A 72,089-nucleotide genomic window follows, 5' to 3' on the forward strand; every position below is an offset into this window, starting at 1 on the left:
GGCAATCTATTTCTTTGAGCTATGAGATTAAGATTACAATTTTCATGAAATATTGAAGGCTTTTTGAGTCATTTTTGGACAATGGAGAGTTAAAAATGAGCATTTTTTTTGCATTTTTTTAAAAATTCTGTATACATTTCAGAGTGACAGATATGCTTATATTCTGCAGAAATGTACTTCTGAGTGACAGGAGCCTTGAAATGTTGTTTATGTGTTTAGCTCTGAATATCAAGGACATGATTTAGTAGGAAGCCATCATGTTAACACCATTAATAGCATTTTCACCAACATTTATAATCCTATACTGAATAAGACCATTTACTCCTAAAACAGACTGCACAGTGTTTCCACATCTGAGTCACTACTTTTTCATATGCTATCAAAAGTTGTTTCCTATTAAAACAGACATCCCCAAGTAAAGAAATACATTAATTGATGAGAGTTCTGCATCGTAAACATGAAGGCATATACTTTTTGTTGTTGTTGTTGTCATTGCCAGAAATTCTGCTTGCATTTTCTATTATTAAAATGAATGTCAACACAGAGGAAAGTATGTTCCTGCTGTCACAGGGTGTATGCTTAGACTACATCTGAACATTGTTTTTCAGGGAGAAGTGTTCGATGATTTGATCACCTGTCAGATGTGTCTCTGTGAAATGTCTTGCAGAGCCTTCAGTTCTCTTTCTCTTACCATCTGTGAAGCAAAGAACAAAGCCCCCTTCCCTATAAGCTATGCTGGCATAGAAAAAAAACACAGGCATCCATTTGGGGCTTTTGTTGTCCAGGTGGAATTCTTGTTTCTTCCACAGAAACATACAAAATCTTCATCACAATTTTTTTTTACTGTTTGTTTGCAAGCCAATATCTAATCATGTATTTCTATGATCTGCCATACGTCTCCTCTCTGTTTCTTTTTCTTTCTTCAGAGTTTCCAGAATTCTTTGCCCAGGTATATCACTACAATATCATATAATGCATGATTCTGTAATGTAATGTTTTACGTTAAACCACTAGCGTTGGAACATCCTAATAGTTCTTAAAATAAAGCTTACCAGTTGAGTTTATTGAATTGTTCTTTCAGCAGAATAGGCTTTTGCATTTTAAAACTAAAAATGGCATTGATTCATGCTCAGTCAAGACATAATATGCTACTCTTATTCATCCTGATGCTCCATGCACCTGTATCATATCACAGCTTGTCCAACTTCCTGGCCAGAAGAAAGTCTTTCAGTTATATCCTCTTATAGCTTACAAAGGTCTCTCATGTTCTCTATAGCAAGAGGAAAGAAGCATATAACTGTGTTTTGCCAACCCAGTGAAAATTCTATGAAGTTCTAAAATTCTACACTTGCTCTGATAGGACTAAGGGATATTTTGTTGCTTTGCTAATATTAATTAATGATAATGACAGTTTTCAATAATAGCTGTGCTTAATATAATGTTCATCTGTATGTCCAGGTATCTATGGAAATCTGAAAGTAATGGGTAACAAAGCTGTGCAATCAACATTTATTCAATTTTTTTCTCTTTTAGACAAATACCTAGCAAATGCACTATCCCCCAACTACAGACTCACTCTGTCTGACTCTGTTAATATCTAAATATTTATGTTAAAATAGAACATTATTTTCTTTGGAACACCATTAAGTTACTCACTCTACTTTCAGGAAGGTAATCCAAATTTCAATTTTTTCTCCAAATCAGACACAAAAGCTATATAGATCCTGCCCCGGAAATTATCCAAGTCAGTGGGTAAAGGATAACAAGCTCTTTTTGCTGAAATTCTTTCATACAATTACTGACTTAATAACCATTTTCTGAAGACTTTAGTGACTGCTCCATAGAGAAGACCACTTGATCATTAAGGGCTTTCACAACAGGCAGTGGCTCTTTTCAGAATCTTGACCAGTCTGTACAAGGTAGGTTGATGCTGTCAAATATTAGAAGGTAAACATAACTGGAAGAAGAGATGGAGGCACTGAAGTGTTTGTTTTGGGGTGTTTTTTTTGGTAAAGGAAATGCAACTGTCTGGGAGATTCCAGTGGCTCCAGGATTAGGCAGCAGGTGAAAGACAGTGTTCACAGAGCAGTAGTTAGGTGCCTTATTGCCTTTGTGGCATTAGCCATAGACAGGTAGATGTTTAAATTACACCAGCTAAATTTTAAAATTAGGACTACTCTGAATTATGTCTTTTAAAAGATCGTTCTGTGGAATTCTCTCAGTTTTTAACAAGGGACATTACACCAAAGACCAAGCCTCATGCTTGCACTTTCTGAATACAGAAACCTTCAGGATTTTCAAATGTAAAATCAACATTCAAATAGGATTCTCCTTATTTAAATAGACTTATTAGAAATTTAAAGCAGATGAAGATGGTTTCAATGAAATGAATAAATAATTAAGGCAAATCTGTATACTTGTCAGAAACTCCATGTTAAGAATTAAGAGAAGGTAGACAGCCTTCTGACAGATCTGTCCCTTTTTTATAGCTAAAGGTAAAGTTATTTTTTTTATGCTTGATATTCTTTTCAAGTTTACCTGATCAAACCACAAACTAAAAAATGCTGCCAGGTAACTTACACTGGTAATAATCATAACCTTTAATCACAGATAAAAAGAATGATACAATGCTGTTTATTTAAAAAAAAAAGTGGGTTTGGTATAAGAGGCAAGTTATCACGCTTCAAGCAATTTCAAACATTGATTTGACTGTGAAATGCTATAACAGATTGCACTTTGCAAACTGGTCACTAGCAGTGCATTGTCAGCAGGCCTAGACAATAATCCCTGAGTGTTGTAGGACTGCTGCCGTTAATAACTGAGCTTGTTAGTTAAAAGCTGGCAAAGACTCGAGTATTTAAGAGGATTACTGCTATAAACCATATTAATTTTTTTTAAACATTCAAGGTCTTATTCATTAAGGGCTTTTGCAACAGAAACAGTTACATCAGAATATCATTCTGTTTTGATAAATGGCTAGGGCCTTGACCTTGCAAATGCATGCAGTGGGCTCTTTGAAAAGTACCTAAGGGAATCAGGTAATCAACTTCCATATACAAAGTCCATATTCTCTGTAGGGAGTCAACGCACTACTCAGCCATCCTCGAGCAATGATGAAATTGCATGGATTAACATTCTGTGGGTTAGAGATCTTGGCAAGAAGCATGCTTCAAGCGTTGTGCTTGTTGGGTACTGATATATCTCATCCTATGTTAGGCCGTGCACTTTCATCCATAGCAGAAGTATTCTTTTGGATCTGGCCTTGATAGAATAAGACCATGAAGAGTAACAAAGATAATCAAAGGGCTGGAGAACCTGCCCTGTGAGGAAAGATTGAAGAAGTTAAGTCTTTTCTCCCTGGAGAAGAGAAGGTGCAGGAGGGACCTCATCACAATATTCCAGTACTTAAAGGATTGCTACAAAAAAGATGGAGGCTCTCTCTTCACAAGGAGTCACATGGAGAAGACAAGGGGCAACGGTACAAGTTGCATTGGGAGAGGTTTCATCTCAATACAGGAAATTTTTTACAGTGAGAAAAATCAATCACTGGAACAACCTCCCCAGGGACATGGTAGAGTCACCATCCCTGGAGGTTTTCAAGATGCAATTAAACAGGTTGCTAAGTAATTTCTTCTAGTCTCCTTTTCCTACGAAAGATTGGATCAAATGATCTCTCGAAGTCCCTTCCAGCCTGAGCTGTTCTATGATTCTGTGATTCTAAGACCCTACGCTATTTTTTTTCATAGAAATGTTTCCTTCAAAGCTTCTTCAGCCACAACAGTTTTGTTGGATTTTTTTTTCCCCTGAAGAACAACATTATAAAGAAGTACATTGTCTCATATGTTCTCTCCCTAGTTTTATCCTGCTGCACAGGATCAAAGATGTCCATTTTTTCTTAACAAATTTTCAATAGTCACAAAGGCCAAGACCACTGGAAGTTCCCCAGTCATTCTGTGGCATGCTCTAGCTGTAGATTTTGACCTTTGTATTGCTTATACTGTGTGCTATGAAGCATTTTGTGGCATGTGTTTTTCAAGGTGAGAAGAAAATATTTTTACGGCCTTTCTGTATTTAATGTCTTTTAACAGACTGAATAGCATGTAGAGAACTAGAAACAATGTTTTAGACAGTCCCACCCAGTGCTTAATGATGAGGTATTGGAATTCTATGTAATCTTCTAGCAAGAACAGAAGGGAATTTTACTCTAGGTACCTTACTCATCCAAGACAGATGACTGATGGATAGTGACATGAAATTGCTTGGCTTGACCATTTCTATACCAAATATCACCAAGACAAAAGAAGGATGTTGTAATCTGGAAATGAATTAAATACAAAATGAAAAAGAAAAGAAATGCAACTGATAATTGAAGCCTAATAACTGGGATGGCTAAACAGAAGACATTCTGAATTTTATTCTGCCTTAAGTGTGAACTTCAGTCTTTGACCTTCAGGGATTCTGCGATCCAGAAGATGCTTTATCCTGTATTTGTCTCTACATTCCTTATGCCTAAGTCTATATGTAAATTAATAGGAAAGAACATTTTCTTTAAAAAAACCCAAACCTCCTAAAACCCCACCAAAACTTTCAAAATATATTCACACACACATTCACATAAGCATGCGCAGCTATCATTTGATAATAATGTAAAATGACACCATATTTAGCTTTTTAGTCAATTATTTCCCAGAAAGCAATTCTAATTGCTGCTCAGGTGCAGTGGAAGTCATGCTCAGAGAAAACTTCTATTACTTTCTATCTTTTCATTTTGGTATTACACACTGCTTATCAGTAAGCATGTCAGAAGTGAAAGTACATCGGCATCTGCAGCATGTTCTTTTCATTCATCCTCAGAAGGATGTTGATCCTGCTTGCCAGGGCATCAAATTATCAGCTTCTCTATCACTATGTCTTTTTCCTTCTCCCTCTTCTGCTTTCTGCTCCAGGAATACAATATTAGAAAATGAAACACTGATGTTATGAATCTGCTGAAGTAACAGTAAAGTTGCAAGACTGGCAGCATTTTTAAAGTCTTGTCTTCCAGCTTTACGAGTGTTTTCTGACAAAGTAATCATAAGAATTTATAACTGACCTGTGTATGACGATCTAAATGCTACAATAACTAAAAGACATATTCCATAAATATTCCATGTCATTTAACATCTTGAACCTATTTAAAAAAGAATAGTAATAGAAATGCCTAATTATATGTCATCACAACAGATCCAGAAGAACAAATTGAATATTTATTATATATTGATTAGATCTTATTTTTATGATAGTTATTGAAAGACCAGTACAATGAGACTTTTGTGCCAACAGTATACAAAAAATATGGGACCAAACAATGAAAGGATGTTTGAAGAGAGACTGTAACATTCCTCTTATACATGATAAATAGAATGGAAGAGGCAGGAAACTTCTAATTTATTCCTTAGCAAAATGGCTTTGCAATTACAAACAGTTCATCTAAGAGAGATTTTATTTATTTATCTTTAAATAAATGAATATTATTTACTTACATGTTTTATATTTATATAAATATGCATGTCTATACTTTATATGCATTTTGCATATATACATACATTTGCCTTTTTAAAATACATATTGATTATGAATTCCTTTAATTTTTGACTGAATGTGATATGTATTTCAGTCCAATATATAGTAACAATAGAGTTAAAATAATTTTTAGATAACTGGACCTGGAAGAATGCAAAAATGAAATTTAAAAAACAGATGTAATGTAAAATTATAAATGTGAATTTGCTTAAAAATCTTCGAAAAGTTAACTGGCTTTCATCAATCTGACTTCATGGGATTTCATTCATAAATTCCAGGTAAGGAGAGTTCTGCTTGACTTTGGAGTTTACCTTAAAGGCTGGGGCAGATTGGTGAGTCTTTAATATGTAAAGCCAGTCTAATGCTGCATACATTCAATTCTTGAGTAAACCAGGTGTACAGAACAACAGAATTTCTGAGAGCTAAAGAAGTTTTTCAGAATTGGGGGAGAATTAAAATATGCTGTAACTGGAATATCTTTATAAACTTTGAAATCTCATTGATCTCATTAACTCACTAAGGAAAAAGAAGGTGATACATACTGAATTTGGCAAGCAAAAACATGAAAAAAATGAAAAATTTAAAAAGACATGCAGTAGTAATGTTAGTTTTGTTTTATGCTTTCATCCTCTACTACACTTCAATATTTGATATTTTTATTATTGGCAGAATTTTCAGGTCAATCTTCATGACAAATAGAATAAACAAACATCAGTCAGAGATGTTTGTGGTACTTCTAAGACACTGAGATGCTCACTGAAGTTCTAAGCTTTTTTTCTGAAGAAAAAATGTTTATGTAAAGCTGATTCTTGAAATCAATCTTCATTCATAGCTGTGTGATAGAAAGATTCATAAAGCACTTTTTTCTTTCACCTGCAAAATCAAATCTATCACAGTATATTGATAAATATACTAGATACACATTACAAATACAACTGGATATTTTATTCCAAAATCTAATTTCAAAACTCATTGATACCTCCATTTAAAATAATATTACATTCAATTGGAACCAAAAAGAAGGGTGGACAGCATGAATGGAGAGAGATTGTGGATTAATAATGTGACCTTTCACTCCTTTGTCTGAGGTCAAAACTGACTGAAGCAATGCTTGAATAAGACATATGGCTACAATTCATTTTAATCTAAAATGTTAAATTTTTGCACACTATTTGTAAAGGCAGAAATCACATTCTGATTTAATTGTCTCCTCTTCCTTCGATGGTTCAGGAATGTGTTTTCTTGTACTAGAGTGGAACCACATTCTTTGCAAATCATTTCCCACACAAATCACATGGAAGTGTCCTGAGAAAATATAAATTACTGACAACCAGACTAATTTGAGGATGTAAATGCTCCCTTCCATGAAATGGTTACACAATATTTAGAAAGAACCCAGGGAAGAAGCCAAAAGACACAGTTTGTTATTTGAATTAAGACACCTTTTCTGGATTTTTTGTTTGTTTGTTTAAATAGTCCTCTTTGGGTATGTATTCAAGACTTTATGTGATACTAACTCATAGATTAGGGGGCCAATAGGTGACATTGTTCATATGCATTTTTACAAGTGAACAACTTTTCTGTTTCTTCTTGCATTGTGGGAGTAAAAAAAGTATTCTGAAGACAAATTAGTTTTCTTGCTTGCTTTTCATGAGACAATTTCTTTATACAGAATTTTTTAACCATAGAAAAAACTACTCAAAAGATATTTGCTTAGACACTACCCTGTTATATATACCAGACTGACTAGAAGACAGTTTGTTATTCTTGTTTCAGGTAGAACATCGGTGGCTTGCATTACATGAATGACCTTCTAAGAAACAGAAAATTGAGTTGGAAAAGTGACTTCTGATGGTAGTTTTCACATGGTTAGTATGGTTAGGGAAACTCATTTATTCTGTACCTGTGTGTCTGGTACATGAGCCTCAGTTTTTTAGGCAAGTTATAAAACTCATTGGTACATATGCATGGACATACCACAGCTTTTAGCTCTATTACACCTTTTCAAAAGGCACAGGCCTCCTGAACAAAACCAGAACAGTAGATTTCATCGTATATGTACAGGGAAAATTTATTTCATTTTACACATGCATGAGATCAGGAACCCATTAGTAGATGGTGAAAACAAACATTTAAAACTTAGCAACTTGGTGTGTTACACTTTTATACATACAAATCTAATGATAAATTATTAAGCCTGTATAAATGAAACCTTATAAAATATTAAGCGTGATCAGGAAATGTCAGAATACATATGTTGTAATATCCATTTAAAAAATCATAATAATTAATAATATAGGTTTAGCATACCACTGACATAGAAGAGCACTAAAAAGTGCTTACAATGCAATGAAATTCTGTGTTTCATTTTTACTTCAACATGAAGATAAATACTGACTATAACTGGGGAAAAAAATCCAAAACCAAAATCCTTCTCAGATCTTTAATGTCCATAAATAGATGGGACCTTGAATTAACGAGTTCTTTAACAGGAAGCACCTTTATCAGCAATTTCCCCTGACATTGGATCTGAAACAAAAGTCATTGAAGGTTTTTTTTTCCTTTCTTTTTTTTTTCCCCCCATTGATTTAACTTGGCTGGCTGCCAAGTTGTAGAATCAGCATGGTAAAATCCAGTAGGGCAGGAAGACAAATTAAACAGTACACAAGTTAAACAAACCCACTGTGCTGAGTCAGTTCTGACTCAGAAGGAACAGTACTGATTCACCAGAATCACAGTGTGTTATATTATAGGAAGTTTCTCATTTTAAGTATTGACAAAATTCAACCTTGCACTGAGTTTAAGACATGACAAGATCAAAGGACAAGGTAATGTTGCTGCAAGTCAAAAGACATTGATATATATCAATATTAACTGAGAAAAGCCAACAATCTGGAAAAGTGCGAAACATTTTTAGGACTTCAGAGGGGTTTGGAATAGCTGATATCTGAAAATTTAATCTTCAAGGAGGCAACTCATTTCTTGGAGTTCACATAGGAGAAATTATGTGGTAATTATTTCCCAATTTCACAATATAATAGCAAACTTCAGTATTTCTTCTTCAGTTTCCTGTTCAGTATTTTTTTAGGACTTGCTGCAGTTGTTTCACTGCTAAGCATACTTCACACAGATCTGCATACATACATACTGTCTCTCTCTCTCTCATGCACACACATGTAAAAACAGGTATCTACAGTCTCCAGATATTTGATGGGTTAACAGTAGTGAAAACAAAAATTCATGCAATATTTGTCTAATATATTTACCTCCGGATAGTTCTAGCTAACTGTAAGGAAATAGATCACAATGCCCACTATAAAGACACTCACACACACACCAGAAAAAATGTGGTTTTTTCACATTTTTGAGAAATATAAAGTATATAGTGAAAAATCTATTGCAGTAGGTAGAGACAGATCAGGAAAGAAGAAACAACATAAAAAGGAAACAAATTCCTCAAGAAAATTAAAACAGTAATGGATGGTACAGAAACTTTGGGAATAGAAAAAGAAAGAGAAAATCAAGAATATTTTAACACTGGAATAGGGGAAAGACTACAAAAGCAGCTGGTATGACCAAAATAAAATCAACAAGCAGTGACATATGTTCTATAATTCTCAATTGCACAAGATGAGTTCAAATGAAATGTTTTCCTTTATGATTGACCAGCTAGCTTGCCCTATAGTGCTTTAGCACTCTTTGGTACTGAAACTTTTTTTTTCCCGTTTGTGGACTTGGAGTGTTGAATATTTCACATAATTAGTAGGTCTTGTCAAGCCAGAGCAAAGCAGTGCAGTAGCTGGCTGACTGCCCAGAAGTAGAAACAGAATAGTAAAATCTTGCAAACAGGACAGGAAGAGAAGTTAAACAAGAGACAAATCCTCTATTTTTGGCACATGCTCAACTCGGCAAACTGGGAATTTACAGATGGAAAGTGAAAAAAAAGAGAAAGTTATGAAAAAATAAAAGAAAAATATGCAGTCAGATAATTTTACAATATTCATCATTCCATCAATCTTTGGATAGCAGATACAGCATATGACATACAATATACTAATGAAAATGAATCCCTTCAAACTAGAAGTTCCTGAGATAACTAAGCCAAACAGATCAGGGAAGACATTAGCAGATACTTTCATACTAAGTCAGCCTATTCAGGGAGAAACAGAAGTCAATTTAATTCTATGTTGATTGAGCAGCAAAAGAAGAAAAAGAGCTATGCCAGCTCAAAAATATAATTGTACAAACTTTTTTAACAAGTTGTGTAAAGAAATGAAACATTTGGAATATGCTTTTTTTTCTGGACAGCAGTATGGAGACTGACGTTCATATTAGTATTGAAAAGTTTGACAAAAAAATAGTCTCATTTTGTCTATTTTTGTCACCTCCTTAACTTTATCCCTTTTCTGTAAGGCTGTGAACTCTTTTTCTTTCACTTACTCCTGATAAGAAGCTACCTTGTAGGCCTACAGCTTTTTTTTTCAGATCTCCTATACCAAGAGATTATTTTAAGGATCAGATTCTTGCCCTTATTGTATCTTATCTGACTATTCTAGAAGTTCAAGGGATAAACATGGACTGTAACATCTCTGGAAGGTATTTTCCTAATGCAAGGGCAGTGTAGGACCAAAGGACATTTTAATAGTCTAATTTATATAGTCCAAACATAGGAGTATGCCAGAGGTAAGAGCCAGTGTGTTGGCGACAAAAGTGTTCTTAATTCATAACCTGTGATGCTGCTGTGAACGTCATCAATACGGCTTTGATAGCTGAAAGAAATAGATTAAGACATTTACAATTTGCTGTACTGGACATGAACAATACCAGAACTACTTCTCTTATTTTCTCCCCAAGTTGTTAACCTTCCAATAAAGATATCATCCAAAAACCACATGTACCTGACCAAACAACACTATACATGCATGATGGATTATTCAGGCTAGGCCTGCGTGCAGGCCACTTACATAAATACACTTGATATTTACTAAATAAACTTACCCATGTGATTTTTTTTTTTAAGATTACAGATAAAACCAGATATTTTAAACAGCTAACAACATGTGTGTATGAATGACTGATGACCAGTGAGTGCATATGGTCCAGAACTTAGGTTTGTGTGATCATTTCTGTGCTTGCTTGTGATATTAATGATTTCTGTGTTAATGCTTTGATTTCTTAATCTCAAAATCTTTGGTAGCTACTTTTGTATAAATACAGATTACAGCAGGCTGTAACACAAATACTGCTATGAATAAACTCATTTTAATCAGAAGTTATTCAAAACACCTGACAATTTATTAAAAAACTCCATCTGTGTCTGAAATTTGTGATTGAATTAAATCACGCATATTGTAACTTTATAGCCTCCTGTGCTGTGAGGTGTATATTATCTGATTAGACAAAAAACGAGCCAATATAGCGTGAAAAGGGCCACTCATATTGTTCCCTAAATTGCTTAACAGCTACTATAAATTGTGAAAATAGTTCCTCTTTTTTATCTGTTTTTTAATTAAAAGAGAATATTCTCCAAGATCACCAGCAACTTCAGAGAAAGGCATTTCTGAAACACTTGCAGAATCTTGGCATATGTTTTGATTTTACTCTGTCTGGTTACATTAGACTGTGTAATAGGGTGAAGGTTTTACCTACTATCACACTCAGGAGATTAAGCACAATATGGTCCTTCCATATGGTATTTGTGCCTAAAAAACAATGAGATTAGAATGCCTATGCTGAATATCACTCCATATGTTCATCGGAATAGCCCATAGGTCTTGATAGAACTAGTGATTTTTTAGAGATTTAAATTAATATCTTTAACAGTGCCTCAGAAACATCTCAAGCACTGCCAATAATTATTGTGTTTCATCCCCCCCTCCCCAATTATGCTATTATATGTTATGTTAATGGTTATTTTGTTTGTTTCCAGTATGTATTTTCCTCTGTTAAATGAGCATAAATATTTCACTTTTATACTGGAAAATTTATATTCTATTTAGGAAAAAAATGATCTGTTTTGTGCTTTAATATACAGTACACCTAAAGCAGAAAAAGAATACAATGTAAGTCAACAGTTTGCATTGGTTTCTTTGCTAGGTATTTCAGTAGTTAGTAAATTGAATCTTTGCAGTCACATCTAATTTCCTGCCTAATATTTTTCACATTTAATCTTGAAACTGAAGTCACATGGCAACATCAACTTTATCCCTATAATTTATGGAATTAGAGAACAGAGAAATCACAGGTATTGGAAAGCACATGTACAACTCCAGAAGTAATATCCTCAGCTCTCCCACAGATGAAAGTTCCCTCTCATCCTCCCAACCTTGAGTAACTAGTGTATCCTGAAACTTGAACATTATTTTCTTAACATTTTCTTATTGTCCAGCAATTTAAGAAAAACATCCAACAAACCTCTCTCTTTTCTTCTGTCTTAGGTGAGACTCACTGTTTTTTTCCTTTCCAACTGGACCAGGGTGAAAGGGTAGGAATACTAAAATCATACCCTGAAGGCAAGGAGGCTAAAAGTGAGGCTAGAGTAGTAACAGTCAGAGAAGATAGTTATATACCTTGCTCAAGGAAGGTAATATTTGCATAACTTTATCTTTGCATAGCTTATAAGACGACTTCGTCTTATGCCAAGCTGCCTCATTACCCTTTGCAACTGTTTGGGTTTTTGTTTGCTGTGTTTTTTTGGGGAAGGGAGTCTGCTTTCTTGTTGGTCATGATTATTTGTTGCTCTTTACTCTTAGTTGGTCCTTTTTCTGATGGAATATTGGATAGAGTGGTGGTTTCTGTTCCACTATTTTTGCCTCTCGTTCTTCCACCATTATTTTTGGCTGGCTGAATCACACAACACTTCTCTCTCTCTCTCTCCCGCCCCAACTCCTCTCCCCCATATAAAAAGACAATATTAATAATATCTCTCTATCCTGAAATAAAACTCTTTATTCTTGTCCCTACCAGGTTAGGGAAAATGTTCTAAACCCTCTTGCAACAATGATGTTAATTTGCTTTGGACCAACAACCCAATACATAGTGCAGTATCTTTTAATTTGTGAAGATCAACTTTTAAAATGTGTCAATAGACTCTAACCACAGAATTATTATTTGAAATCCTAGTCAACAGGTATATATAATTTTTTTGCTTTCTAATTGTGATACATTTTGAAACTGACTTATGTCTCATTCACCAAGATTGTTTAGGATACACTTCATTAACATTCTGTCACCTCATTTAACAAGGAGTGTAAATGTGAATGAACACAAGGATCCACTGATATTAATAATGATGACTGTCACTCAAAATGCCTTTAGGTGTTTTAAATAAGATATTTAATGGTTCCTTGATAGACATAAAAATCTAATATTTAATTTGAATTATGGTTTTCTGAATTACTATATTGCAGAAGGAAATATCTCCACTCCATTGGCTTAAGGTATTTTTACTTTGCACTACTAAACTTACATAAAAAAGGGATTATTTTACACATCATTGCAATCTTCATAACAACCTAAACGGACTTCCTTTCAATGCTGCTTGCAGCTATCATTTAGGAGTAATAACAGAGTGGGTTTAAAAGAGAATATCCCATCATACAATATCTATCTAATAATTTTCCTCCTCTCTCTTGTATCTTAAGAAGGATTTTCTTTTTCAATTGACTGTTTCAACTGTAAGAATTCAAACTTAAATTTCCTTTATTCACTTTAGCCTGATGACACAAAATTGGAGTTATTCATGATTCTGTTCAGCAACACAGTCATTTTATGATATTTTTCTAGCTCTGATGCATTTTTAATAGTGGTATCAGTACAAAAAGATTGAAAGTAACAAAATAACAGGGGGGTGGAAGCCAAATGCAAAATCAATATAACAGATTCTCACAGAGTATTTACATAGAAGACAGTTCTTTCTGTAAATAAAATAAATAAATAAATAAACAAACCATAGTGACTTCATTTTTGCACAATTTTTCATTTTGTTTTTGGTTATTCTATTTTAAACAAAGATAAAATATGCCTGGTCCGGCTGTAGAGTGATCAAACTATAGTAGCTCTCTTCTTTGAGACCATTTCTATTACTGTAGTGGGACGAGCCAATTTAATTAGTTACTGTTATTTATTGCAGATAAGTTATGCATAAATTCAGGTTGCTCAGAATAATACCATACCTTTAGGAACAAGAAGAAAGTGTCACACAGGTACCATATTTAAAAATCACATTCATACTTTGTCAACCACCTCAGTAAATCAGAAATTCCACCACTTACAAAATTCATTTGGAACCTGCAAGTATAAGTAAATCTGTAAAAATAGTAGTAAAGATATAATGGAAAAATTTAACAGTTTGGCCTCCCTTTATGTCACTATTTTGTGGTGTAATTATCATATTTTTCCCATGTAATAGGGAGTTAGTTATTCAAATGATATCAATTACAGTTAACAACCTGATTTTTGCCTGATGTGCAGAATCATTTTACCTCCTGCCTTGGTTTACTCATGTGAACAATGGAATGATATTTCAAACTGATAGGACTGAAATTCACAGATCCAGAATCTTAGTTAAGGTATAAAGATTAGTATTTTGCTTTAATTCAGCAAAGCACTTAATCATATTTTAGTTTCAGAGACTTCTTTGAGACTTCACTGGCTCTTTCTGTCTAAGCTTTTTAAGCACGTTGTATTCAATAAAGATCCTAACTCAATATAAAGAGAAAAGTGGAAAGACTTGTAAAATAAGGTTTCAGGATCTGCTTTTGAGTCTAACAGGAAGTTTTCTGGGGACTAAGTCCATCTGAACAGTTAAAACTATTTTACCCCTTATCTAAAGGATACCAAAATAAAGTACAAGGGTTGTGGTGCGGAGAAGTTTTGGCAATTTAAAAGGTAAACTTGGATGTTATATACACAGAAGGGCCTGGGGTTTAATTTTACTTTATGCAATGAGTCTGCCAGCAATTCAAGAGCTGAAATGCTCCCATAAAACCTGTGAAACCTTAGTCTGTTCAGGAAATGGGGTCAGCACAGCTGTTACAAAGAAAATTATCTTAGAAAAAACTTCCTAGCTGGAAGTTGATTAACCAAGCTTGTATGTGCCTATATGCAGGCTTTTAAAAAAAAAAAAAAAAAAAAAAAGTTTTAGCTCATCTGAAGTGTTTAAGACTAGTGACACGTTTAGAACACACAGTATTTTGGATTAACATAAGAGGTAAATCCGGGGTATGTTTTCCTAACTAAAGGGCATGAGAAAATCAACTGGTTCCTTCCAACAGCTTTAAAGACCATTTGTACAAAGTGTACATTCATTAATTGCCCTCAGAATTTTTTCTAGCTGTAGGTATTGTCAACTAAATCCTTAAAGGTAGATCCTCTTTGCCTCATCCTTGACAACATATGGATACTATACATATGAACATAATAGAGGAGAAGGCTAGATTTGCAGGTACCAGGACTTTGTTTATTGTTGGTATAGAAAGCATTTTTGTAATAGAATCATAGGAAAATAAGGTTGGAGGGGAACTCCGAAGTCATCTAGCCCAACCTCCTGCTCAGAGGACGGCAAACTTTGAAGTTAAATTGGGCTGCTAAGGGTTTTGTCCAGCTGAATTATGACTGTCTCAAAGGACAGCGATTGCCTATGTGTGCAACCTGCTCCAGTGCTTAACCACTGTGAAGCTTTTTTTTTCCCCTCACACTTGAACCTGTGACTGTTGCCTCTTGTCCTACTTCTGTGCCTCTCTGAGAGGACGCTGACTCTGTAGGCTATAATACCGCTTTAGCAAGTGTCAAACTGCAATTAAGATCCACCTTTGCCTTCCCTTCTCCAGCCTAGACAACGCATTTAACTTAGCCTCTCTTCATATGTTACATACTCCATGCTTCAACCTTCTCCATGGTATTCTGCTGGATTTGCTTCAGTATTTCAAAACATATCGTTCCTCTTTTTCTTTGTTCATGAAGTACCAGTTAGAAGGTTTCTGAATGCTTCCTTTTTATGCAATCAGCTTCAAAACAGCAGTGAGAAAGGACTTTCAGGTTGCCAGTGTAATTAAGAAAGAGTCACTCACTCACACACCCACATACCCCTCTCCCCACCACTGCATGCATGCACAGCGACACACAAACATGAACAAATCCATTGGCTCGGTTCCAGTTCTTTTCATGGAGCATTACATACAGAAACCTGACAACTCGTGATCCAGACTGTTTTCTGGGGGGAGGCAATATTCATCTGTTTAAATATCCATTTTTCTCTGACAGTAAATGAAGACTAATTTGCTCTCAAGTGAACCTCGGTATTTTAATCAATTTGCAGCAGAGTGACTCTCTTTTCTCTGCCAGACTTACTGAGATAATATATTTCAATATTTAAAGTAGAGGCAACACTTTGCATCATCTATTTAGTTTGACATATTTATTTGCTGATGTAACTTCTGTATAAAAATATGTAGTTACAAAAGGTTACATAACTGCTGTTGTAGGATCCGTTGAGATTTTATAAAGCATATTTCACACTCAGTGCTATAATTAAAAAATTTAAAAAATGGAGGAAAAACAAAGTTTAAATAGTAACTACTTATTCCATAACTGGAGATCAAGCACATTTTCTATCTAGGAACCTGGTCTTGGTGGCAGAAAAGATAACTTCCAATCTTGTGTACCTAAAATGTAAAACAAGACTATAAGGAGAAAATAAAAGTAAGATTTAAACCTCTTTCTGCCACCGCCAGAGAAGCTTTGTTTTGCAGTTTATGACTCCAGCAGCCAGAAGTTTAGATTTAATCCATCCCTCATGGGGCAGAGCAGAAGCCAAGCCTTCTATCAGGGATATTATGCATGGTAGTATATACAGCATTTGCCAAAAACTAAAAAGGTCTTCTGTCATGAAAAGTTCTTGTCAGAAAGCCTTGGAAACCTTACATCTATGGGCACTTTGTGTTTTCATCACAGTTTCAAATTAATTAGTGAGACTACTTCAAAAGCTTTAATCTAGGCTATAGTATTAAGAAACATGCATTAGACATTTCCTGTTTGCATTTCTACGTTGCTTGTTTAAAGAGTTCTTTTACTTTCATCGAAGACTGTTGAGGTCCTTAATGTACAATATTGACAGAGTAATAAAAATAGCAAATTATGTTTCTGGCTGTGTGCCAACTTCATTAAATTCTCAGTCATATCAAAAACAATATAGAGGACAAAGGAAAAACAGCCTTTTTCAAGCTTAATCAGGATTGCAACTGAAAGGTAATGAGGAATAACCGGTATGTTCCTTTTCCACTAAACAACTGCCTCCATATATCGCTTCCTGAGTCATATTAATATCCTGTACTTCCCTTTTCCTGGATGCATGTTAAGATCATGACTGGCAACAGTCTGCTTCCTATGAGTTTGGTGACCTAAATGTTTACATTTCTGAAATAATGCAATACATTTCCCCTCTCAATTAGAGTATCACAGGACCATATACTTTGAGGTATCAAACATTAATTCCCTAAGAGGGTTTTAATATTGAACCTGTTGTACACGGCAACCAGCACCTGCAAGTATGACTTATTCTATCTAGAGAACATTTTGAAGTATGAAAATATGAGAGCAACTGAAAAAAGAAATATTTTTTCATTAAGCACAGCTTAAGGTAGAACCATATATTTGACCAGGATAACTTTCAGAGGCAATATTTAGATTTCATTAAAGACTTCAGCTGAGAGATTCATACACTAATGGTTGTAAATATTAAATGAACAAAACAAAAGCATGTTCAATAGATATGAAATGCAGGAGAAATGCTAGTGTGGCATTAAAACTTTAGAAATGTCTGAGTGAAAATCTGTTCACTGTAGATAGGTGGTCTGGCTATGAAAGTGTATGTATTTTTTAATTCTCAGCAGTCACTTATAATTATTTCTTTTACTGCATATAAGCCATGCACAAGTACAAAAAATATACTTTTATAATGAAAGTGTTCCAGAAATAGGGCTGATATTAAGATTTATGAAAGGGTTTTGTCAGCTGGCCCTTAGAATATTACCCATAGTCTGGACTCAGATGTCATGCTTTCTTTACAATATTTTATGCTTTATAAAGACATCTAGAAAAATCAAAATATTGAGTGGACAACTGCCTAAATTATCCAGGAGATAATGCAGAAGAAAATGTGCATCCTTCAGGCTTGATTGCCTGAACTGTATGAAGCTATTTTACTTCTTATGGATTTGACAGCCTTGTATTCCTTCTACTATAACTAAACTCTTTCTCCCAAAACTTTATTAATTTCATTCTTTCAGAATAACGCTTTCTACCCTTGAAACTATTCACCTAAAATTTTGGAAACCTTGTTTAAAATCTTTAGAGGGTTCAAAATTTCCAAAAAGCTTAAGGACATCAGCCATTCTTGACAAAGAGAGGAGAATACTCAGACCTTGACTCTGGGATGTCCCAGTTTTCATTTCACTAGATTCATTTGATAAGGAAAAGAACCTGTGTGGCTGTAGAGTAAAGACATTCCAGTAGAAGTTGCTTTCCAAACCCAGCTTTACTCCATACTTAGAACGTTAAAGGGAAGGGGGGGAAAAAAATCCCTTAAGGTTTGGGTTTTTCTTTTTAATCCTTTAAGGTATTTAAGACATACTTAATGGCTCCATTCTGGTAGGGCTTAAGCATAAGGAAGGCATTCAACTGGTTGAATATTTCCAGAAAACTTTATGGATATGTCTTGCTTACACCAGGGTTTGTTTTTTGAGTGTCACAGGTTGAAATTCTCAGTCACACAGACTGGAAAACTGGTCAGTGTGCCACAGTTTTAAATATTTTTTTTAAAAATGAGGGAGACTGCATTTTCTTAAATCTCATCCTGACAGGGAATTGGAAAACACGTAACAATGGTACCTAGATCCAAGAGCTTGGAATAATTTCTGCATTGTAGAATCATATGCAGTATATTTTCCTGTTGTATTTTGTAAAAAACTTAATCACTTTGAGAGTTATGTGGCAGCTGAATAGGGGTTTTAAGTAGACTTGTGCATTTAAACCTTTCTTTCAATCTTGTTCTTTATAGCCAGTCCCTTCTAGTTTAGCTTGGTATGTTTTGTTTAATGCTCATTGCTGTAATCGCATTGCAGTAGTGGTATCAAAATTGTTTCTGTGTTAAAATTATATTAAATTATATTTTAAGACATTAAAAATGTATTTTTTCTATCAAAATGTTTTATCCTTTTTTCATGACTGGAAAGAAAGGTGAGTGAAAAGAACTAGTTAACTGGCTTATTAAAAGATAGTTTCTCTCCCATGTCTAAGGGAGGAGACACAAAAGGCATGCAGACACTATGTGGAGAATAGACTAGAAAGATTTAAGTAAGCTGTCTGCATGGAGTGCAAAGATCCAGGGGAGAACGAGTGCAGAGGTGTAAGCAAGATCAGGACTGCACACAGCTTAAAGCTGAAAGAGAGATTAAATTTCATGAACAAAATGAGCAGACACAAAGCTACTACAATGTTAGTCACAAGGATGGAAACTGCGGGAGAGGAAAACAACTCACTATATCTGAAATGAGAAAACTGAACAGCAGACAGAAGAGTTTCCTGTAATTGAGATAAGAATGATCCTATCTTTAGGGGTGGGGAAGAAAGGACCAATTACATAAAAATGTAAGCCAAAAAGAAATCTATGTGAGCCAAAGCATTACACAGTGAGATGGAATAGCAGGAGTTGTGCATGACTGTTAGAAGGGAATGAGAGAATGTAGATCCAGAAGTTGAAGAGAAAAAGAGAGCAAATAATTTACTACGATTGAAGAATTCAGGTGGTGGCTTTAGTTGCATAAGGATATTTTCTAGCTAATTTTGGTCATTAAATTAAACCTTTTTTTGGGGAAAAAATGCTCTTTAGAATATTCAAAAAAATTAGATTTTTGAGGAACAATTTCACAGCCCTTGTATCAGTCTCATCTGACTCTCTCTGGTTAACATTTATTACCATTTCTAGTGCACTACTCCAGCATCCCTTTCTAGAGAAAAGAGAGGAAGTTTTATGGACTCATATGCTACTCACATGCTCTCTCTTTTTAGAGAATACATTGCAGTGATGAGAGGTTTAGGCTTATTACCAAATGGATAAAATTTTTTAATAGATAGAGCCTAGTGGGAAGATGGAATCAACAGAAAGCAAAATGGGCCTGGGCTACTAGTACTTAAAATGAATAATCTCATAAGAATATTCCTAAACTAAAGAACAGGAAAAACTGGCAGCTCTGGCAGAACCTACAATTCAGAACAATATTTTTTCTAAGGAATAAAGTCATTACTATCAAATAGGGAAAATAACTTAATTGCAGCAAGTAGCATAGAACCAAATAAATTGAAATTCCATATTATAGGGATAGTATTAAAAATTTGCTATAAACTATATAAGCAAAATGGTGCTACTAATAGTGAAATTTTGAGAAAAATTATAGACTATGAAGACAAAGTGAACACTATGGATGACAAACCGTGATTATTGCCTGTACTGGGTCTGGCTGAGGTGGAGTTAATTTTCTTCATAGCAGCCTGTATGGTACTGCGTTTTAGATTTGTGACTAAAACTGTTGAAAACACACCGATGTTTTAGCTACTGCTGAAAAGTGCTGGAACAGCATCAAGACCTACCCTGTTTCTCACTCTGTCTCCCCAGAGAGTAGTGTAGGGGTGGGCAAGAAAATGGGAGATGAGACAGCTGGGACAAATTTACCAAAGGGGTATTCCATGCCATATAACATCATGCTCAGCAACAAAAATGCAACGTAGTTTTTCCAAAGTAGTCATTGCTTGGAGACTGATTGGGCACTGGTTTGCTGGTGGTAGGTGGCAAGTATTACCTTTGCATTACTTGTTTGGTTTTTGCTTTTTTTTTTCCCTTTCTTTTGCTTATTAAAATGTCTTTATCTTGACCCATGAGTTTTTCTGGCTTTTGCTCTTCTGATTCTCTCCCCCACCATATGACAGGGTAGGGAGCAAGCAAGTGGCTGGTGCGTGCTTAGTTGCTGGCCAGGGTCAACCCACCATATTCCTATAGAAGCTGAATAAATCTTACACAGAGAGATGCAATACAGAGACAAAATACAGAAACAAAAGCTTTGTTCTGTAGGAGAACAAGCAACTCTTATTTATAACTGACCTGTACACAAGACATTGACAAAATGCAAACATAATGTATTGATCACATTCAGTGTCCTTGACTTTACATAAAAGTCTGACTTGATAATGTTTAACTTTAAAAATAAAAGACAAAAATGAAAGGGATAATAAAAGAATCATCAAGCTTATTCTAAGACAATGTGAGAAAAGGAAAAAAAAAGTAATCACATCAATGTTCTGTTGTAGAAAAACGTGGATGTGAAGTTTTCTGTAAAAGCTGTTGTACCTTTAGTGGATTTGTCCTGAGGACTATGTTACACTTGAATACTGTTGGACTGTTTTCATGTTAATATGGATTTTTTTTTTTGTAAAATATTGTGTTCCTACATATATACTTATCTATATTTGGACCAGGTGTTACTTAATTTACTTTTTGATTCTTTTACTACCCCCAGCCTGGGAGTAGCTCTGGGAGGATGTTACATCCTTCTTGACAGCTGTGGGCACTGTGACTTAAGCCTTTCTGAAAACATCATCTTTTTCACACCAGATCATTGAGTTGGCTACAAAATAAATTGGTCACATCTTTCAGCCAAAGAATATGCTGGAATTGTGTGAGGTATTATTGCTATTGAACAAGACATTGGTGAAACTTCATTGGGAGTACTCCATAGAGTTTCCATGCTAGGGAAAGAGGAAGCCAGACTAGAGTAGCTTCAGAAAGGGAGGACCAGCAGAGTGGAGACTGGCTTTATCAGCATCTGTTAATGAACACTCCTGGAGACCGTACACTGGGTTAGCTGAAAAGATCCTTGGCCTTGCAGCCATTCTTATACTGATAGGATACAAAAGATATGTTCATATTCTGGGCATATTTCAGCTAGGTTTAGATTGTCAAGTAATGCAATCTACAACATTGCAGCAGAGAGCTTAATGCAAGATGTAGTCTCCAGGGAGCTGAGCAACTGCCCCCCTTGCATTTTAAGTTCTGTAGTGTCTGTGATGTAAACATGGAGTACAGCTTAGCCTACAAACCCACTCTGAACAGCATATGACTGTTTTCTCTGGAAAATACTGGACAATAAAAAATTCTATTGCAACAAATGCAGCTAAATTGATTAAGAATACATTTAAGGGAGAAAAAAAAAGAAAAAAGCTTTAATCCTCAGTAAAAGAGGAATTAAGGACTGCTTTCTAATGAAAAACAGTGGGGAAAAGAGAAGCTAGTCAGTTCTAAGATAGAATTTGACATGTTTAGTAAAAGTATCTTTTAAGAGGCAAGGATGGATTGCCATGCGATGATAAACTGCATTACCCAGGAGGTCCTTTGCAGTCCTAGGTACCTATTTTAGGCAGAATTAATTTCCAAGTAATTGTTATTAAGCATTATTAAAATGCATTGCAATGACAGTTCACCTATTCACACAGTTTAAGACTTAACCTAGCCTGTTTTTCATGTAAGTTTCAAAAGCATTTTGTGTGCCTAGGTAAGATTGAGATTTTTAAGAAGTTCTCAAATTATTTTTCTCCCAGAGCATGCTGTGAAGGAATGAAAGTAACTGTTATCTGAATATTAGTCATAATATTGTACGAGAAGCTACATCATATATTTCATTACGGCCTCTATCTACGTGGTTAAGCTACTCACTGGATTTTTCAGTCAAGTCATAATTTGTGCCAGAGATGAGTGACTTGGGCTAGGGTTTCATTTCTGTATTTTCAAATTATTGCGAGAGATCACTCATTGACTCCTTCAAATGATAGTCATAAAATTACTAGTATGTACTTAATCACTTGCCTGCATAGCTTTGGAATGAAAACTTTGCTGAAGTGATTGGTGAATTGATTTTGCCATTTACTATGGGTTTCCAGCAAACATTTCATTGATTTGATATGTAGCACTGACCCATATAAAGGCTATGAGCTTTGTCCTGGATGTTTATCTGTGATATTTTTTTTTTTTCTCATCATTTTAGAATTCCAAAACAGGAGTATGCATCATCACATATAAAGACCAGTGGTGTTGAATTCATCTTAAGACAGGCAGTGTTGTAGACAGGTTTTGAGTATGCAGCTGTGATAAATTTGCATTCAAATGACCAGCTATGCCATTAATTTGAAGCTCTTGTTCCTGCAATTCTGCAAAAATAGGGCATGAACATCACAGTGCTTTTGTGAGGTCAGGAAGTATTGTCTTAGGAAACGGTAAACTGAGACACAGCATTTTAATGTATTTCTCCATGTTCTTTGAATCTGTGACAGAAAGCAGTAAAGTGTGATGATTAATTCTTGAAGCACCTATTTCATAGTGGTTAATGCCAAAAGGGATCACTAAGCCTACCCTGACCTCTTATCTATCAGAAAACACTACATTTTACTCAGCTATGTTCATGTTGGGCTCTGTGATTTGTTTTAGGATAACATATTTCATTGTTCAGAAAACAAATTGTTATATACCACAGGAAGGAGCAGGAGATGATGAAACTGCACCCATGCTAACAAATTAAACTGTTCCTGAGCACCAGCACCAAAGTGTTGTTGCCTACCTTTGTCAAACTGTTAGAATGGTTAGAAGCCCGAGTTTTGTTCCAGGACATTTAACAACCTCTTACACAATTCCCAGACGTTGCCTGGGAGTTTCTATGGCCAGGGATCGTCGGCAGGAGGCAATTTGCCTATAGCCACTCTGTACTGGTGGATAAGAGAGTGCAGTAGCATGGATTTGGACCAGTTTGTGTGCCAGAGGCTGGTCCCAGGCACATTTAGTTTCCTAGGATATGCATAACATCTTCTATACTGCCTAGCTGCAAGGAAGTTGATTAAGTAGCCTAAATGATCCTACTAAGAACAAATTGTCCCTGCAGTACCACGAAGAAAAAAACTCTACAGGTTGCTGTCTGTCTGTCTTTCCAATGCCAAATGTGATGATCAGCATACTCCTACACCTGCACACAAGTTACACAGAAAAAATATTTTTGGAGAACAACATTGATTGATCCCTTGTCTTGCTGTGGTCCATTTCTGGTTGTTCAAAGACAGACAGCATAATCCCCAAATCAGAGAATATATCAATAGGAGATCCTATGAGGGAAAAAAGTATAGAAAGAAAAAACCCTGATGAATGAGATGTGATTATAATCTCTATCATCATATAAGTCTGGAAAAATTTTGAGATTAAAGCGGTTTAAAGATATTTGTATTTTGCAGATCTATGGAAGAGAACAGACATAAATAGAACACATTAACATGATGACCCAGTATGGCCATCAGTACACCAAATATAAAACTGTCTGGAGTTTGGCCTTTTTTTTTTTTTTTTTTCCAGACGTTAATCTATATCAGAGGCCCTGAGCAACACTTATGTGTCACCTGGTAAACGGTTACAATATTTAATTAGATTTACTATGAAGAGCTTCCAGTATATTACAAGGCTGAATTTGTCCAGCTATACCTCCCATGAACTAAACAGGTATGCTTTTTTTTCAAAAAACTGATCCCTGTCTTATTCTAGGCATGAGTGCATATGTAATGCTTCTCTCCTATAAAATACTTTTTCCATTAGATCTCCTACCACAAAGCTATAATTTATTTATATGAACCTGATTTATGTTTGAAACAGCAGTTAAAATACAGGTCCAGCTGGTATAGGTATGTGTTTTGGCTCAGGGAAGAGAAACCATTTACCATTTGGATGAAGTTAGTTCAGAACTTTGACCCTATGCAACAGCAATTTCTGCACTTTTGCAAAAAACCTGTTATGATTATGCCTCCCTGTAAGTCATTCAGATGTTCTCTTTTTAAACTCCATTTAAAAAATATTTCTTTAGTTCATATTTCTTCAACTTTTTAATAGTTTAAAGTATTTTAACACAATGTTGTTTCTTTAAACAATGAGATCTAGGCTGAAGATATTTGTCCGAACAGGTACAGTAGCCCTATAACTACAAGGATAACCAGTTAAAGTCTGGGATGTATCAAATAATTATGAAAATTATCACAGTTCTTAAAGATGCAAGGTAAATTTTGTGATAAAAAGGAGTCTGTTTTGGGGGATTGATAACGCGAGATTTGTTTAATGTATATATCCCATATAAATGGGTTGCCTTATAGACTACCCCTCCTTCCATACGCACATAAAAGTACCCCTCTTCTGTGGTTAGTCTCCCCACAAAGATAACTGTGTCCTGTGAAAGGAAACAGAGCAAGGAGTAGATAATGACTTTGTGCTTTCTTTCAGAGAAATATAGGAAATGGAAATAAGGAGGACTGGCCTGCTCTGCAGATCACCAGCAGTTATTTTACTGCCTACCTATGTCACGTCTCCAAGGACTGCAACTGGGGCTACACCTCCTGGTTAACCTGAGGGTCTCACTCAGAGGCAACTGAGTATAAAATTGAAGCAAGCAAACAAAGAAAAATGCCCCGCTGTGTCTGTGTGCCAGGTGTCAGTTCTCTCATATCTCTCTTTACTGCTTCCTTCATTAATGTTAATCTAGGCCTTTAAGGAGACTGCCACATTTTATAAAATTTGGGGGAATTTAGCTTACAGGAAAAGAATCCTTCTCCTGCAGGTCTGTTTAAATGCCAGACTTAAAGGGATTCCCTAGTGCCATAATAGCTGCTGCTGTCTGGCTCTAAAGTTCCCACCTGACTGTTCAGTGCACTGACAAGACCCACAGCAACACAAACTGACATCTATTACAAATAAAACTTTCTCTAAAATTTTCTTTTCTTTTTTCTTTCTTTTTTCTTTCTTTTTTCTTTTTTTTTTCTTTTCTCTCCGCATTCACATCAGGCTTTCAGCTGAGCATGTTTGTTTATAAAAAAACTAAAGAAACCAATACTGGGCAAAGTAATAACCAATCCAAAATTATTATCTATAAGGTTTCAGTGCTCAGTGGAATTCATGCACGTTTTATCTATAGCAAGGTTTGACGCTCATACCAATACAAACAATAAAATACAACAAGACATCTTAAATCTCCCCAAGCCCATGTTGTCAGCTTTTGTTTTCCGTTTGTTACATTTTTGAATAATCATTCTTTGTGCTTTGGTCAAAGTTTTAGCTAGACTTTTTGATGAATGTTTTTTGATCATGGTCATTATAGCTTTGTATTTCTTATCTACCAGTCTGCAGACATCTTGAATGAAATTTGTCGAAACAAAATATAGATATCTGTTATGTAGACATCCAAGCAATGTATAACTGAATCACACCTTAAAAACTCTTATTTCTCTCCATTCACTATAAAGGAAACTTGAGTTATTAGCTTAGGCATAGACATCTAGATAAGAGATACACAAAGTGAGGCAAGTGAGTCTGTTCCTTTTGACTTTTTCTCTTTTTTTTTTTTTTTCCCCCACACTGACAACCATTTCTTTTACTCTGGTTATGCACAACACTTTCTGAAATGTAATATTTAATTTTGAATGAAGAGGCTCAGTGCTATGTCATTTAAAAATGTTAGACACTTTCTGCTCACTTTCATTTGCTTGGGCTGCAGCAGAGCAGAGACTGAAGGGACTAATGATGGGATTCATATTAAATAAAATACAAATAAGTATGTTAAGATTTGGTTGCTAGGCCTTTTCTGTTCTGGTCTGATTTAGTAACCGGGGGGAGGGGAACCTCAATCCATCCCACTCCTACCAGTTTGATGTCAGGGCCAGCAATAGATACCCAGAGCCTGGAGAAGGAAGACAGGTCAGCAGGAGAGCGCCTGAAGAGCAGCACAAAGGAACTCCAGCCAGTAAGACAGCTTCATCGGGGGCCCAACTTAAATGCCTCTATGCAAACGCACGTAGCATGGGGAATAAACAAGAGGAGTGAGAGACGTGCGCACACCTACAGGGCTACGACCTTATTGACATCACGGAGACGTGGTGGGATGGCTCCTATGATTGGAGCATTGGGATGGAGGGATATAGGCTCTTTAGGAAGGACAGGCAGGGGAGACGAGGAGGGGGTGTCGCCCTCTATGTCAATGACCAGCTGGAGTGCATGGAGCTCTGCCTGGGGATGGATGAGGAGCTGACCGAGAGCTTATGGGTCAGAATTAAAGGGAAGGCAGGGACAGGTGACATTACGTTGGGGGTCTGCTACAGGCCACCTGACCAGGAATACCAAGTGGATGAGGCCCTCTATAGGCAGATAGGAGCAGCCTCATGCTCACAAGCCCTGGTCCTCATGGGGGACTTCAACCACCCTGATATCTGTTGGAGGGACAACACGGCAGGGCATAAGCAATCCAGGACATTCCTGGAATGCGTCGATGATAACTTCCTTCTCCAAGTGGTAGAGGAGCCAACGAGGAGAGGTGCTGTGCTGGACCTTGTTCTCACCAACAAGGAGGGGCTGGTGGAGAATGTGAAGCTCAAGGGCAGCCTGGGCTGCAGTGACCATGAAATGGTGGAGTTCAAGATCCTTAGGGCACCAAGGAGGGCGCACAGCACGCTCACTACCCTGGACTTCAGGAGGGCAGACTTTGGCCTCTTCAGGGAGCTGCTTGGCAGAGTGCCATGGGACAAAGCCCTGGAGGGAAGAGGGGCCCAAGAAAGCTGGGTAATATTCAAGGATCACCTCCTTCAAGCTCAGGAGCGATGCATCCCATCAAAGAGGAAGTCTGGCAAAAATGCCAGGAGGCCTGCCTGGATGAACAAGGAGCTCCTGGACAAACTCAATCACAAAAAGGAATCCTACAGAGGGTGGAAGCAAGGACAGGTATCCTGGGAGGAATACAGAGAAATTGTCTGAGCAGCTAGGGATCAGGTTAGGAAAGCTAAAGCCCTGATAGAATTAAATCTGACCAGGGACATCAAGGGCAACAAGAAAAGATTCTATCGTGGATAAAAGGAAGATGAGGGAAAATGTGGGCCCTCTCCGGAACAAAATGGGAGACCTGGTTACCCGGGACACGGAGAAGGCAGAGGTACTCAATGACTTTTTTGCCTCGGTCTTCACTGGCAAGTGCTCGAGCCTCACCACCCAAGCTGCAGAAGGCAAAGGCAGGGACTGGGAGAAGAGCTGCCCACTGTGGGAGAACATCAGGTTCAAGACCATCTAAGGCACCTGAAGGTGCACAAGTCCATGGGACCCAATGAGATCCATCCGCAGGTCCTGAGGGAACTGGCCGATGAAGTTGCTAAGCCACTGTCCATCGTATGTGAGCAGTCCTTGCAGACCAGTGAAGTTCCCACTGCCTGGAAAAGGGGAAACATAACTGTCATTTTTTAAAAGGTAAAAAAGGAAGACCTGGGGAACTACAGGCCAGTCAGTCTCACGTCTGTGCCTGGGAAGATCATGGAACAGATCCTCCTGGAAGCTATGCTAAGGCACATGGAGGACAGGGAGGTGATTTGAGACAGCCAGCATGGCTTCACCAAGGCCAAGTCCTGCCTGACTAACCTAGTGGCCTTCTAGGATGGAGTGACTACAGCAGTGGACACGGGAAGGGCTACAGGTGTTGTCTAACTGGACCTCTGTAAGGCCTTTGACACGGTCCCCCACAACATCCTTCTCTCTCAACTGGAGAGGTATGGATTTGATGGGTGGACTGTCCGGTAAAGGGTGAGGAATTGGTTAGATGGTCGCGTCCAGAGGGTAGTGGTCAACGGCTCAATGTCCAGATGGAGGTTGGTGACGAGTGGCATCCCGCAGGGGTCCGTACTGGGACTGGTACTGTTTCATATCTTCATCAAGGACATAGACAGTGGGATCAAGTGCACCCTCAGCAAGTTTGCAGATGACACCAAGCTGAGTGGTGCAGTCGATGCTCCAGAGGGATGGAATGCCATCCAGAGGGACCTGGACAAGATCGAGAAGTGGGCTTGTGTGAACCTCATGAGGTTTAACAAGGCCAAGTGCAAGGCCCTGTACCTGGGTCGGGGCAACCCCCGGTCTCAATACAGTCTGGGGGATGAAGGGATTGAGAGCAGCCCTGCCGAGAAGGACTTGGGGGTACTGGTGGATGAAAAGCTGCACATGAGCCAGCAACGTGCGCTTGCAGGCCAGAAGGCCAATCGTATCCTGGGCTGCATCCAAAGAAGCGTGGCCAGCAGGTCGAGGGAGGTGATTCTGCCCCTCTCCTCTGCTCTGGTGAGACCCCACCTGGAGTACTGCATCCAGCTCTGAAGCCCTCAGCAGAAGAAAGACACGGACCTGTTGGAGCGGGTCCAGAGGAGGGCCACAAAAATGATCAGGGGGCTGGAACACCTCTCCTATGAAGAAAGGCTGAGAGTTGGGGTTGTTCAGCGTAGAGAAGAGAAGGCTTTGGGGAGACCTTATTGCAGCCTATCAGTACTGAAAGGGAGCTTATAAAAAAGATGGCAGCAAACTTTTTATCAGGGCCTGTTGTGACAGGACGGGGGGGAATGGCTTTAAACTAAAGGGGGGGTAGATTTAGACTAGATATAAGGAAGAAATTTTGTACGCTGAAGGTGATGAAACACTGGTACAGGTTGCCCAGAGAGGTGGTGGATGCCCCATCCCTGGAAACCTTCAAGTTCAGGTAGGATGGGGCTCTGAGCAACCTGATCTAGTTGAAGATGTCCCTGCCCACAGCAGGGGTGTTGGACTAGATGACCTTTAGAGGTCCCTTCCAACCCAAACTGTTCTATGATTCTATGATTCTAACCAAAGATTTAGAAGGAAGAAGCATGCTTTGAATAGATATTTTTATATTAGGTTGTCTAAATCAGGATACGGCTGGACTTCAAGAATTTGATGTTATTTTTCATATCTCTGGAACTTATCTGCTAAATTTTCAGAAGTATCAGCAATATTCAAAATCAGTGAAGAATTTTGAATTTCATTTTTTCGAAGGTGTTCTCTTTAATAATGTGAATCATTTATTATTATTTTAGAATTTTTTTCTGTCATCAGAGGAAAGATACTACAGACACAAATATACAGAAAATATTACTTTCTATGTCATAAACCAAAGAGCAAGAATTCAGTCAATAGCTTATATAAATCTAGCAATTTTAAACTGAACATTATCTAGTATCCTGATGCACAAAAATAATCACGAGGTACTTTTTTGTGATTTAGATAAAATTTGCAGTTTTTATCTAAAAGGCAGAGGGGTATTTTTTTGTTTTGGTTTATTTTTTTTATATGAAAAGTTTCACATATAGTCACATAGTTCCAGACAGTATACATGTATAGTCTGGAACATAAACCGAAAAGCATTTACTACATCTTGAATAAGAGTCAGCAAAAACCTTTTGAGAAATGCGAGGGAGTTGCGAAGATCATCTAATTCAGAATGAAGGGAACAAGAGGATGATTATCTATGAATGAAAAGATTCACAGAATTCCAGGCTAGAAAGGAATTCATTTAACACAAAGACTGCTACTGAAGAAACAACAGAATCAACTCTCACCCAAGGTTTGCATTAAACCACAATGCTTTTGTAGCCCAGGAGGATGCTAGTTACCTCTGCATTGGTTCTTGTCTTCCACAACAGGAAACGAGCATTATTTTTTAGGAATGTCTGAAGGGAGCTGTACTCAGGCTATACCTCACTAGTGTGAATTTGGACAACCTGGCTTAGTGTGAGGGAAGACTGTGGCTGATATTCATCAGGTTTTGTAGAGATTCTGGACATTTTTTACTGCTGCATTCAAATCTCTTGCCTTTTAGCTGTTAAATCTCAACCTCTTGTATTGTAAAGCTCAACCTTCTGTTTATCTAACCTTCCAACTCCTTCACAGTAAAATTATAGCATTTATATTCAAATTAATTTCTCTCATACCCTTACATTACTCCTTCTATTCCACTCAAGGTCCTTTCCAAGTAATGTTCTACAAAGTAACTTTTTTTTTTTTTTTATCATTTTGTCTGCTGTTTTTTTGGTTTGGTTTGGTTTGGTTTTTTTGACAAAGTTTCATGAGAAAAATTCAGCTACAGTTGCTTGAATTTTATAACTGCTTATGTGCTAAATTCTACATAACTGTAAAGACTTAACATTGAATTAGGAAGAGAGTCATGCCAATGGCTCCTCTGTAATAGACTGAGAAAATAGGCATTTTAAGGATGCCTTAGCTTGCCTTAAGATGCTTAGCGTCTTAATGTTAACTTTCTTCCACTGACTAAAGAGAGGAATATATGATGGCTATGTTCATACTAACATTGGTAACATGAATCCACCTTTATGTCTTTGGAAAAGTGAAATCTTCATAACAGAGGTTTTTGTTTTACATGTCTGTATTAATCCTAGTCTAACTAGTCCATGATTTCAATAAATCTCTTTAAATCCTGCCACAACGGACATAATTCTAATATTGCCTGCCCCCACTGAGTATAGATCCTGGACTGAAGAGACCGTCTATACAGACCTTTAATCCACATTTCATTATGGTTTTCAGAGAAAACTAAAAAAAACATTTATTTTAAATATGTGGTTTGTTTTCTTTTACATTCACGCCTCTTGGAACAATCTTAAAGCAGTTAAGCTGGATATTAAGCACGTGTTATTTTGGTAACTGTAGCTTTAACAGTACTTCTAAATTAATCAGAAGTTTGGATACTCTGGGGAAGAATAAATTGTTAAGTGAGGTTGATAATACAATGCAATGTTATACGACCCAGAACTGGAGACTCCTGCATGGATTACCTCTTGTTTCAAAACACCTTATCTTTTTTTTTTTTTTTCCCTTCTCTAATTCAAATTAAGTATTTGTTTATGCATAGCGTGGCCAGTGTTAGGGGAAGATGTTGCTTATTTCAGAGCTTAGTCTCCTGGCAAGAGTAGCATGGAAGAAACATGCAAGTTTACAATTGCTTGGAAGCAGTGTAAACCTATGCACCACTAAACAACGTAACTGGTAGCAAGGCCATGATTTGTTGCAGGCATGCTGTTCTCTCTGGGAATAGTCAATTAAACAAAAAACAACTTCCCCCTCCCGACCCCCCAGTAAAATACTTGTATGAAAGATAGGACAAGCTAACAGATTGTTTTCAGTATGTCAGGTTAAATGGGTTATTTTTGAATGGAAATAAAAAATGTTAATTCTTTTAGTTATTCTGATTAATCTGCACCAATTAAGAGAGCTGAGGTGAATAGCAATGAGATTCCTTATTGATAGATTATGTTACTGGAATGATTAGGACACCTTGCTCTATAATATTTATCTACACAAAATTATAACCGTCCAAACTCTGTGGAGTTCATTTTTAGGTATTTGGATACTTTTTACACATATTTAATTGTATGGATGAGGAGGAAAAATATATCATCACCTGAATTACTAGCATTTTTTTGTTTATCTAACAATGTTCTGCTAATATATAATGAATTTTCCTTTTATTTGTTTGGAAACATACAGCAGTGCAAGAAAACTGTTACTTGTCTTTACGGTCAAGCTACTTTGAGATGCAACTAAAATGATCATATGGAGGAAGACAGAACTATTTTGGAAATTTTTTTTACTCTGAAATTTCCTATAAGTGGAAATATGAAGATGAAAAGCATCTATCACTCCAACATGTTATTTCATTTCATATCAGTGCATGAAAAAGCATGTTGATTCTAAACTTAATTTTTCAAACTAAACAGGCATCAGACCAAATAACTTTTCTCACTCTCTGTAGAAGAAGCACATGATACAGAAGAGATTGTGGCATATTTTTTCCCCAATTGTTCTTTCTTTTTTTTTTTTTCTTTTTTCCCCCCAATAAAATAAATACAATGACTGTAAGATATAGGTAACCAACCTACTAACCTGAGGTGAAAGATAACATCCCTCTTTTAAATGTATAGACTTTCAGAATAATTTTCCTCGAAAATGTATGTTTCAAGTTATTTAACTTCTGCAATTCCCCCAAATTATCTTTTGCTCATGTAAACGTCTGTAGTTTTTGTCTTTGCTTCTCACAATCCAAATAAATTTTATTTGGCAATAAATTAAACTCATTTTCTCACTTCTTACACTTTTTTCCCTCACTCTTCTCTCTGCCGTGCGGTCTTTTGCCCTTTCTTAAACCTCTTTTCCCCGAGACGCCACCATCGTGGCTGAGGGGCTCAGCTGTTCCCTGCGGTGAGTCGGTTGGAGCTGGCTAGAACCGGCTGTGTCCGGCACGGGGCAGCCCCGGCCTCTCCTCACAGAGGCCGCCCCTGCAGCACCCCACTGCCAGAGCCTTCCCACATGCAGCCGATACAAGTATATCTATGTAAAGTACACAAAGTATATAAAGTATATTATTCTATGATGTATGAAGTATAGTATACAAAAGTATGTATTTGCTTGCGTGTGAGTGTGTATGTACACACACATGAGTACAGAAAGGCTGGAAAGAAGGATGGATGGATGTTATTATTATGCAACCATCAGACTCTATATTTAAAAGTGTAATTAATGTTAAATGGAAAAAAACCCAACAACAAAACCCCAAGTAAAGTTGTGAGAGTAAAGGAAGGTACTGTCCCAAATTTACAGATGTTGTATTTAAGTGATTTTCCTCAATTTCCCTACTTTAAGAGTAGGGTAAATTATGTTGAGAGGTAGGACAAAGTATGGGGCGTGATATAAAAACAAAAGGAATTAAACATGAATAGAAGAGAGATGTCCTTTATATAATTAAAAAAAAAATATATACTCAAGGTGTCATCTAAATCCAAATCTATCAAAGGGAAGATGATACATAGTCCTGTAATTAAGTGGGATCATGTCAATACCTAATGCTTTGTCTGAGTATCTGTCACGCCCCACCTGCGGGAAGGGGAGAGTGACTAAGATCCGCAAATCCCCTCGGTGTGGATTAAGGTGAAATAGCACTCAGGGTCCAAAAAACAAACTCCAACTTTAATGGCACAAACACTTCTATAAGCATCAACCCTCTATGTCTTAATATATATCACAAGCTAAGCGGTTTTGTGGTGAGTTGAGGTAGACCTTGTATTACTTAACAACATCAAAAACGGAGAGCAAGAAGGAGAAGGAAAAAGAGAGAGAGCTGTGCAGCAGGAAAGAAGTAGAGAGAGAGAGACAAAGAAATCACCAGCCCTGGATCCAGCCTCAGACCTGCCAACGGGGGGGGGGGGGGGTCGGTGCAGAGAGAGAGTGCCCCCAGGGGCTCACGTGCACCCCTATTTATTGGCTCCAGCCCAAGGTTTCTAGAGTCTTCTCTCACCCCAGCTCCAGGAGTGGTTGAGACATTAGTCAGTCAAGGAGAGTGACACCGGGCCCCTCCCTGTGGCTGGCTTCTGGAGCTTTCCCTGGGGCATTGTCTGTGCTTACAGCACAGACACGTGGGCCTCGTCCCTTACACCACCCCGTGGCTCAAACACTCCGAGGTCCTCTTCAATGGTGGTGATCTGAACATAGTGCAGAGAGGAAGAGATAGAAGAAAAGGAGCGGCGAATCAGGCACCTCAGTACAGCAAAGCCGATAGCTAGACCGATTAATATTAACAAAAACATTACTAAGGCTTCTACTATCCAATCCCACCATCCCGTAAGTCCGAGGCTTTTGAGCAAAGTTGAAATCCATGAGGCTGGGTTCCAATTTCCCGTCCAATCACTCGGTAACATTGATTGGAACAAGTCTCCTGTCTTGGCTGTGATTTCCTGCATCCTCTGACGGGCTTCCTCGATCGTGGTCGTAGCATTGTGTATGGTAACGCAGCATTCTCCAGCCGTATGGTTTAGTACTCCACACACACCTTGTTCTTTAACTAGCAGCATGTCCAAGGCTAAGCGGTTTTGCAAGGCCATCTTCGACACCTGCTGAACCTGTAAGTTCAATTCTCCAAAAGCGTGTGAGGTCCAATTACTTAAAACATGCATTTGCCAGGTTAAATTTTCTAACACAAACTGGTGTCTTTTAAGAGTTACATATGGGGTAAATATATTTTCTAACATCAGAGATGTTGTCATGCCCCAAGTATAATAGTCAGGTATTTGGACTCCATGCACTGCCCACTCAGGTGCAGACTGGGGTTTTTGAGTATCTCGTTTCTTTCGGTTGTACCCAGAATTAATAAAATCAAAAGTTTTGGAAGGGCACATTGATGGAATCCCGATGGCACAGCGTAAACCTGCCATTTCGTGTACATGTAGGTGTGAGTACATCTTCCCATTTGAACATGCCCAAAAGGTACCTTGAGGGGCTGGATATTTAGCAGTGGAGCATGTTGATGGGTCGTGAGATTCGGCTAGTTTGGCTTCCCCTTCCCACGCAAGATTCCATTTTGTTTCGTGGGTGAGTGTAACTCCACATTTTAACGCAGTTTCTTGATTGATAATGTTTCCATAACACATGGGATCTCCAGGCTTAAATCCTGGTACTGAGAAACCCCAACAAATGCACATATCTCGGATAAAGGTTCGTAGTTCTGGTACATACCAGGTTTCTATTGGGTCCCATGATAACGAATCACAGCTAATTATTCGTGAGTAGTTCATTAGAGGAGTATCCTCATAGGGTAGGGGATCTATTTCTCGCGTATGAACTATACTATCTGGGCTGGATAGGAAATGCTTAAAGGACCAAGCATATTCATAACAAGAACGATCATGGTGGGCGTAGCCACCCCATTTACTAGGAATTTGAATACACCAACCGGGGGAAAACGGGACATTATATTCATGGTCTAGGGGTTCACCGTGAGGCGGGGAATCCCACCACCGTACCAAGTTACAGGGGATCTCCACCTCTCGGGGACACCATGTCCATTCCAGTACAAGATTGCAAGGGATCTTCACTTCCTGGGGACATAATGTCCAGTTCTTTCGGGCTGCGAAGGCAGCGCTTGTAGTTCCCTTACAAAGTTGTTGCTTCCAACAGGTAGCATTCCACATGTCTCTCCAGGTCCTGTTAATTGGAAATAGGTAGGCCACTGGAGAGGGTGTATACCATGTTGTCCCGCTATATTCTTGGAATGGGAATGGATCTGCTCCCCACAAACATTTTCCTTTCCCATGTGGATTTTGGATGCACTTTTGGTTTAGTATCTCTAGCTTTGAATTTAGAATTCGTGAGAAATTTAACCAGATAATGGCAAATTTAAATCCCGCTGACGCAGATGTGGGGAGGTCCACACAAAGACCTTGGTCTGTTCGATTCCAGATTCGGGTAAAGCCAGTAATCAACTCCCATGCCAAGTTAGGTTGGTTATTCAAACTCCCAGTTAGTTGAAACAAGATTGTACATTCACAAAGTAAGAACATAAACTTCTCCCACACCATCTCTCTCCAGTAAAGAAACAGAGCAAGCTTAGTAAAATCAGACAAACAGTGCAAAGAATGACCCACTCAACAACCAAAAGCTTAAGTCCCATGGTGGGCTTCTGACAACCTGCAAAATATATTCATAAAGATGAACAATGATTAATAGGATGGAACTATCCATCGGGTATGGATTCGGTGACCCTTCCCATGTGCGTCGGTGGCCACCCAGGTATAGAGATTTACCGGCTTTTTTAAAGTTAAAGGCACCGCTCCCACCATCGGTAGGTCCACCAGGACGGGTTGTCCCGGATAATGGAGCAGATTCACCGGGTCTTTAGCCTCCCTTTTCCCAGGGAGTATGGACGGAGGCTTGGGGCAGAATGCGGCGAGTCGTGGGCACCCGTTAATTCCCCAGTGGCTATTAACTTTATATACTGCATCTGATAGTCGCTGTGCCCACCCAGGTTCGTGCGGTTTCAGAGCTCGCTTTAAGAGTCTGTTGGTGCACTCGACAATGCCATTTGCCTGGGGGTAGTATGGGGTGTGGAAGATCCACTGTATTCCTTCGCTTCGTGCCCACTCTTGAACCACCCCGGCAGTAAAGTGGCTTCCATTATCCGATTGGATTGATTGGGGTTTAGGTAGATAACTGAACCATAACTTTAAACCTTTTACAGTATTATCTCCCGTCGCTCGTCGTACTGCTTCTGCTTGGGTCAATCCCGACACCACTTCAACTCCTACTAGTACATATTGTTTTCCTTCAGAGATCCGAAATGGACCAATGTAGTCCACCTGCCAAGTGTCCCACAACCCTTTATTATCTCTTATGTGCAGAGGCGGGTCCTTAAGGGGGTTGTGCTCCCCTAATCGGGTGCGACATAAGCTGCACGCGGAAATAATAGTGTTACACAGCTCTCTGGTTACAGACCACCCTCTGCTAATTGCTTCCCTAAATAGATCTTTACTTCCCGAATGGCCTCGTTTTACATGTAACCATTCCAACAGGTGTTCCCATTTTTCCCCCTCACCTTCTACAGCCATTCCTGCTAAACAGGTTAATGAGTCCACCTGATTATTCAGAAGGTGAGCTGGGTGATTCCCAGCTTGGTGTGTGGCAACCCACCCTACTAGAAAGGGTTTCTGCTTGGCGATATTTAGGATTTCTTCCCATTTTTCTCGTTGCCACACTGGTACCCGATTGACCTCCCACTGATTCTGTTCCCAAAATGGGAGCCATTCGGTGCATCCCTTGAATACAGCATATGAGTCTGTGTAAATAAACACTGGTTCTTTAGTCTCAGCCTCTTTAACAATCACGCTCCACACAGCTACCAATTCTCCCACTTGAGCACTTCCCTCCCCTTCTGTTACGATTCGGTTCCTGGAATCAACATGCAGGGCTACCGCCCGGTATTTCCACGTCTTTCCCTCTCTCCTGGAGGACGCATCAGTGAACCACACGTTTTTCTGGTGGGGGTCGAATGGAGGGGCAGGTTTTATATAAGATGGGGGTGGTCCCTGATTTGATTGGTTGTCAGGAGGTTCTTGTATTTGGAGCATTTTAGGTGCTCCCTCCGCTATCTGGCACGTATGGCAGTAATGATCTAATTGCGCATACCACTTTCTTATTGTTTCTCGTTGTGCAACCCCCGCAGGGGGTGGGGTTCCGGCCAGTACCGGCTTCAAGACCTTAAAGGGTCCTTGAAGAATGATTGGTTGTTGCCATATGATTTTTTCAGCTTCCTGTAGGGCTAAACTCACCACAAAGAGACCCTTCTCCCAAACTGAGTAATGCTTTTCTGCATCTTTGAAGCTGCGTGAGTAAAACCCAATGGGACGGGTCGGACCTTCCGGTCCACGCTGCCACATATGTATAGATAGTCCATGGATTGCAAAACCCCATTCAATATAAAGCGGGTCTGTTGGGTGTATGGGCCCCAAGGCCTGATATACCCCAGCCTCAAAGATTAACAACTTTAAGGCTTCTCCATGGATGGGGGTCCAGTCCCAGGTGGCCCTCTTGCGAGTTAAATCATAAAGGGGGCGGGCTATGATAGAGAAGTCTGGGATATACTTTCTCCAAAATACCAATAAGCCTAGGACATGTTGCAGCTCCTTTTCATTTCCCGACATCCGTACTTGTTCGAGGGTAGTTAAGGTTTCAGGAGGAATACACACTGTTCCTCCCTTCCACCAAATACCCAGGAACTTTACGTCGGAAGATGGGAGTTGTACCTTTTCCGCTGGAATCTGAAGCCCCAAATTTTCTAGGTGAGTAATTATCTTAGATTGGGTTTGTCCCACCGCCGTGGCATCGGAGCCGCCGATCAATACATCGTCGATATATTGATATATTTTGACCCCCTCTCTGGGAGTGACTCGGGCAAGCTCTTGTGCCAGTGCGAAGTGTGCAATGGTCGGCGAATGGCGATATCCTTGGGGAGGCGTGTGAAGGTGAATTGCACACCTTCCCATGTAAAGGCAAAGCGATCTCTGTCTGCTTCCTGTAAGGGGACCATAAAAAACATATCTTTCACATCAATGGTTGCTAAAGTTTGGTGGGCTTGCTCCTGTATGGTTGCGATTAATTTGGCCATGTTAGGCACTGCGGCTGTCAAGGGGCCTGTGTTGGCATTTAAACGCCGATAATCAATTGTCAGTCGCCATTTTCCATTGGGTTTACGGACTGGCCATACTGGGGAGTTATAAGGTGAGTGAGTGGGGATGATTATCCCTTGTTCTCGCAGCTCGGCTATCACAGGAGCTATTCCCTTCCTTGCTCCTAATGGTAAGGCATAGGGTTTTACATTAACAATTTTGGAGGGAGGGAGCGTGGGCGCTGATTGTAAAAGTCTTATGAGAGCTGTGGGGAGTCCAAATTTCCACTCCCTCCCTTTCGAGTCTACCCAGGCTCGCCCCTTCAATACATCAAGTCCCAAAATATTCGTAGGCAATACACCCAGTATCATCATAACCTCAACAGGGAATGTGTCCCCCGGCAACCAGCACTTGACTCGAGCTGTGGGCTGCGGTTTGGAGTTTCCAAACACATCCGTAACCCAGATTTGCTTTTGTTGGTGACTATACCATTGCGGTTAGCAACGTCCGCCTGAAGTGCTGACATCTGAGCACCTGTAACGGGGGTTTTAAAGGGACCAAGGGGAAATGTTATCAATAGGTCCCCTTTACTATTTTCTGTGAGCCTTCTTAAATGGACCCACTGGCCGTCCCCCAGCTCACTTACTGGGGACGGCGCGTCCAGTTTCCCACTTCCAGGTCAATCAAATCCTTTTCGGGGGGTGGTAGGAGCCTTAGAGGCAGTCATTGCCCCACAGTCCAATTGGGGTTCTGCCCTTATATTCCCCTGAGTGGGCTGTTCAAATTTGGGGGGCATTTTCTTTTTGTCTTTCCAGGCTCGGATGAGTTTTTCTAAGGCCATAGTGGGCATACCATCCATTATGTCCCGGGGAATCCCCTTTTCGATTCCCTCGGCCCACAATAGGTTTCTCTTTGCCCCCAAGGTTCGTGCAGGGGGCAGGGGTCGATCCTCCTGCTGTTCCGCTCTCCGCACTGCAGTTTTCGATTTGGTGGCTCCCCCCATGATTCCCATCCTCCTACCATAATTTACCAACTCTTGGGCTACTTCGCTCCAAGTCATGGGCCCTCCTCGGGCTCGTCTCCCTCCTCATGGGGCTAGTGTGTCCCGCAAACGGTCTTGCAGTTGCACTGCATATAGTTTCAAGGAATCAGGTAAACCTCGGATTAGGGGGGTCATTCTGTCGGGGTTAGCAATTAATAACATTGGGGAAGGCTGTTGAGGGACTAAATGCCTATCATGCATTAATTGAAGACAAGCAGCCTTTTGCAGACTCTCGATCAAGTGGTTTGTGGTCGGGGTTTCAATACACACAGGATCTCCCCTTTCCAAGGGGTCTAGACCCCCTGCCCAATAGGCAGCTCGCTGCGTTAATGACCACGGCTCCCTGGGGTCATCGGTAGTTAGGAAAACCCCTGGCCCCCAGTACCCCTGGGTCTCATCTTCTGACAACAGGATTCGGTCACCACCAGTTAGCGATACTCTCCATACATACTCTGTTTCAGTTTCTTGAGCCAATCTAGTATATTTCTCTTGGATTTTTGACATTTCGGCTGCCGAGTACGGCACTGTTCGGGTGGTGATTTGCGGAGCTCCCCTACCTTGGCTGTCATCAGTAGTCTCAGTTTTAATCACCGGCCTCATCACCACTTCCCCATTCTCGGGGTAAAATATTTCTCGCTTGATTTCTAGCTCTTCACTTGGGTACAAAGGTCTTAGGCTTTGCTTTTCAGCCATCTGGGCCAAGCTTGTAAATCCTGGCACACTATCCGGAACAGAAATAAGATCTGTCCGGTCGGGAGATTTTTGTCCCCCTTCCTCTAATTCGGACCGCAAAATTTTTTCTCGGTCCAGTGCATCTGACAGGGCCGCATGGAGTCGCTGAGTAGTGTTACGTTCAGCCACTAGTAGACCCTGCAGGGTTTTTATTTGTTCTTGTAAAGATTCAACCATTTCATCATTGGTTCGCTTAACCAGGTGCCTCTCCTGGGCTGCCACTAGTGCTGCTCCCAACACCGCACACACCGTGGCTTTCCCTTTTCCCGGTCGAGCCTTTTGTTCTTTCATGAGGGTTGTGATTTTGTCCGCTACAGCTTCTGGGTCGTGCCAACTAGTATAGGCCCATGCCATCCCTGGTGGGGAAGGGCATGCCTTATATTCCTTTAACTTTTCAACCACAGGGAGGCAGTCAAGCGCCGGCATTTCCCGGACAGCCATGGCTTGCCACTGCTCGTACCTCTCCTGGCTTATAGCTGAAAGGTCACTTCCCGGCTCTCCCCGCCCGCACTCACCGGGTGGAGAGTCGGTATCCCTTAGGACCTTCCAACACTGAGGGGATCCTGTCCGTGACGCCAATTAATATGTCACGCCCCACCTGCGGGAAGGGGAGAGTGACTAAGATCCGCAAATCCCCTCGGTGTGGATTAAGGTGAAATAGCACTCAGGGTCCAAAAAACAAACTCCAACTTTAATGGCACAAACACTTCTATAAGCATCAACCCTCTATGTCTTAATATATATCACAAGCTAAGCGGTTTTGTGGTGAGTTGAGGTAGGCCTTGTATTACTTAACAACATCAAAAACGGAGAGCAAGAAGGAGAAGGAAAAAGAGAGCTGAGCAGCAGGAAAGAAGTAGAGAGAGAGAGACAAAGAAATCACCAGTCCTGGATCCAGCGTCGGACCTGCCAATGGGGGGGGGGGTCGGTGCAGAGAGAGAGTGCCCCCGGGGGCTCACGTGCGCCCCTATTTATTGGCTCCAGCCCAAGGTTTCTAGAGTCTTCTCTCACCCCAGCTCCAGGAGTGGTTGAGACATTAGTCAGTCAAGGAGAGTGACACCGGGCCCCTCCCCATGGCTGGCTTCTGGAGCTTTCCCTGGGGCATTGTCTGTGCTTACAGCACAGACACGTGGGCCTTGTCCCTTACAGTATCATAAACAGTTCATCTCTATGAAGATTTGACTTAATGCCATCAGTATCAGGAAGACAGAATTGTTTCTGCTTGAGTGCATTTCAGGTAAGGTAAGTAAGTTTTGACATTTATAAAGTGTTTGAGCAAGCTAATAGTTGTTCTTGGTTTATTTTACCTTTTTGTTGGTGGTGGTTTGGGGTTTTTTGCCAAGCTTTTTCACTCAAGTAACAAGTTTCTAAAACTGTATACCATATGTACGGTCTACCTGCACAAAACAAAATATTAACAAAGCATGCATAAGTGAAATTTGTTTATTAGTGTATCATTTTATCTGTATAGTCTTGATTCAAAGCCTGTCAAAATCAAAAGAAAGAATCTAATTATTTTCAAGTAAATTTGGGAGAATGCTTATATGTGATTGCAGCAGGTTGCCTCTTGTCACCAACCATTAGCTATGAATCATGCCTGCTGTTAAACAGCAGACATCCAAGACTCACACATTCTATTATAATCCAATGGGAAAAAATTATTCCAAGTTTCTTCAAAGCAGTAGAAATTCCTTGTCCTGATTATTTTCCCACAGAAAATTTACCTAAATTTTTGCAGCCTTACCTGAAAAAATGAAAACAACTCCATCTTAGAACACATAATATCCAGAAATGCCAAGAAATATCATAATATAATAAATCCCTTACAAAGAATGCCTTTATCTATGTTTAGCCTTGGTTACTGAAATATCAGTGGAAGAATATTTTACTACATGCACATAAAGAGTATTTCCTTTAGCTCTCAATCATTAAACCAAAGTTGACTGATCATTAGCAGATAACATATTAGTTAATCTATATATGCAGTTGGCAATTTTGAGTGACTGGATCAATTTTCCCAAACAAAAATGCCTTAGAAGAGCTGAATTTTCAGAGTGGACATTCAGAATTTCCTCCAAAAAGAACTTTTCAATGGTGTCTGAAGTTAAGCCCCCACTGTTGAAAGGTCATGATAACTAATTATTAAAAATAACTGACTCTAAAACAGTTGTATAACTTCTTAGAAGCTATGTTAATATCTAGATTTAATTTAACCCTATAACTTTTTCAGGTTTATTATACTTACAAATATTTTCACATATACCTCCAACACATCCACTCTTCTCGTTGTCGAACAAGTTTCCCTCTTACAACTCCTGCTTTTTCAGATAATACCTAGTAAAACATTATGCAATGCTTATTGTGTTCCTTATCGTGGAAAAGGAAAAGAAGATACATGGAAAGGTACTTAATGGCTCAAAGTTGTTTATAAGGAAATTCTTCTAATTGTTCTAGTGCAAGCAATACATGATTAAAACTTTGATTAAGAAAGAATATTTCAATTAATCTGATCTTATACGCGCTATGCAGTATCTGATCACTGGGGAATAAAGCTCTTTTGATATTAGTTAAAGGTAAAATTTCAAAGCAGTGCAAAGATGTTTTACTCCTATTGATGTTGACAAGAGTTGCCTGACCAAAGTCACATACACTATGTTCAAAATTCACCCTATTAATTAAGAAACTAGACTTCAGAAATACTACCTACATCTTAAGATGTCTTGGAGTAAAAATGTCTGTTTCTATAGAGTCACTACACTGTATGCAGTGTACTTGGTGTCTTACAACTTTTGCCCTTGACAGTTCTTGTAATTTCAGAGAAACTGAGTGTCCTTAAAACTACAGATGGGTCAATTCAGTAATTCTGCCTGGAAAAACACAGTATTTTAAATAAATATCATTAAACAGAGAAAAAAAATCAGTTGAATGTATATTTTGGAAGTATGCACTCACAGCACAATAAATTATGCATGCATTTTGTCACCTGGGTGCTTATTTTCAGCTAAAATTAATAACAGAATATCACTTTAAAAGACAATTCTGGGGGAGCGGGGGAGGACGTTAAGTTAAGGTTTATGTATAAAAACACAATACCTTTTCACACACAGAAGCTGTACTATTTCAGCTCTACAGGTAGCATTGGGTAGCTTCCTAATGTTGGTACACTTATACTGGTGTATATACAGTGATGAAGTATGGTACTATCACTTTTCTCTTATTTAAGTATTTTTATACAGAAAAAGACTCCACCAAGAACACCCTACCCCCCCCCCAAAAAAAAAAAAAGCAAGCAAGTAAATGAGCAAACAAATAAAACCATGAAAGCCATGTATTCCAAGCTAGGAGATTAATTCAGACTGATATGTCTGATGCATCCTTTAAAGCTATGTCATTGGCTTAAAGTTGCACAGAAAAAAAGTAACATTTTTGCTGGAAACAGAAAGCATGATTTTTTTCTGCTTTAATAGACACACAAAATAAGCTTTAACATATGACCTCTAATCATCTTCCTGCTCAACCAGGAGCTCGTTGTCTCTGTCTTGGACTGTTCCTTTCCAGCATAAATTTGCTACACAGGGCCTGGCCATTAGCAGCGCAGATGTGAGCCAGTAAGTGCCAATGAATCTGAGGGATTGAATCCTCATGCATCTATTAATTGTGTTAGCCACAATGTCCACACATATATCAATATAATTCCAGATTTTTTAATTAGAACTACATAGCTTAAAGCTTTGGCTGGACTTCGTGTGCAATGTGCCCTTTGATAATGATACATCTATGTATATTTGATCTTGTTCATATGAGCTATCACAGTGAGCAGGAACTACTTCCACCTGGACTTCTAAACTCCTTTCACTATTACTATGATCTAGTAAATAAATTAATCTTCTGTCAGTGTTGTGGTTTAACCCTAGTCAGCAACTAAACACCACACACCTGCTCACTCGCTCTCCCCCCCGGTGGGATGGCAGAGAGAATCGGAAGGGTAAAAGTGCGAAGACTCACTTTTGTTGAGATAAAGACAGTTTAATAAGTAAAGCAAAAGCCCCGCATGAAAGCAAAGCAGAACAAGGAATTTATTCCCTACTTCCCATCGGCAGGCAGGTGTTCAGCCATCTCCAGGAAAGCAGGGCTCCATCACACGTAATGGTTACTTGGGAAGACAAACGCCATCACTCCAAATGTCCCCCCCTTCCTTCTTCTTCCCCCAGCTTTATATGCTGAGCATGACGTCACATGGTATGGAATATCCCTTTGGCCAGTTGGGGTCAGCTGTCCCGGCTGTGTCCCCTCCCAACTTCTTGTGCACCCCCAGCCTACTTGCTGGTGGGGTGGGGTGGGAAGAGAAAAGGCCTTGACTCTCTGTAAGCACTGCTCAGCAATAATGAAAACATCCCTGTATTATCAACTCTGTTTCCAGCACAAATCCAAAACATAGCCCCATACTAGCTACTGTGAAGAAAATTAACTCTACCCCAGTCAAAACCAGCACATTCAGTATTTCCTTTGGAATCCCAATTACGCAGTCACCGGACATTATAGGTATGGTGAAACTGCAAAACTACTTTCAGACTCCCTTAACCTCTGTTTTGTTAAGACGTCTTCTAGATCACCATGTATTGACAAAAAGATGTTGTCTTTAATGGAATGGCTGTTCACTATGGCAAAGGTTTGGTAAAAAGTAAGAATATTAAAACAAAATGTTACTTCTATACGTTTATTCCTGGGTTGCACCTTCTCTGGAAACAGCAGGCATAGATCTTTGTCTCAAATACCATAAGAATTTCATTTTCCCAGGAAACCAACCCAACCTTATTTTCCTTTTTTTTTTTTTTCTTTCTATAGCCATATATAAAAGAATGATAAGTAATTGTGTCTGCTGGTAAACTGAAGTTCTCTTATTAAGTTTTTTTATATATATTCTTCGGTTTCATCAGATCTTTCAAGACATTTTAAATATCAAGCATGCTATTCTTCACATATGCTTGTGAACTCTTGTTAGGATGGCAGGATTTGCTTTGACATGCTCTGAGCTTGTCTATTTATTTATGAGTTCAACCAGTGAAAGATCCTGTGTGTAATAATAGAGCAGATACAATCTATCTGAACAGTAATTAGCATTATGATTTGAGGTGGGGTAAGTGGAGATTCCCTCCCCCCCCCCCCCCGTAACTACCAATACAGCATTACAGACTTTCAGCATTGCATTACACATTTGCTCTTACGCTCTTCTTTCTTCTGAGATTTGGCCCAGATTTCTCTTTCATGTGTTTTTGGCCACCAACAATCAGATTCCCCTTAAAGTGGAAAGGAAAGGAAGGAAAAACAAGAAAAATGGACCTCTGTTCTCTAAATCTAGCTGCCTTGGGGCTCAGTTCAGCTTTCCAGTCATCTAGTGCCATTTGCAGTGAGCAAGGGCATCCAGTCAAGCCTCTATCTCTTCAGCCAGAAGAGTAGAGGTCTCCTGCAACTCCACAATGTCACACCTACCTAGCCCATGACTTCGTTACCCTGAAGCATCTTAAATTGCACCAGGTGCCTATATGTGAGAAGCTAAATAAAACTCGAGGTGATGAATCCATACATTACTGAAGTGACTCTTACTCACTATTAGACTTTTATTACGAGTATTCCTAAAAGTTATGAAATTTAATAGTTTTTCTTCTTTTTCCAAAAGGTTAATTATAATAAGCTGTATTTGTAAAGGTTGGGGCTTTCTTTTTTTTTCCTTTTTTTAACTGATTTGTGATTTTTCTAGGAATACAAAGCCATTTCTAAGAAAAGTCCAATAATTCCTGTTTCAACTTTTTGATAAGCAGCCAAGACTCTATCATTCTTAGAGCCCATGGTTTTCCAGCAGGCTATAGTTTGTAATACAAATGTTTAGAGATTCTGATTATAGAAATAATTCATTATAGTGTAAAGAAGGTAGGATTCAGAGAACAAGTAACATAGTCATTTGGGGTAGATTAAGAAATGAGACTTCTGGAGGGGAAACCACATAATGTTATTATGATTTTTTTTAAAAAGATTTATATAGTAATGCCTATATTTCTTTTTAATTCTAACTTAATAATGTTAAGTGCCTAAAACATAAAATTATATGAAAAGATAAAAAATACAAAAAAAAAGTGGTTTAACATTCAAATTTGCTCTTTAATGAATATAATCATTCCTTATTGAAATAGATGGAAGTGGAATGGAAATGAAAGCTTGATTTATATTATTAGAAAAACTAAATTATATTGCATGTTACATGAGGAAACTTATAGAGTAGAAAATGAGAGAAATATAAAGAATGAAGAGGGAAGTACTGCAGATGTAAAAAGTTCATGTAAGAATGAATATAGACAGAAAAGGGTGGAACTTTTGATAGCAATCTAGGAAGTAAAAAAAGCCAAAACATATGATAAAGATTAGGCAAAAGAAAGGCATGAGGTGCAGGTGGCTATTTTAACAGCTATGTCATCTCTTTTTTACATGACAAAATATCATTCTTAATATTGATTTTATTAACTGATATGGTCTTCATTGTTTTTCTAATCATTTTATCTTTTCACTTTTTTTTTTGGTCTCATTCACTTCCTTTCCTTTTGCCCTAATTGTTCATTTCTACACTGCACTTTTTTCTCACTGTTTATTGCCCTTTTATTTCAGTCCCATATTCATGCTTTTCCTACCAACTCAGCGATCATTCTAGAAGTGTCTTTACTGGAACCTTTCTATTATTTATGCTGGAAAAACAGACTACAGAGAAAAACAGATCAAGAGTATTTAAAATCATGTGAAGAAAGCAATGTGTAACATTAAAATAAAAATGGCAGACTGAGACTTGGTCAAGATCATGCCATTTGTAATACCTGTAAGGACAGCTTCAAATACTGATGCATTTACCATAGATAGATTTTCTTTTTTAATGAGTATTTGTGCAATTAGCTAATTATTAAACAAAATCTCTCTCATTTCCTGGTAGTTTAACTTCTTCAACCTTTATGTATTTTAAAATGAAGATTCTTTGGACATTATAAGACATAAGTTTTATGTCTTATAGAGACATAAAGAGTTATTCAATCTTCTTCTCAAACTTAAAACTGCATTTTGTCCTTTTTGTTTGAATAAAAATTGCCAGTCTTGAACAAAATTTGGTTTAGCATGGCAAATACACAAACATCAAAGTTTTAGAGTTCCCAGAAATTACTTTTTTATTCTAGAATCCAGCAAGTTTTCTCCCTGAGTGACATTATACCAATGACACACTGTGTGCAAGTGAATGAACATGATAGCTTTGTCCTTCACATTTTTGTTTTTACTACTTGTTTAGGTGATCATTACAGTCTGAATGCTATTGCTAATATCAGTTAAATCAGGTCAAAAGCATAACATCAGGAAAAAGAGATCAGTCAGTTACCATATGAAAACCCAAGACGCTGGGGCACCTTATGGTATGTGCAAACAATTCACTATACAATTTCTGGAGAGAGGAAACTGGCATACTGTTGAATACTGTTTTCCTTTGGGTAAAATTTTAATTAAAAAAGCAGCATGGATACAGGTTTTAGATCTTCACTATTCAAATAGCTGAGATAGCTGTTTGAATTTTAAAATCTTATAAAGTATTTCATTAAAAAAGACTTCTGTTATCTGTCTTAAAACTGTTTGTAATATGATTGACCAGAATTTATGAGTCAAGTGAAACCTGAAGTGCATCATAACGAAACTTAAGAAGGGATATTGAAAAGATGCAATGACTCCTTCTGGATCAAACTTTAAAAGCAAACACCTGTTTTCATATCTGAGGGATGAGGAAAGGTAGCTCCTGTTACACACATCTGCTGTAATTCACAGGGACCAAGAATATCTGGAGCCCTGTAATTTTTCTGCCACTCACCTGAGCGTGGCCAGACGCATTTCTGTCCTACTGAGGAGACGTGCAGCTGGATACTCATATTCATACAGCTCTATCATGCAATGGGAACAGAGAGAAAAGGTCACAGAGGGGCCATGTGTCTGACCCTTAAGCTGTATTTCTACGTAAGCAATTCTGCATGCCCTTTTACACCACTTCTGCTCTGCATTCAGGGATGATCACATTTGTATTCATATAATACATTTGTGCAAACAGAGTTCCATCAAGATATGTCATAGCCAAAGGTAAATGTTACAAAAAAAAAAAAAAATACATTTTCTGTGAAGATTATTTTTCCTTTCTTAGTTTAATATGGTTACTAGAGGCATACGAGCACTTAATTGACATCCTTTCAGATTATGAGGCACTATGCATTTGTGCAATGGGTAAAAACTTCGTTAACTCTGATTTCTAGAGCCTGGAGTTATAGAAGTTAAAAGGATTTTTTTTTTTCTTTTTTTTCTTTCTTTCCAAACAAAACATCAGTTTGTGCTTACCTTTGGATATATGAAGATGTGACACCTGCTTAAGAACCACAGAAATGTAAGTACAAAACCGGAATAGTCTCAGTGGTAAAGGTCAAGCATTTTAAAAAGTCAACATAACAAGAGCTAATACAAGGAAAAAGGAACGACTTACCTTCCTACTTCTAAGAGATGATAAAAACAAAACCAGAAATATCCGTGAGGTTTGTGAAAAGAAGAAAGTAACTTGAAAAAATTTACAACTCACTGTACTTCCCAAGTATTTTCTTTACATGAATTACACTCTTAAGATGGATTTATTAGCCCTATTTTTGACTTTTAAAAGTTGGACTTCTAACCCTGAACCAGTAACGTATGCTACATTTATAGTAGTCAGAGGCACAAACATGTGAGTAGGAAAGTTATTCCGGTGTCTAAACCTATGTTTAAATTTCAGCTTCTGGGAACACCTCCGAGACCTTGCGCGTGTCTGAGTTTGTGTCCCAGATATGTCTTGACTCCATGTTAGAATTAAGTCTGATCATGCACTATTCCTCTTTCAGTTCATTACTTTCCTATATTTTTATAGAAACAAGCGTCAAATGCATTAATTGGAAGGGAGCTATGGAAGGGACCAGGGCCCTCACCTGGACATTTAGTGGATCAAGTTATCAAGTCACACCCCCACATTATTAGCATGAGCTGCACATCACCCATGTGATCAAGACAAACCTGATAATAAGCTTCTGGAGGTACCTACCTCTTCCATTGATTATAAAGTCATAGAATCATAGAATCACAGAATAGTTTATGTTGGAAAAGACCTTTAAGATCATTGAGTCCAACCATTAACGTAACACTGCCAAGTCCACCACTAAACCACATCCCTAAGCGCCATGTCTACACGTCTGTACATACCTCCAGAGATGGTGACTCAACCACTTCCCTGGGCAGCCTGTTCCAATGTTTAACCACTCCTTCAGTAAAGACATTTTTCCTTACATCGAATGTAAACCTCCCCTGGTGCAACTTGAGGCCATTTCCTCTTGTCTTATCGCTTGTTACTTGGGAGGAGAGACCGACACCCACCTTGTTACAACCTCCTTTCAGGTAGTTGTAGAGAGTGATAAGGTCTCCCCTCAGCCTCCTTTTCTCCAGGCTAAACAACCCCAGTTCCCTCAGCTGCTCCTCATAAGACTTGTGCTCTAGACCCTTCACCAGCTGTGAATTCATTCTGACTACTTCAGACTCAGAGGTCTAGACATAGTTATCAAATACCTTTTGAAATCCCCTAGGTATCTTTCCTGGCTGCTGTGTGCTACTTGAGGAAGACACAAGTCTTTTATCACATCTGAAAGTCTCATACAGCTGTTGCAAGTCATCTAGAAACATAAAATAGATATCTGAGCTCCTATTATCATCAAAGAAGATTAGGGATCTAGAAATCAGTTGCTGCGTATAGATAACTGGTATGGCTTGAGATACTTGGCTCCCATTTCATGCTTATCCTACCTCCTGCTGAAAAAGAGCACAGTACAGCCATAAATTTCTGTGTGAAGAAATTATGGCAGATTAAGTGCCATGCAGATAATATATTTAAATATATACATATGTATACATACATCAATATTCACATAGATGTACGTATAGCTAAAGAGTTTGGCTAAATATATGTTTTTCATACTTTTATCTGTGTAGTGATAGTAATTACAGAATTATAGTAATAATAATTATTTCATTCTCATAATAAAACCATGTTATTTATTTGATACCAGTAAGAGTTGTTTTGGTTACTACTAGAAATAACCTCACTAATGTGAACTTGAAGACTTCCTGAGAGATACAGAAAAGAAAGTTCCACCAGTACCTGTGGCAGATCAGATCTTATATATAGTTATTCTGACACCTGTAGTATTTCCTTGTACTTATAATTTATAAAGTCAAGTTTGTGAGAAAACACAAAACTCAAAATTGATCTTGTAGAAAACAAGGCTGAATGTCCAGTCAGGAATCTCTTATGTCCTTATGTTGTGTTCCAGATCCATCAATCTGTATTCTGAAGAGAACTGGAGATAAGGAAAGCTTTAATTTCTTTTAGATGCCATTCAAAGTAGAGGAAAACCATTCGTCCGTATCTCTCACCATTTTCTTGGACTGTTTCCCACTCTAATTTTGTCTGGTACCTTTCTCCCTGCATTTTTATTTTCTAAAGTTCTGCTCAGCACCTATGTCTAAACTTTATCCATAACAGCCCATAGTTCCTTGCCTCCTGCAACTATTATCCTAAATTAAAATCTTTCTGTACAACTGTTTGCTTTCTTAAAAATCATGGAAGTTACTAAGCCCACCACAACCCTTTCTGTATGACTATCTTGTGGGTCACATATCCTGTTCACAATATAATATATTTTAGTAAAAAAAGAAGTTATTTGTTCTGTGAGAATACTTTGTGTTTCACACCTAACCTAAAAAAATGCAAAATGGGGAGAGATATAAAGTGTTGATTTAGGGAAAGCATTTGACTAATGTAGGTAAAGTCAACACCTACACCCAGAATAAGGGTATGTTGGTTTTTGGAGGTGTTATAAACCTTATTTGCATCTATTGGGTGGCTATTACAATAAAAGAATAAACTTTTTTACTGATAAACCACTTACATAGGCTTATATATAACTTTCTGTATTTAAGTTTGGATTGTTAAGTAAGTCTCTCTGGTTTTTTAAATATTTAGCAGTAATTTCCATTACGTTGTTTCCAAGTGAAAGCCTGGTAATAATTTTCCTTGGAGAAATTGTTCTGTTTTAAAGAATGGCTTTAACAGAATTATTTCTAACATATAGCAATGCACACAATCTTCTCACATCACATGCCTCCACCAACTGATAGACATAAATACCTTGCAAGGCTGTATCTAAAAATACTCTGTTAATAATAATGAAAGGTGCTTTTGTGGGGTTATAAAATATTTAGTATGAGAAGATACAGATACCAAATAAAAGTAGACTCTAATTGTATTTTAGGACTAACATAGGTATGCTTTCTGATTAAATTTTCTCACCATTATGTAAAAATAGTTTTCCAGTTAAGTAATGAATGTATATGGAATACTCTACCGATATCCCTTGTTATTCTTTTGGGTAGTGCTGTTAACAAAAGCATTTTCCACAATGGAAAGTGTACCTAGTCAGAACTTTGTCTGTTTATATAAATTATACACACACATAAACTAAGCATACAGATTTATGTTTTGTGTGACCCTTTTAACTCTCTGTACTTGCTGTTAAGTTGTATATTTTTCCGTAGGAGCACTGTAACTCATAAGAAAATTACTAACGCTGAAAACTCAGTTAAGTCCCAAAAATAGGCATTAGTTCTGAGGCCTGGCACTCCTTTTGGGAAATCAAAGTTTTTATTGCCAGATAAATTAGTGTTTCAAAAGTATGAATACAGATGCTGTTTGCAAATTTGTCACAATCTGTCTTCCGGCAGAAAGAATTTATACTGTATATAGTAATGGAAAACAGAAAACTGCATATTTCACTAAATTGCAGCTGTGTATGGAAGATTTATATGGTTGTTTTGTGTCAGTGAAACATTAGGTCTTACAGTATTTCAGTTCAGTATTCCACACAGAACTTTGGTATTCTTATTTTAAAGTTTTTTTATATTTTTAATAGAATAAATAAAATATAGCAATTGTTGTAGAAAAAGCCATACATAATAGATTTGTTTATCAATGTTTTACTGCAGAAGACAACTGTGGTAAAAATCTTGGTTTTCTCACTACAAGCTAGACAGACCATATCTGAGAATTTCCAGTCTGCAAGCCATTTTTATAATTCCTAAGTGTCCACTCAGTGCAGTATTAAATGTTTTAGAGGACTTGTATATCATGCTAGGTAGGCAATTCTAAAAGAGATGCCCAAACTAATTGACAAAGTCACAGTTTTATTTTTATTATAATCAAGTTCATTTAGATATTGAATATTCTCAAATAACAGAAAGCTGCACTCAGATGGCAAGTTTCTTTTTGCTTGCGTGCCTTCACATAATGGAACCCTACTTTTTCTTTTTTCTCTTTTTTCTTTTCTTTTTTTTTTTTTCCTTACTGTCAATTCCCTTACAGCAACCAGCCTTCAAAACAGGAGCTAACATTTTTTGCAGTGGTGAAGTATTGGATCCAATTACTCCCAGCAACTAAAACCAGAGGTTTTTTAATAGGATTTGCAGTAAAACAAGGCATATAAAAATCAGATGCATAGGCAAAGAATTTTTTCATCTTTAATCATTAAGCTACCAGTACAAATTGAGCCCTGCAGTTATTTCATTCCCAAAGGAGACCAGAGATTTAAAGAATTCAGAGGATTAAATATTTGTGTTTGAGTGAACATGCTAAGTGTTTTTGTGGTTGCTGTCATTAAAACTGTTCTTCAATACTTTATTTTAGACACATACAATGCACATTCTCTCTAAATGATAGCTTGTAACTCTTCCTAGATACGGGGCATGAAGGGCATCTGTGTTATATTACCATCCTTCCCACAGATGCCCACAGTTTGTCTGGTTTCTAATGTATTGTTACTCTTTGTCAATATAGGCAATTTAAACTTAGCATTTTTTCTTCAGTAGCAAAGAGCTACATACTGCAATCTGTTATTTCTATGACAAAAAGATATATTGCTGGAGAAAAGTGTGTTCTTCCTCTGGAATACATGAATGCCTGAAAATCAAAATATGTTCTATCCAAATTATTCACAGAATTTGCCAAATGCCAATGATTTGTTTTCCCATGGGAATGTAAACATGGAACAGGTGAAATTTTTATTACACTGCTGTTGAAAAAGACTAAGAAATTAACAACAAGATAACAAAATACCAAACCATTGTGAAAGAAATGGGTGAGAACTTATCTCAAATACAAGTAACACACATGTAATGGGCCAAATGAAAGTCCTACACATAGGGTTTAACATTTCTTAAGGAATAAATGCTTATTGATGATGCATGCCCAATAATTTTTTGATTCCTGCATAATTAGTATATTTCTGTATGCAACAAAGATGTGCCAGGGTCTAAAATTGGTTGCTGGCTCCCCAGATAGCTATAGCACCTAGTGGTCTGCTAATCTAATGTTTTAATTTATGTTAAAGCCCATTCTTTACTTTCAAAATCTCTTTTCCCTCATAAATGTTTCAGCTACTACTGTGATTATGTTACACCTCTTGATACATATAAAGCGTGACAAAGAGTCACAATTTTCATGGTCGTGCTGGATCCTCCGTTTTATTCCCTTTTACTAAGACTATCAAGTTAGAGAAGGAAGTTATGAAATGCTTCCCAGTAAGGAGCTACACGTTTCAGTAGATTACTGAGTCTGACTTTTTAAGAATGAAGATGAAGGATGTGAACTTACTGGAGTCTTCTGAGTTTCAGCATTTGGACCTTATTCAGAAGCCTCCTAGGGATGCATTCATGACTCAGGCTGTTGGGTTGTCACCTAGAAAACAACGTGTTATTTGCCTTAACTATACTAAGTAAACTAATGAAGATGTCAGCTGGACATTATATAGATCAACATTTCCTATGTCAAGTTTATATTTTATTCAATCTGTACTCCTTTTTTGTTGTAATGAATTTAAAATTGAGATAAATAACTTTCTCCATATTTAAATCATTTTTGTCCTTTTATTCATTTCTTATGCTACATAATTTTTATCTTGTTAGTAACATGTAATAAATATAATTCTTTTATATGCAACATTTTTATATGGCCTTCTCAAAAGCCTGGCATACAGACTGGACTATATGTAATGTCTGTGCCTCAATAAGTGACAGTAGCCATTTTCAAGAGCAATTCATCCCATTTTAAAATAGCCAGAGAGAACTGAATAATACCCTAACATTGCCAGTTCTGTCCAGTGATTATAAAGGCAGCCTGGATGTGTCAAAAATTGTATCCCAGTGATATTACTAAACTGAATGCTGTGTATAGGCTGTATAGTCAGAATTGCCTCACCTTGACCCACAAGCTTACCTATTCAGGATTCCACGTGCACTTCAGTTGTTCAGCATTCCCAGCATCCACAGTAAGGGGGCCCCAATAATATTTGGTGGTTTGGGCATGAGAACCCAAGACCTGACTAATCAAAATCTGGGGTGCTATAAATTCCAATTCCTATACTAGAATTTAAAAGCTGGTTTGGAAAATATTCCCCTAAATGTTCACATGCTGTCATTTCAGCTACTGTCTAGGTATCATGGACAAGAATCTCTAATTAGCAGATCTCTTAAAAAGCTTTAATAATGCACACCTGCAATGGTATCATCCTTGCATGAAGGGAATGGAACTGATAGGGTTATCCCAATTCATGAGTATGAGTTTTGTATAAAGAAATCCAGATGGACTGGAATATGTACATGTGTAGGAGGGCAAGTGCAGGGTGTGCCTGGGAGAGAGAGAGAGGCTGCAGATGGTGTTTGACTGTTGAACTGAGAATATGTATCTGTAATTTATCTGCAAGATGAGGTAAACAGCACATTAATTAAATTTGCAGATGATACCAAATTGGAATGTGTTGCAAACACTATTGAGAAAAGATATAAAACAAAGTGACCTAGAAAAGGTTAGAAACATAAACAAGACTTTAAAAAGTGATATATAATCTTGAGAATGAAAGTTAATATATTGAAAATACAGATATTAAATAAACTAGAGATAACTGGTAAGCAAGAATATTAAGACAATTTAAAGCATGATAATGGTCATGGTATGACCAGTTATGAATTTTTCTCCTCTCCTCTCCTCTCCTCTCCTCTCCTCTCCTCTCCTCTCCTCTCCTCTCCTCTCCTCTCCTCTCCTCTCCTCTCCTCTCCTCTCCTCTCCTCTCCTCTCCTCTCCTCTCCTCTCCTCTCCTCTCCTCTCCTCTCCTCTCCTCTCCTCTCCTCTCCTCTCCTCTCCTCTCCTCTCCTCTCCTTTTTTGTGTTTGTTTTTGGACAGTATCTGCTATATTTTGGTTGATTGTATTAAAAGTGCAGTTTACTTCAAGTGCAGAACATTCATATCACAACCAGAGAGACACTGCCCCACATTGTTCTCTCACTGGCCCAACAATCTACTGCTACAGCTATAAAAATCAGAGTGACATTGGATGAAAATTGTCATTGTCTTAGAGACTATTAAAAAAATTAAGTTCTTTATAGTATAAAATTAAGATTGGGTTGCTCCAATTGACTAATAAGGATAAAAAAGCTATTGGAGCTGTACACCACAAGATGTGTATTCTAACATGTGGACAATGTAATCCAGGATCTCAGAATGGATCTTGAATCTGGTCATATAGACATAGCTTTAGGTACTTCATTCTGAGGGGAAAAAAAAAAAAAAAAATAAGAACCTCATCTTGTTATTGCCTCACTCCCTGCTAAAATCACCTCTCTTCCACAGGAGTGGGATACCTTTCCTTCCATTTGGTCTAGCCAATGTACATCTAATTAAACTCGGAGGAGTTGTTCTCAGTTTGTATTTAACTTTGAAGTTCGCTGCTTCTGCTAAAGAATACAGAAGGGTTGCAAAGTTTGTCTTATTTTTTCCACCTGTACTAGTTAAGTAAAACATATCAACTCCCTCTACAAACACCATATTACCTTTTGTCATTGTGATTATAACAACACTGTGACTGACAGTGAGTTAATTCATCACAGTAATTTAATTCCAAAACATCCAAAATATGAAGAAATATGCACCATTGCATGTAATAGTTACAGCCCTCATCCGGGAAGTGAGAACTCAATTTTACCTCTTCCTCTGACAGAAAGAGTTTGAGTCTATGGTTTCCATTTTATGGTCAAGTACGCAAATCAGTTTTGTAGGAGGGGGTTAAAAAAAAGGAATTAAATTAAAATAAGGACATGCAGTGAAGGAGGAGATGAGTTTATAGTTTACAGGTAATGACCCTTTTTTTTTTTTTTCCAAATGCTTACCCAGAATTCCCTTTACCACTCCAAGGATTGTTTTCAGCTCTTGTCCCTCCTTCTCCCTGAAAATAAATAAATAAATAGTCCTGGAAAGTGAGATCAAAAGCCCTAGATACCTTGATTGCCAGGACACCCTTAACAGTTATGGCTACGTGGTACATTTAGCTGTACGGCAATATTTGATATACATTACATTTATGTTCTTGGCTGAATAGTAGCTTCAGCTTAATAGATGGATTACAAAGTACTCCCAATTAATTCAGTTTATTGCTCACAATTTTCAAAGGATGCAGCAGGTTTGGTCTTTTCAGGCTTTGAAATAAACAGAGTCCAGGAATCTTACTAGCAAACAGGTAAGCTATTTTGCAAGAGGATCTAGAGTATCAGATGTTGTATGCAGAAAGTATATTTGGTGCTCAAATAATAAATTGCCATGTCTAACTGCAGACAGGAATATGTGTTTATGAATCCAGTTTCACAGAAGCACCTTCCTTAAGGCTTCTTAATCAAAGAGAGAAACTGATTCAGACATAGCTTTTTCTCAGTTTTCTTCTGGCTGATTTGTATACCCTTCCAGTCTGCAGGCTGCTGGCTGCTCAGTATCCTGTTGTCATACTCCTATTACAGTCCTTAGGCAATCGACAGCTTCCCTTAACACTGAAAAGGCACCTGGCTCTTTTCTTCTCCTTCCCAAAGGGAATATATTGGCTTTTACTTTGTCTGGTGAACCTTACTGGTTAAACTCTCAAACTGAACATGGTGCATGGACACAGAAGCCTGCAGTGCCTCCAAGGTCCTTTTGTATATCTGGCTGCAAAAAGAATACTCTTAAAATCCCAACCAAATGCCTGTACAAATGACACCTTGATCAAAACTAATATAACAAAACCTCAGTAACAAACCCCAAGATTTTTTAAAGAGATTGGCAAATACGGAAAAAAAAAAAAATATCCCTGAATTATTGGCAAATTTTAAGACCAATATGCCTGGGAAACATTTCTGAAGTACATTGACTGCAACTTCTTGAGTAAGTAGTGGAAATGCATGTATCCATAGTTCAAAATATTTAGGTTGCTTCCTAGCAGGACAAAGATTTAGAATCCATTTTTATTGATTCTTTTGCAGAATGCATATTGAGTTTTTCCTGTCACACATGCAGAGCAACTCCACTTGCAAGACTAAGCAAGTGAGCAGTCACATCTGGAGACCATGCTTTCATGTTCCATTTAAGGAGATTAAAATTGAAGGTTCTGGTTATGACTTTGTAGCCATTTATTCTCCTTTACACAACTTTGGTGGATCCCTGTATCATGGAGAGGGAGCCTGGCCTCTGTAGCCAAAGCAGAACCATGTGACGCCTATAAATTAAAAGTGTATTTATCAGGATATAATTAATATTATTTTGCCTTGAACCCAAATAAAAGCATACTAAAATAGTACAACTAACAATAGTATATAACCATATAATATTGCTATACCGTTATAGCACGCTCAGCTACAATGTACAGGCATTTTAGAGAAGTATATGATCAATGTGATCATGATGTAGCAAATATCTAAGTAAAAAATCCTGCCAGATAAAGGGCAAGATAAGTCCAAAGGACTGCAAATAGGCAGAACATTCTGCTAAACAAACCAAAACCAATATAAGCAGTGATGGGAGCAGAGGAGACCCCCCCTTTTTGAGGGGAGCAGGGGCAATGGCATACAAACATTGGGCATCAGTGAAGAAAACTGGAGAAGAAAGAAGGTAAGACAACTTCAGCTGCAACTTGCTTTAAAGAGCCTGATCACTGTCAGCTCAGTGAACCACCAAGGACCACAGCCATCGGTGCTAAATAAATGTAAATAATATCAGCTCCACAGTACTGTATACTTAGATCTAATTTAAGAAGTCTTAAAGACTAAAGGTTTTGTGTTCATAATGGTGATGATTAATAAGGTATGAGAAGTAACCATTAACAAGAAGTGCATTGTTAATGAATGAATTTAGTAAAGTTTACAGTTTTAAACTGTCCTGATTTATCAATCTTATGGCATCATTATCAATTTCTAATTCCTGGATACATATATGTGTATACATTTCTGTAATGGCAACACCTCTCTCAAATAACAAACTCAACAAGGTTGTAAAGGCTGAAAAATTTTACTTGAGAGGCTGGGATTCTTTACTTTGTACCCTTATATTATTATTGTGTTCTCTTCCCTTTACTCTCATCACATTTTCCCCCAAAATTCATTTACCATTAGGCAATCAAGTTTTGGTTGGTGTATTCTCAGTATATCTCTGGTGAAAATTAAGCCTTGAACTTTCTATTGCCATACAGTATGCCCTTTCATTTTTGTGTGCATATGAAAGTTGTTTCTGAACAGAGATAAAGTCTAGAAAAATAAAGCCAAGATAATGTTGCAGAGATATATGACTAAACCCAAATCTTTCTTTTCTAAATTATTATCTGGTTTAAAGTAACTATGAGATAAGTGCTGAAAACCTAATCATTATCAGTAATTTATAATCACAATCATAGCTTCACTATCAGTCTTCAGAGTGAGATGATTTAATTTTTTTTTTTTTTTGAGCAGTTAATGTCTCATGAGTTTTCCACAGTGTCTGATGGCAACAGTTTGTAAGAGAAATATTTTTTCTTGTAATAGACAAATAGACAATAGATTTTTATCAGATGACAGCTTACACAGTGGTGAAAATAATAATAATAAAAAGATTCTATAAATCAGATAGTTCTCAAACTTTTATTTTTCCTTTTTCTTTCAGTATCATTGACTACAGTGGAGTGATCTGGTTTTAAAGAGCTTTTAGATAATGGATGATACAAAATGTTCCTAGCTTTTCATTTTGGTTTGGTTTTTTGGCTTTTATTGTGTTTTTTTATTTTTTAAATCTGTGTACTCAGACTCTCTGCTGGTGACCTGAATGGAGTTATGCCAATTTACATTAACAGTGTTGACACATATTTGGCTGTGGATTAAACTAAAGCATTTTTCATCTTGTATATCTGCCCCAGCCTGTTATTGGAGGCTGCTGTCCCTATGGCAAGGGCAGATGAATGAAAACCTATTTCTTAATCGAGTCTAATGTGTTAAAGAAACGTGAATTCAGGATTAGCTTACCTTAATGTGACTGGCTATAAGTTCAAGAAAATGCTGAAGAGCAATTCAGCTATTCCTGTTCCTATGGTGGCATCTTCCACAAGTGGCAAGTTGATAATGGAAGGACGTATTCCACTGCCATGACTAGAGCTATAAAGAAGTTTAGTATTTGATGAGTCTGTAAAATGTGGTCCATTTTCAGTTTGGCAACCCTATTTGATGCCAGACGTTAGATGTTCATTCTCCTATATAAATTGCACAGTGATATGCAGAGAGATAAGAGATCCTTAAACACATGAAATATCTCTTTTTTTAAAATAAAAATACATATTTCCAAAAATAAAAGTCAGCAAATAAGGCATGGGAAGTTGTTCTGAGCCCTTGGCAAACTTAGTCTGAAAAATTGTGCATACTTCTACTAATAACAACCTCATTAAAAGTTGATTTGTTTTGTAGAACCAGTCATTATAATATTCTAAATAAAACATACTGAACTGTCTGAGAATGAGAGAGGACTCTGAATAGTTCCTTAGCTAGTGAAAATACATTTGCAATATTAAATTCCCAAATATAGCTCAATGGAATTTTACCAATCTTTCCAAAATACTGTGTTGAGGGGGAGGATAAGCATGAGAAATATCTTCCTGACAGGTAGTGAAATGAAAAGCATTTGAAAAATGCTGCTTAGAATGAAAATGCCATTCCAGCCCTAACCATAACTTCACATTACCAGCTCTACAGTCACTTGCTTCCTTCTGAATATCCCTCTGCCTTTGAACGTAAGTCTTTTATTACTCATTCAGCAGCCTTTCCAGGATTTTGTTTTGCTAAAACACAAAAGGGAATAAGGATTTTAAACAATAAATAAGTCACCTCAGTACCACTTGGATGTAGATTAAGCACAGAGGTCGCTGAAAGTAAAAACAAGATTTGACCTTCACTATTTCAGTACACGTTCAGAAGACCAGAGTGCGGGGCAATGTGAGCAGGCAGTCTGAGCAGGTGTTAGGGTGACAACTCTCAAACAGCAGAAAAAGGCACCTGTGTCTTAGCCATCCACCACTCTACTCTAGTGGAGGAGCATGTATATTTTCAAAATGAATTTTATTACTATGTTCATGCGTTATATTGGTGTATGAGACTGTGAATTGGGGTAGCTGAAGAATGGAAGTAAGATATGGGTTTCCTGTGGTGCGTTTTTTTGTTGTTGTTTTTGTCTTGGGGTAGCTATTGGGTTTTTTCCCTGCCACTCTAGCTCTATGTCTGCTCACAGAGAGCTCAGGACACAAATGTTACAAATAGTTTGACAAGTTTGAAATATTATTGTCTTACCTATTTCCCTCGTTCTACTGACAGTAACTACCACCCTTATGGCAGTAACAATAGAGAATGGACAGTGTATCTGGGTATCATCCATTCCTGTTCTTGTTTCTTCACACATATTCTGTTCTCTGCCATTTCTGCTAACATGGTATGCATTTTTGCATCTCAGCTGCTACGTTTAGGAATGTCTGAGAAACAGACAAATCTCTCTTTCATTGCCACAGCTGCCAGAGGATGGCGATTTCCACTGGAAGGGTAAGTAAATATAGTTAGAGAAAAAACTTTTAAGTTCCTTATTAAAGGATATGTTTTGTTTTGCTTTGTTTTTAACACAATGGAATGGTAACTGCAGACAGTTTGTTCCTCCCTCCCCCCAAATAAAAATTGTATCCACCAAAAATATTTGCAAATTCAAGCAAAATTCAGCTAATGGCTTCAGTTAGGGGGAATAAAAAAAGAGGAAAATGAAGCTGAAAAGCTGAAGTTTGTCTTTGGCTTTTTGAAAGAAACATTTGAAGTCTTCGATTAAGTTATCTTTCAGAAACACTACTCCTTAATTAGTAGATAAAGGGTTGTTGAACAGTTAGTAAATATCTTACATTTAACATAGTGGGTTTTTTTCCCCCAGTTCCTACTTTTAGATACTTTTAGATACCAAGAATTTAATTAATTTATATATACATTTGTACTTCACTTCCGTGAAATTTTTGTTGACTTCCAATGGCATGTGATTATTTGGGAATCCCCTAACCCAGTACCCTTCAAAAGCTTTGGTAACTCTGTTGTCAGTCAAACAGCAATGGTGGGAGAAATATTTCCCTTAAAGTCTGAGCAATGAATGCTTCTTAATCACACTTGTGTACAGAACTTGATCCACAGTAAGACTACATTTGCCCGGAAGGGAATGCATTGCTCTTTCTCTTCTCTTTTGCCTTTTTTGTGGTTGTCACCTCAAAACCTTAAGAATATATAATATGAATTGGAAGCCTACCACCCAGAATATACTTTAACAACTTTCATTCTCATATTATACATATTGGCAAATATGTTATAAAGCAAATGCTAATGGGTACCCCCACTCAAGAAAAAGAAAAAGAAAAAGAAAAAAAGAAAAAGGAAACCAAAAAGGAAACAGACAATTTTGAGTTATAGAATCAGACAAAAAAAAAAAAAAATGCAGGAGATTTTATTGCATTGCACCTTCTTATTATTGAGTGTGCAGTTTCGGTTGCTTGGGGACAGCTGGATATCATGAAACTTTAGAAATATTTTCCTGTTTCTGTGGAGTATGGTTTGCCAATGTATCTTATCTGTTCCATAGCAGCTGTCATCATTGGGAACAACTGAATACACTCGATTTTTGATGTCAAGCAATAAATAAATAATTTATAATGAAAATAGGATAAGGCATTTACAACGTAACTGTATAGCTTAAACCTGTGAGGTGCATCACGTCACTTTGCCAGTTGTTCACAATCATTCTCAAACTGGAAAACAAACTCGTACGAAAACCAAATCCCAGAAGGATAATAACTACTGAATTTACATCCACCAGTGAACACAATTCCACATATGCATTCTCTGTATAAGATATGGCTGTATTGGCCCTTTCTGAAGAAAAACAAGCAAACAAACACACTCAGTGGGAAGTTTAATACAACAGTGTGCTTCATGCATGATTCCTTCTGGAAGAAAAAATTACACTTGTGACAAGAATTGGGAATGGAAATCTTAGTAGTTTTGTCATTCCCATTGAACTTGGAAGGCCTAACTTCAGCACACAAACTTCATAAAACTTAAAAGGCCACAAACTTCATCAACTTACACACCCACCCAAACATTTGCTCAAAAGTTGCACTGTCTTATGTACTTATCTTATGGTACAAAATGAGGACACAATACTGATATACATTTTGAATAATATTAAAATGTGTAGCTTCCTTAGAAAACCGGCAGGACTACCAGTGAACAATGGTAAAGATTAGCTGATGCTGTCTTTTTCGTTTTTCCAACTTCTTAAAAGCCTGAGATAAAAACCTGATTGAATACAAAGCCTAAGACAAAGCATTTGAGTTGGAAATTAATAAAATGCCCCATACGTCTGAGATTTATGAGATGGCTAGAAGTTCTTTGTCCATGCTAAAACAAGCAACTAGTAATTTTGAGGCTGTCCTAATGGTCAATAGATGCAGGCATTTGTGGAGACTGATATACCTTCAGTGTTTTAAACAAGTCTTAGTCTGGTATGTATCATTCTTTAGAAGTACTAGTCTGTTTCCACTAACTATAGAGATAACAAGTACAATTAGCTTAAGCTAGCTGTTTTAGATAAAGTTAGTAAAATGAACATTATCCTAAACAAATGTCTTTCCCAGCTTTCAACAGAGAACTTAGAAGAGCCAATTGTTTGATGTAGTAGGAAAATTCTGGAAACTCTGAATAATGAATAATTCAATAAGTTGAATTTATAGTTTCATCAAAGAAACCTGGTATCATCAAGATAATGATGTGAAGAATTTTTAAATATGTACAGTATGGAAGCTACGTCAACAGCAGGAAGTTGTTAGAAGAAGAAGAAAGCAAGCAAACAAGTTCAACCTTTGAGGGTTAAATGTCAAAAGAAAGACCATATGCAATAGCTGTGTTTCAGTAAATGAAGGGGATATGCTTTGTGAACACCAGACATCTCATCTATTGTTCTATATTTTTGTATAGGCCTAATATTCATTATGATGTGGTTGTGTATCATCTAATATAAGGAGAGTGAAGAAAAAAAAAAGAGGGAAGGAGAGAAAAATAGAAAGCATCAAAATTATTTTCATACAAATAAAATGATAAAACTAGTGGTTTCCCCCAGCTTCAATCATCACTAATGTAGATAATTAGCGTAATAGTCATGTAGGTTTCCTCTGTACTCCAAAGCTTTACTAATCCCATCCTAAAATAAGTGCTTAGCTACATGGGATGACTTGTCCCTCAGGAGGGGCACTTTTTCCTCCACAGAGAGAAATCTAGGAGTTGCATGTGGTTGCTCAGTTAGGTACCTAGTGCCCTAAGGAAGCAAGACATCTATGTAAGAAGGGTAGAGATGAAAAAGGACCTATGGGAGATGCATGTTCCTCTGAAGCAGCAGCTGGATGCCAGACAGGATAATGGGAATCTCAAATGTTACTGGACACTTATGTTTCGTCAACTGACACTCACCTTGATGTTTTTCTCAGAGCAGTTAATGGTGCTTCATTCAGCTGCAGACTCTGCAGGGGTGTCATGCCATTTACAACCCATGGAGTTGTCAAAGGCATATGCACAGGGCTGACAGGGCAAGCATACAGTGTCATCTGAAATATCCTACGTTATTCCACCTGGCCTGAGGCTGCTGGCTCAGAACAGAGTGGATTTACTTTTTTTTTTTTTTTTTTCCCCCATCCCTTGTCTAATACAGATATTTCTGACATCCTAAAAAGTTTCAAACAACACTAGACAGCAATATTCAGATGACTATATAGAGCTCTTAAATCTCTTTGGCTTACAGTGGTCACCAGATTACACTGGACATATTAATAAACCCTCCATTAACTGTAATGAAAGCTTAAAAACTTGGCTTGGCAATGTAGGTGAACACCTACATTGAAACACGTAAATTTTAGGATCAACAGTCTGAAGCTGGATTTCATCTTACAGCTCAATTTGGTTACCTAAACATAGGCACGTTATTTGAAATGCCATAGGTTATTGAAGACATCCGTATGTAATGGCCTTTCCAGCACTTACAGGTCAGATAGGATCCCCTAGAATGTCTCATACAACAAAAAATAATCTCTGTTCCAGCAATTAAATTCAGACCTGAATGCTGAGTAACATAAATATTTTGACTTCTTTGTGGCCAGGATTTTATATTAGTTTGTGAGAACTTCTTGATAAATATTGCTAAACTATAAAAGTATTTTGGAAACATGTATGTAATAAAGACTTCTTGTAATTACCTTATTAATAGTGGCCATTTTTATATTAATTTACCCTTTAAGAATGTGTCTAAATAGACACTCAAAACTTTATTAACATTCCACGCATTTCAACAGTTGAATTTGTTTTCTGTGTTGTATTTGTATTATTAATAATTTAGAAGATCATTATTTTGTTTACCTGTGTTGTTGTTGTCACTATGGTCTTTGTTGTGGATAAATGTTTTGGGGTAATTCTGTCTTTTGAGCATCATAAACAGTAACAAATGCTTTTTGATTCACTTACAAATTATAAGAGAAGAGCCATGAAATTTTCCTAACCTTTTCTGCAGCTCAATAAATCACAAACAGACAAGAAAGTTAAGCACTGCTTCAGTGGAAAATCAGCAGACAGATGTAGCACACATTCCCCTCAAAATAATTCAGAACCTGTTCCAATTTATCAAATGCCTACTTTATCTGTCAAAACAATGTCCTTTCTCAAATAAAGGGCATTGTTTCTGCAGCAAGAAAAAGGTTCTGATGTATTGTTATCTGCAAATGGATGGTGGAATAATGGAACAACAGGGAGCGTTTCAAGCTAAGAGATCAAAGGGTAGAATACATTACAATTCTTGTTAAAATAAATTAGGCTGAAATCATAATTTTAATAAAGACATTTATAATCTTAAACAATTTTTGGAGTTTACAGCTCAGCAGAAACAATAAGAAAATCCCTTTCAATATATAAGTTGATGCATTTCTTCGCATTGTGAGAACTTCAAATTTCAGAGAAACTAAGATTTACAGAGCTGTAAAGTACATTAGCTGGTATCTTGTGCTGACATTACACTATCCTACATTTACAGAGGAAATATTTTCAACTTTCTTCATTTTTTAATGTATTTTCATATTATTATCATACTAAAAAAACATTCATAGACTTCTAGGTTAAGAATTTCCATAAGCAAAATTCATTAACTTGAAATCTTCCAAGATCATTTTGATCTCTAAATGGTAGGTGATATATTATAATATTAAGTGACAATATTGAATCGAACTCCTCCTTAAAATTATTCATCCTTTCCAAATTCCACTAACAATATTAAATTAAGAATGAAATAATTTTAAAGCCCTATCCTCTCTAGATTAAATTAGAAAACAAAAAAGTAAACTATTAATAATTATCAATTAATTGAAAAAGCCCGGGAGTTTTAAGTGTTCAGCAAATCTGTACACTCACACCTGGTTCTATTACCAAGTCATTGTAATGCTCAGATACTTTCTTCAACCTCAATGTGTCAGATATTTATGATTATTCCTGCAGCCAGCTTGATCCTGAGCTGAACTGTGACAACTTTGCACTGATGTATCTGTCTCCTCCATGATTGCATGTGGCTCTTTCTTTCTTATATTCTTCCATTTTTCAATTCTTCTTTATGTAACAGTGACCTCTGTCAGTTATTAGGGTTTTTTTTCTCCTTATGATACATTTTTAATATCACAGCCCTCTAAAAATACATGATCAAATCAGCTCCTTTAGAAAAGTATTCATTTATGATCGGCTAATGATAGCTTCAAAAGTTAGCAATATTTCTTTTTTTTTAATAAACACTTTACTTACACCTTGATGTTCAGAGATCTGTAAAATAGGGTCTCAATCATTATAAGAAACTCTATCATCAGAACCATAGCAAAGTAAAAAAAGAACATTTTGCTAAAAACCCTGTGATAAGAAGGTCGGATTTATCTCTAATCGTACTAGTTTTTATTTCAGTGACATTCCAGTGCAAGGCAAAAACTAGGCCCAGCATCTTGAAATTTGGACATCTGTTAGAGCTCAGTTATACCAGCTCTTACTCAGCTGCATAAGTAGATGTCTGTGTTTATAGGTAGTCCAGCTGAATCAATTAGTCCTCGTACAGTACAATACAGCTGATGGGGAATTCTAGAATTGTCCTAATTAAGATTAGACTAACTCAGAAAAGTTACTAATATCAAAACAAGGTTTGATCAGTGTGAAACCAAGTAGAATCATGGAAAAATAATTGCACCCCCAGCTGCACATCACCAGTCCCTTGTTAGGGGTAGTTCCACACACACTTTTGCTAGCAGCACTGTGTGAGAGCGCTCTCTGGTCTGTTGCAGGCTAGCTTGAACCATTTAATTAAGAAATTTGCACCAATACAACTGATTTTGCCCATGCTATGCTAGGGAACACTCACATGAACAATGCCAGTGACTGAAAAGCTGCAGGATGACTGCCAGCTAGTGGGTAGTGAGGAGAAACAGTGATAAAAATTTCCCCTCCAGCACAGCCTGAACGAGAAGGGATTGTGTATTTAAGTCTCAAAGGTATGTAGGGTTAGGCTAGCACATGCAGACTAAAATTCATTGAGAAATATCCAGAGACAGTCTTTCACTGTTCTTTGCTGCTGCAACAGCACTAGTTTGTCTTAACCAAGCAGTAGAGCAGTGTTCAGGATAGTTTTGTCAGATTAATCAAAACAAATTGAAACCAACAAATGAAGAAAAAATCCTGCTAGCAGAGTAAATAAACACTAATGTTCAGAGAGAGCGCTAGACACACATAGTATTACCAAATATTCAAGCATCACTTCAAAATCTTCATGCCACCTATTTTTTCAAGTAGTAGTTGACAATAGTTACCATCATTTTATAAACACAGAGCAGAAAATTGGGTTTCAAAGGTGGCTCTATTTAAAGAATTATTAATATATACATTTTTATGACCGATATTTAGACTCATGAGAGTGATGAGAAGTGAGAAGTGAGAAACTACTACAAATGTCATTTTAATTTAATAAAGATATTCTGTAGCTATTGACAAAAGAAAATGGTCATTAAATAAAGATTAATGAGGAAATGAATTAAATTCAAAGAATGTGAAGATAAAATAAAAAATGTATCTGGAGAAAACAAACCTTTCTCTTCCAGATACTCTTAATCAAAATCAGACACAAAACCTAAATTGAAATAGTTAATTAGGACCCAGGCCTAAATCTCTAGGCAACAAAAATGCCAGCTGAAATTACTGAGGTTTTCAGATGCACAGACAATTAGGAATAGGATGATCCCAGATCAGTACAGTTCATACAGAGGACCACAATCTGTATTGAAATCTGACTTTGGGTTGCTCTGGAAGCAAGCTGGAAGAATAGAAAACACCCAGTTTGAATATCAGCCATAAATACTATCTGAAACCAAAGTCAACAGAGAGACATCAGTGTGAATGGTTGGCAAAGAGTAAATAATTTGCCATAATTCTCTGCAGAGCAGCACCAGAAACTTTTACTCTGAGTCATTTCTGATGCTGAGAAAGCAAATTAGGACCTTGTTAACATCAGTCTTTGCTGCCTTGCCCATTACGTCCTCAGTCCCCTCCATGAAACAAACATAAAGGTATGACTACAAATGAATGGATAATTCTGATGTGATAGCACATTTCCCAGGGGAAAATGACATGACAAAGCACAGGAGACTGGGAATTAAATCTTCCATATTTAGGACATGCAAAGTACCTCATGTCAAGTGAAAAATATCCACAAAACGTCTACTGCTGTCTGTGGAACACTTTCAGATTCATGTTTCTATGTGACATTTTACAAAAGGAAATCACACAGGATTTTTGTTTTGGCACTGTTTCCTTTTTTTTAACTACATCTTTCTTTTGCTTAAGAGAGAATTTTTTCACCAATAGTTCAAAAATACAGTGCATAAGAAACAAAGTGAAGAGAATAAGTTTTTCCTAGTTTTTTTTTAATGAGTAAAAATTTTTAAATGAAAGTGATCAAGATTATAAACAGTACTTTCTGTGTGAGAATGAATACTGACAGAAAAAAAAAAAGATAGGGGGGAAAAAAGTTTGCTTTCTTAAGGAAGTTAAAGTATTCAGGAAATGTTTTATTCACTGATAGCCAAAAAAACAGGATCTTGACTCTTTTCAATATGAAGTAATGGAAGAATAAAATAAATTATATACAACTGATTTGACAAAGCTCTTCCTAACTGTAATAAAATTTCACAAGGTGGTCAAAAACCACACTGTTATCAACGCTTCCCACCAATACAATTTGCTCAATTATCATTTTTGCTTTGAAAGCTAGATTCACTTTTTGCAGAGGTGAGAGGAAAATGAAGCCATGTGTGCCACTCTTTGCTTTAAAAAAAAAAAAAAAAGTGGTTTGTGGTTCATATTTTCATCATCTTGTAACAGAAATTCATAGGAAATGAAGTATGAAACTGAACAGATACATAATATACTTATTTTCCACTTGATATTCACATGTTGATCTTGTAATTAAGGAAAGACAATCAAGACAGTTTAATCTGACTTCTCTCAGGAAAACTAATTCAAAAATACAAAGACTTGCATACAGTTACTAATTTAGTAGTTAACTATGACCAATACTTACATGAACACTCAAGCTTGTGAAATCTTGATCTCGTCTGCTAAGTAGCTTTATAAAAGTTGGTCACAAATGGAGCTCCTTTTCCATATATCATTCAGTTGAAAAAGACAAACCAACTCATTTCATTTAAATTTCAACAAATTATGTTGACTCTGGTAGTGTATAGTATCAAATTAAGTTGCTACACACCATATTTTTCTCCAAAGTCAAAATTAATTGTGACATTGAGTAGATACTTAAACATACAGCAAAAACGACAATTTTAAAATTAAATATTTCATGCTTAATTAAAAAAGGTTATGAATAGCTTTCCATTCAGAGTGTTTTACAGTTCTTCATAATTTTATATACACATCAAAACATGGAAATACAAACTATGGTTCTTCCAGTCTAATACACAGCTTACAGTAAAGGGAACTTTGAATATCCCCTTAGAGATTTCGGCAATGATTTTCCACTCCATTACACCAATTTCATACTGGGGTAGGTCCATTGATGTCAATGGTGTTACATCAGTTTAAAAACAATATGACAGAATAGAAGATCAAGGTTATTCAAGCTCTTATTTATGGTTATGGAAAATTACACACGTCTGATGTACATGTACATAAGAAGACTCTGTGTTGTTTTGTATTTCTTTGATAATGAAAATGTCCTTGTATAAAAAAAGCAGAAAACTGAAGTTGAAACATAACAGGTATTTACCAGCTAAACATACATAGGTGTAGACAGCAAATGCTGGTTATAAAATAACCACGCAGGATGACAGCTGCTCAGCTACACTAAAATTAAATGTGAGAAAAGTTTGAATAGACTGAATTTTCAGAAATGAAGAAGTCCCAGGAAACTACAAATCAGGAAGCCAATAGGTTTGGAGTTGTATCTACTCCTGCATTATCTTAGTATTTTATTTTTATTTATTTTATGTTTTCAGAAATGTAACCAGATTCCTTATTGAGAATTTCTGAAATACGTTACTCTTGACACAATAGCCACATAAGTAAAAATGCTGTCATGGTCACAAAATTAACTAGAAAACCAAACTCCTGTCAGGACCATAAAATTGATCTAACTGGCTGAATCTTCATCGTAGCTGAGACTGCACCTGAGAGTAGTCTGAATCCCTGATTGCTTCCAATACACAGTCCTGGCCAAACACACCACCCAAATGCAAGCTGTTTACACAGCTCGTCTGTCCTGTGGCAGATCATGTCTGAGTTTTCTGTGAAAAACTCTAAAGTATCTGCAGAGGGGCACCAGCTTCTCTCTTCTTCCAGATCCTATCTATTGCCTTCCACAAGAACAAATGAGATAGCTAGAGGAACATGATTCTCCCCCTCCCAGTCCATACTGCAAGAAAATCCATGCTGGAAAGACAGCAAGCCCTTAGGGACCTGCAGATATGCCCCCAGAACTTTGTGAGGAGCATAGGCAGACAGGCAATGTTCATGGGTGGCTTCTTTGTTCTCAAGCAGACCTGGGTGTCACGTGTTCATGGAATCCTGTGCTACCTCAGTTAGCTTTTCATTCATGTTACTTCCAGATTTTTTCCACTGAAGTAATACCTAGTAGTACTTTCACTTATCTTGTATTTGCATAGTAATTATTTTCTAAGAGTACTTTGCATTTGTACTTACTGAATTGCATGCTTTTTCCTTAAGACAGTTTCTCTAATTTGCTTAAATTTTTGAATTCTAATCCCAAAAGCTCCTTCCATCCCTTTCCTCTGCAGCTTGGTATCATTTATGGGGTAAGACCCATTAAGAATATGTGCTCTTTAACTGTCAAAATCAGTAGTGGAAATATGGGATAAACCTAGGTCACTCTCTTCTAATTTTTCTATCATCTCCTTCATTCTTCCAATATGATTGTGATCCTCTGATTAACACTTTGTCAATAGTTTTCCAACTAGATAAGTACCCAGACCATTTTTGCCATAAGATAACATAACGGGATCATGTCAACAGCTCAAAATTTGTGGCATTTGCTGCTTTTTACTTCTCACAAAGCCTGCTGTCTTGGAAAACAAGAAATATTACGTTGTTTAAACGTAAATATGTGGATTGTTTCTTGTCACCTTAATGTTATGATGATTTTGTATGTGTCTGGATTTTGGCCCAGTTGTTTTATTTACATCTGGCTGTAACCAGATGTTCTTATCAGGCTCAGAATCTTATTATTACAAAGAATTGTGAGTAAGGCTGCTTTATATAAATGTAGCAGTATCCACTGCAGCATTATTAAACATGTTAGCTATTACATTTTCCTCTGGAGTATTTTGGAGAAGGATGGACAGTGACAATGACATCTGGGAGTAAGATGCTTTTTTTTGTTTCTTTTTAAAGCATCACATTTCAGCACCTAAATTTAGGGCTTTACAAAGTAGGTATCTACTTACCAGCAGGAAACCAAATCTATTTGCCTAAACATACATATATAATACCATCTGAAATAGCACAGTCAGGGTATCACACTTGACCTTTAGCTTCAGAAGGGTATTTACTTCTAGTATGTCCTGTGTCATATCTGCCTGTCCCAGAAGTCTTGATATATTTGAACATATCAAATTACACCGGGTACTAAGTATCTTATCTCTTCTGAGTATAATGGAGCTTGGACCTGTCGATCACATGTAGACAGCTATATTGTAAACACTACATTTAGGTTTTTTGAATCTACACTTGAATCCCAAACAAATTTCAGATTAATCTAACTGAC

Source organism: Aptenodytes patagonicus, chromosome 1, assembly GCF_965638725.1.
Source record: "Aptenodytes patagonicus chromosome 1, bAptPat1.pri.cur, whole genome shotgun sequence".
NCBI classification, from domain to species: Eukaryota; Metazoa; Chordata; class Aves; order Sphenisciformes; family Spheniscidae; genus Aptenodytes; species Aptenodytes patagonicus.